Genomic DNA, 60,948 nt, shown 5'->3' on the forward strand with positions numbered 1-60,948 from the left:
CATATATATACATATATGTATATATATGCATATATATGTATATACATATATATGCATATATATGTATATGCATATATATATGTTTTTTAAAAAGAAAATTAACTTTTATCTCTTACACAATTTTAATTTTTCATTTTTATTTTAGCAAGTTTAAATTATGCATGTCTACTATAAACTGATATATTCTACTTTTTAAAAAATTATTAGGCTTCTACTGGGTGCTGAGCAAACCATAAAGAAAAGGAAAACTACTTAAGAAAACGCTTTAGCACGAAAAATGTTCAGTTATATAAATATGCATCATTTGTTAAGTATAGATATTCATAATGAATGGTAATTAATCTTATTTTTAAACCTAAAACTATCAGTACCAGAGAGTTGATGATCTGCTAAAAATTATGGCAATACAGGATTAAGAGTTACTCACAGGACTATTTGTGAATCACAGAAAATTTTGGAAAACAGTGTTCCTTTTCTGACCGTTTGCATCCCTCATTACAAAATGGCAGCTAAATCCATAGTCTCCATTCGTACACAAATTCTCGTCTGAAAGCCTCTGATTTACCAACTTCCTTCTCCCCAAGATACTTTCTTGGGAAGGGAACAATCATCTGAAGGAAGAAAAAGGCTGTCGGTGCTGACAGAGTGAAAATAATGTTGCATTAGAAATAGGCTGAGGGATTTAGGGAGAAGCAGAGGAAGTAATCCCATCTTGCACAGTAGAAATTCAAGTTACTGTGAAAGATTCAAGACTGGAGAATCCTCTTAAGAAACTGAACAGCAACAGAGAAGACACCTATAAACACTGATATTTGGGGAATCCTCTGAATTTGTCAGTGTGAATTTGCTAGTTAAGCTAAGCTGCTAAAACCAAGGCAGGAGTTTACATCTCTTTCAGGCAACAATCCAGAGGCAGAAACGTATTCAGGTTGATCAGCTGTTCTGTCCAGCAAGGGCATCTGGGGATAAGGCCCCTTCCTCTTTGTCACTTTAACATCCCTTGGGGCGTTGTCCTCAACAGCTCACCAGCACCCTGTCAGCATCTGAGAGGGAAAGAGGAAGTAGAAGACAAGCAGCTTCTTTTTTAAGAAAGTGACTAGGAAGTTGCACCCAGTAGGAAGTTGTGCCAAGGGAGCACATGTCCTGCTGATATTTAAAGGGGCGAGGGTAGTTCTATTACCCAAAGCAGGTAGGGGGAAATGGATACTGGGAAATAATCAGCAGCCTCTGCTATAGCTCCCAAAAAGAAAAGCACGGCTTACTGTCTAGTCTCTCCATTTAAGTAGAACTTAAACCAGCCTGTGTGGGTCTCATCCTTAAGAATGGGCATGTAACCTAGAATCATTATCAACAGAGGTTTGCAGACAATAGAACTTCCAAAGAACGTATTATTAATATTCTGACATATGTGAGTAGTTGTTACACCCATAAAGAACAGAACACTTTTTTAAAATAATGTGAACATTTTATAAAATTGATAAGACAATTAAAACACAAAGGCAAGGAAATATCCTCAAAGAACATGGGGGAGGGGTGAAACAGAGATGATGGTATAGGAAACAAAAAATATATATACAAGAAAATGACAGGATTGACGAAGAGGTCCAACATCTGAGCAGTAGGATATCCATAAAGAAAAAGAAAAAAATAGACAAGAGAAAATTACTGAAAAAACTCTACCAAGAAAATTTCTCAGAAAAAATGAAGGCGTTTCCTTATGGAAGAAAAGAGATAAAGAGAAAAACCCTATACAATCTGTAATAAAAATAGCTTCTGGGGGCGCCTGGGTGGCTCAGTTGGTTACGTGTCCAACTTTGGCTCAGGTCATGATCTCGCAATTCATGGGTTCGAGCCCCGGTCAGGCTGTGCGCTGACAGCTCGGAGCCTGGAGCCTGCTTCAGATTCTGTGTCTCCCTCTCTCTCTCTGCCCTCCCCCGGTCGCATTCTGTCTCTCTCTCTCTCTCTCTCAAAAATAAATAAAAATTTTAAACACATTTTTTAAATAAATAAATAAAGCTTCTGACGTTTCGATTGCAATACTGGAAACTAATGTACAAAGAAGATTCTCTTTAAAAGTTCTAAAAGAAAATTACTTTTAACCCAGTTTTCTACCTGCAATGAAATTATCAACCAAATATTCAAATAAAACAATTTCAAATATGTAGAAGTGCAATATGTATTTTACTTTCTACGTGTCATTTCCTAGGCAGCTTATTGAGGAAGTCCTCCAGTAAATAGAGGAAAGAAACCAAGAAACAGGAGAACATGAATCACAGAAGCAAACGCAGAGCAGGAAGGCGAGGCTACAGATGTGAGATCACCCATTCATATTAAGCAGGTAGCAGATGCTATCAAGTTCCCACCCATTTTACTAGGGTTCTATTGCTTTGGCACACTCTTGAAAACCTGTAAAAGGCAGTATCTGCTTTGTTTGCTCAGGTTTTTTCAAGAACTATTGAAGGTTACCCCGACAACATGCCCAGCAGGTCAAACATAGCAGGTAATTAACACCTCCCAGTAGCAGACCTTAAGATCCATAGAAGTTACTGTATCAAAACACCAGCTCCTTTGCGGTTTGAGTGGGATAACTCTCGGGTTTGTGTTTGACGCCCCTTCATAGTTTCCCGTGGGTTCAGGTCACTCACAGAGGTAGGTGGCTTGACAATGCACCTCTGATCGGCTGCTAGAAACATTTTAAGCACCTACATAACAATGCATCAAGTGTTCTGAATATATAACACACGTAAAACATCGGTTACCTAAGTATCTATCACTCAGTGAACTCAAGAATGAGTTTTTGCAAGCAGAATGCAGTGCTATGGTACAATACGAAGTACAAATTAGGTGTCCATTCTATTCTCAAAAACAAAACTCGTTTATTCTACTGTAAATGACCAGTGGAATACCTTGTTTAAGATATAAAACTAATTCAAATAGCACTTAACAAAGAAAATGAGAAGCAGCGTTTACATTTTATTTTTAAGGATTGAAGACCTGTGAGCCAGTCTTGGTGGCAACAGGGGGGACATGGGGAGGGTCTAATCACTCTGGCTAGTGGGAGAAGGTGAGTGAAAATTAGTGAGAGCAAGTGGGGAAATAGTTATCCATATCTAACCTTAGGGAACTGGTTAACATCCTCTTTTTCAGGCCATGTGGGCCTTGGAAGTACATAGAAAGCTCCACTTCAGGAAGCTAAATACATAAAATGGTCATCTGTTGATGGTGTGACCGCACTGGTGGTTCACCAGCATCCTGAGGACGGTGATGGAGGGAAAGCAGATGTTGAGAAGAGACAAGTTGCCAAGGAAGCAGAACATGAGGCTGTGGAGGTGAGGGTCCAAGGGGATGGCCAGGATGTTGAGCAGATTCCCCATGTACCCAGTCAGATACAGGCTGCAGGACAGACCAAAGAGCACCTGTTGCTACAGGGGCAGCTCAGAGAGGCAGAGGAGGAGGAATTTAAAGACTCAGGTTTGATGGTCCATGTCCGGACAGTTATTTTTTTCATGTTTATTTACTTTGAGAGAGAGCATGTGCATGCACACGCACACGAGTAGTGGGGAGGGGCAGAGAAAGAGACAGAGAGAGAATATCTCAAGCAGACTCCCTCTGTTCTCAAGGTGGAACCAGACTTGGGGCTTGATCTCAGGAACCATGAGAGCATAGCCTGAGCAGAAATCAAGAGTTGGATGCTTAACCACCTGAGCCACTCAGGCACCCCCGAGACACTTCTAACGCCAGAAACAAGGGCGTCAACAATGAGTGGACCCCCCCCCCCAGGGAAGAAATGGATCATCATCCCATTACTGTCCTTCCCACCCACCCTTCATGGTGCATCTCACTAACCTTTTCTGAGCCTCAGTTCCCCATCTGTTTCATGGGACTAATAATTCCAGCCTGTTAGGATAATTACGGATTAAGTGAGAAAAATATTAGGGCTTAATTCGATACCTGACATATAACATGAACAATTATTTTTATTACTGGGAACTCCTAGGGAGGCTATCAAAATAAAGAGTGATATGTTACATAAAATAAAATAAAGTGGGAATGTGTTAGGGTTTCCGTTGCTTACAATCACGCAGCTCCTGCTGACGTGAGACTGTTGGCCATTCAGTTTTTGTTTTTGTTTTTTATTGTGATGCGTTGGCCCACCTCCCGATAAGGCAATGGCAATTATTTTTCTGTATGTTTTAAAATTTATTCTTAATATTTGGTATAAAATTATTTAGGCTCTTTCCCTTTCTCTTCCTCCAAGATTCAATGAGATTCAGATTGAACAGGCTCCTCTCTTATAAATTCTGCTGATAAGTCTTTTTGGTGCCTCTTGGTCTCACCGGCAAACTTAACAGTCTTCTCTACTTTCATAGATCAGATTTTCAGTAAATAAAGTGGAAAATGGTATTTAAAATGCACAGGACGCGGAGACTATAGATGCTGGAGAGGATGTGGAGAAACGGGAACCCTCTTGCACTGTTGGTGGGAATGCAAACTGGTGCATCCGCTCTGGAAAGTAGTGTGGAGGTTCCTCAGAAAATTAAAAATAGACCTACCCTATGACCCAGCAATAGCACTGCTAGGAATTTATCCAAGGGATACAGGAGTACTGATGCATAGGGGCACTTGTACCCCAATGTTTATAGCAGCACTGTCAACAATAGCCAAATTATGGAAAGAGCCTAAATGTCCATCAACTGATGAATGGATAAAGAAATTGTGGTTTATATACACAATGGAATACTACGTGGCAATGAGAAAGAATGAAATATGGCCTTTTGTAGCAACATGGATGGAACTGGAGAGTGTGATGCTAAGTGAAATAAGCCATACAGAGAAAGACAGATACCATATGTTTTCACTCTTCTGTGGATCCTGAGAAACTTAACAGAAACCCATGGGGGAGGGGAAGGAAAAAAAAAAAAAAAAGAGGTTAGAGTGGAAGAGAGCCAAAGCATAAGAGACTCAAAAACTGAGAACAAACTGAGGGTTGATGGGAGTGAGAGGGAGGGGTGGGTGGGTGATGGGTATTGAGGAGGGCACCTTTTGGGATGAGCACTGGGTGTTGTATGGAAACCAATTTGACAATAAATTTCATATATTGAAAAATAAAATAAAATAAAATGCACGGGACATTAAGCAGTGAGTAGCAGATTTACTCCTCCTGTGAAAATGTCTAAGTTACGCCAGGGGCTCATGGCACATCCTCACGCCCTGAACCCAAGAGGGAAACTCAATATTGGTCATAATGGATTTTTCACTTATTTGTAAATTTTAATTAAGTTGTGTTTCAGGAAGGTTTAGTAAGAATTTGATTTGCGAGCCTGCAGATAACAAAAGATACATCGATAAGCCCAGAGTCCAATGGCAGATAGAAAAGTAAATGACTAAGAAACTGAAAAGAATTCTGGTAGACACAACTGATATAAAATAGAGCAGGGATCGGATAAAAGGAGGGTTTTGAGTAGAGACAGAGAGGTAGACCAGAACAGATGTCAGAAGAGAGCCATAGAGAAAAGGAAACTGGAAGAGGCCATATGTGCCCTGCGCACGTCCCGACCCTGGAGGCTACTGCAGGCAGGGCCAAAGAGCCATCGGCCATCAGGGTCTCTGTGCCTGATGGTGCTCCCTGGCCACAGGAGACTGCTCAGGGGGCCCACAGGGTTGGCTGTCGAAGATGTTGGAACAAGTCTCCACCAATGGGAGAGGGGAATTGGTGGACAAACGTTCCGGGTCCTCATCCCTGGACGGACTCTGCAGAATTGTGATCCACAGGCTCTCAGAGAACAGTCTCAGAACTGCACACCTGTCTGCAGCCTCAGTCGACACCCCGAGAAAGCTCCCTTCTTCGCTGTGTTCCCTTTCTCATCTTCTCATCCCGCTACCCACTCGCTCACCGTGCTTTCTGGGGCCACCTTCCGAGGAAATTAGTCACCCACAAACCTCTGTCTAAGATGCAATCGAGAATAAACATCTCCTGGGTTCCCCGAGGCTGGGGCAGACAAATGGCTTCCAGGACCGTCAGTGGAACCTTCCATGCCAAGTGGGTTTCCGTCGCAGTTCCAGCCCATCTGGGACATGTAAAGTTCAGCGAAAGCCTGTGGGACACCAGTGCCTCTGCAGAGTACATTTGGGGAAATTGAAACAAAGAGGCCAACGTTCCCCTAGAGAAGAGACTCGCTGACGGAGCGATTTCAGAGGACGCAGCCATCGGAGGAGGTGGTGAGAGAAGGAACAACAGCCTCCAGGATGCCCCAAGATATACAGGTGATTGATGGGGGTTTCTCCTCACGTATGGGATAGTCGCTCAGGCCGCGTTACATTTCCATTAAGGACAACGGGGCCAAATCAGATGGTGGACTTGGGAACACACAGGTGGCCATCATGTGGGCCTCGCATTCGGCAGCCTTTAGACTTTGTTCCCTAAAAAAAGGAATCAAGAGGTTCGGACACAAACACAAATCCCATTCGTGTCAGGTAGAAGTTGAGGGGCAGCATTAGAGAGGCAGAGGCCAGGTTCATGGGGTTTGGTAAAGGACGTGACTCCCTTCAAAGGGGGGAGAATGGACGAGGATTTGAGGGTGTATCGACATTTCATCTAGATGCCGACTGACTTGCACATGGGAAACTGTGCGGTGAGGCAAGTTGGAGAAATGCTTTTCTGTGAGCCCACATCCATGTCCAAGGCCCTTACAGTGAAGTGAAGGTACAACTTTAAGCAATGGGTTTGTTCAGGTTCCTCATTAAAGACAGAGTTGTAATGACCACACAGACAAAACTGTTTCTGATACGTAAATTTTTTACTTGAAAGAATCATGGGCACTTGGTGTCCAAGAAAGCAAAAACATGAGCCACGAGATGATCAATAATTCTAGAGTCTCAAAGCACTAAATGTGAGCAAATTGTCCTTTCTAGACACTTATTACCATGAATGATGGTGCAAAGGGGACAGGAGCATTGGTAAGCTGAAGTGATCCGCGCTGAATTGAAGGCAGCGTGTTTTTCCCTCTTTTGGGAGAAATTACAGTGGGGAGTCCGCAGTTGTTTTCCTTGCGTTGTCTCTTTGCAATTCCAGTAGTTCAATCTCTAAAGACAATTTATACATCTCCAGGGATATTTTCAGATCCTCGGGGCTGGGGAGACACTGCATGATCTTTCTGCCTGCGAGCATATGCTCACAGCCTTCAGGCACAACCTAAAAGAGACATAGGTGTTGAGTGTGGTTGACTGGTTTCTCTCCAAATCAGAAGGGGTGGGGGAGGTGGGACCTGCTGACAATGACAAGGCTACAGGCTCAGGGCCAAGGCGAAGCCCAGAACTTGTGGGTGAGCAGGAAAAACAGAAAACACCTCGGGCCCCAACTTAGTCCTCCCTAGATGAATAGGGACGGGTTCTCAGACAGCTTCACAAGGGGCCTCTGTGAAGACAGAGGCTGTTTCTGAGACCATCCAGAAATGGAACACAGAATATAAGATAGTCTAGAAAAAGTCAAATTGGGTCTCAGTGTTGCGGGCATCCGACACCCTCTTCTCCCTAAGGGGCTCAGGTTTTCCTATCTCCAGTGAGAGAGGAAAACTTGTCACTCCTAAGGGACCACAGGGCTTCAAGATAAAAGAGAGTTCCTTGGAGGGACTCAGGAGGGAATCCTGACAAGTCAGATCTCACCATTGCTGGCTGGGACAGCGCTTGTGGAGAGGCACCATTTTTAGGGTTTGATAGGACTGGAACTTTCCTTGAACTGTGCCACTTACCCACTCACACTTGGGCACCTCGGGGTCCCAGGTTGTGCTCTCTGAGCAAGTGATGCTTTGGGGACCGACCAACTTATAGCCAGAGTCACACTGGATGTTGACATTTTCAGCTTGAATGTATTCAGTCTTATCCACGGACAGCTTTCCGTGGGCTATTTCCGGTTTCAGACAGAAAGCTACAAAGAAAACATGGTTTCAAGGAATCCATGAATCTAAGAAAAAGGACACGACAACAGGCTAGGATTATAAGATTAAACTATCGTGGGTGCTGCTAATTGCTTTGTCTTTTATTCGGTAGCAATAATATTCATTAGCATTTTTGTTGCGCACTGACCACATATCAGACACGAGCTAAGCACTTTATATGATTCTCTCCGCTCTGTGAAGGGAGGACTGTTATTAGTCCCATTTTACTAGGAGAAAGGTGAGATATAGACAGGTTAAGAAACTTGTCTGAGGGGCACCTGGGTGGCTCAGTTGGTTAAATGTCCAAATTGGACTCAGGTCATGATCTCAGGGTTCAGGAGTTCAACCCCGCATAGGAATTTCTGCTGTCACTACAGAACCTGCTTCAGATCCTCTGTCTCCCTTTCTCTCTGCCTCTCCCTCTCCCGCTCTCTCTCTCAAAAATAAATAAACATGTTAAAAACAAAAAACTTGTCTGAGCTCTTCATACATGTAAACATGATAGGTCACATGATAGGCTATATAAAAGCATGTGACCCCAGGTTCTCAGGATTCAAAGCAATATCCCTCCCATCTCGATCCCAGCAAGACACTAGGTATTCTATAGTCTAGAAAAAGTCAAGTTAGGACTCAGTACTCCCGGGTATCTGACACCCTCTTCTCTTATTGCCCCCTGTGTGCAACGGAGCCCGTGGTGACAAATAATCCCCGCAGTTGCTGATGGCAAAGTGTTAGTAACCTGTTGGCATGTAAAAATCAGAGCCAATCTGGACTCGTCCTGTCCCCACTATGGATGGTCACATGCAGCCTGCATCGTGGGCAGGGGGTGCATTTGCACGGGGCTCTGATGGAAGGACTTGCCACTTTGTGATGTTTGGAATTAGCCCATGAGAGCCCACGTTCATGCCAGAGCAAGCTTCAGTGAAAATTTTGCTACAGGCCATATATCAAATGTTGCACCTGCAGAATATTTCTTGAAAGTGGGAATCGGGCTGAGATTTATGACTGGGAGAAAGCCTGGGGAGGTTGATGTTAATGTAGCCCCTTTGTAATGTTTGCATCCGGAACACAGTAATGATTTCAAGTCAACCACATCAAATGTTTCTGTGCTGCCCCTGGCAGGAAGAAGCTGTACTCTCGGTGCTTTTGTGACATTTCCACCCACCTGACTGGAAAGGGAGCAGGAGTTACCTTTACATTGAGGGGCTGCAGGAGACCAGCCTGAAGAACTGCAAGAGAGTCGAGCTTCACCAACCAGAGTGTATCCTTTGTCACATTTATATATCACCTCCGTACGAGCGAATACACTGAAAGCTTGAGTTCGCACATAATATCCATGGTCAATGGTAGGAGGAAAATCACAGCCTTGATGGTAAGAGATAAAAGTGACAGGACATGAGCTTATAAAATGTAAAATATAGCTTACCCCAGAATCTGCGTGGTTTGTAGGAGGCTTCATTCTGTCCTGTCGTCCTCTCTGCCCATAGGATCACTTAGCCAAACCCAAGACGTGGGCTGCCCTCCTATCAGCCTCAGGCTGAGGAACCACCATGGCCCCCCTCATTAGACCGCTTGATGGTCATTGTCAATATCTTCAAAAGTATAATGGGAATAAACAAAATTAATACTTGGTCCAAACCCCATATCGAGTTCCTAGTCTATGGGGTAGGACAAGTCATGTTCAAGAAATCAAATAGAAAATACTGATACTGTCCTACCACTCCCCCTGAAGCAAAGACACTATATTAAAAAAATATATCATATACCAAGGGGAAAGTGGAATGGGAAAATTGGTGCCACTCTTGAAGAACAAAAGCTACATTCCCATCGTATTGACATTTACTCCCCCAATCTGTCTACCAGGAAAATTAGGATTCTGGGAAATTACAGTAAAGTATTGAAAACTGAACATTTTAGTCTCATTTCACATGGGGCATCTTTGCTAAAGTAGATTTAGTTATCCTCAGGTAAATGGGGTCACTGGTTTAGCTAATGCCTTCTTTTCATCCTAATCGGGAAAAAAAAAAGGGTCAAAAACAGCATACACATGAAATGATCAAATCACACATTTGTAGTTTTAGACCTGGGTATGATTAGTCACTTGCCCCTGTCATAATAGAGCCTGAAGATACTATAACTATCTGGACATCCACACTGATCCAGTATATCAATGGCATCATGTTAATTCTGCTGTATGGGCAAGAAAAAGCTAATGTGTAGATAGATATGTCATCTAGATCTAATTATAGATATACATATGACATCATGGACAAGAAGAATCTAGCATGATGTCATATATATATAGATATCTAGAACTAGATGATAGATAGATCAATAGATGATAGAGAGATAGAGAGATAGATGATAGATAGATAGATAGATAGATAGATAGATATCTGTCTCAGTTTCTGATGCAGACTTCCTAAACCCTTGTAAATTGCTAAGTGCTGAGAACCCTAAGAACATCTTTTGTTCTACTGAGGCAACTTGCAGTGGCTCCTGGGTGGGAACCGGTCACCAGAAAGACCAAGCCATGAATAAAGCATGGAATTTTTCAGCCCCACTCTCCTCTCCAAAGAAGGGGGAAGCAGTGCCAATAATTGATCATGCTACAGAGGGTAAGCCTCCATAAAATCTTAGGAGGACATGGTTTGGAGAGTTGCCAGGTGGGTGACGCATCCGCATCCTGGGAAGGTGATGGATCGCAATTCACAGAGACAGAGGCTCCTGTGCTTGGGACCCTTCACCTAAGTGCTCTTGGTGATGGAGAGGTAGACATTTCACAATGAGCAGAGTCTGAAGGTGAACAAAGAGACAGCAGAAGGTAAGAGGGAAGTTTGAGGAAGAAAGGAAGCAAGTTTAGAAAGATGGTTTCAAATAGGTTTGAGTGGGTATTAAACTGCAGATTAAGGCATATGGATCAGAAAGAAGGCAAGAAAAGACAAAAATACCAAGAGAAACGAGGCAATAATTGAAAAGTCCAGCTGATCTATTACATGGGGCCGATTTCCTGATGCAGAAAAGCAAAGCGAAGCAAAGCAAAGCAAAGAAGCAAGGTCAAGAAGATGGGAATAAACAATGGGGGGTGGGGGGGAGGAAAGTTGGATAGGGGGTGGGCAGTGTTCTTTAACAAATTTATCCACTCCAAAACGTGCAGGGTATACAAAATCTTTTAGCGAATTTCAAACCTTCCCTTAATAATCTCCATCGTTTTGATACAAAGAAACATCTAAAATAACACAAATCCAAAAGCTCTTACTCTCATCACATGTTGGTGTCTTGGGATACCACTTGCCATCTGCTTGACATCTAGCTTCAAACTGGTATTTCTCATGACACGTATATAAAATTGTGTCTCCATTGAAAAAATCACAGCTACTGACAGAACTAGATCTCTGTTCATTGATTTTGCCATTCTTCAGCTCTGGTGTTGGGCAACATACCTCTAAAAAATTAAAAGTGAGACTAAAGGTTAGTAAAATCACTTCAGTGAAGTTCCTATGGATAATAAGCTCATTTCCCCCTTCCGAGGATGTCGCCACTGAAGAGAAATTGGAGAAACAGAGGAGGGTACCAGGGACACTTGGACCTGCTCTCCCTGCCCCCGATTGCTAAAGGACTCCAACCCAGTCATTTCCCTCCAACTAAAGAATTTCATCAGGAGCCTCCAAAACGAGAAGTGGGATGAAACCTCCATGAAAATGTAAATTTTCAGAAGTATTCAAAAGCAATGACAAATGACATCCATCGCTTTGTGTGTTCACTAGGGTCACAGCATTACTAACCCCGCTAATAGCTTACGCTGCCTCAGTCACAGGAGGAAAACTGTCCTTAAAAGTTTATAGCCACCTGACAACTAATGCACAGAAAGACATTTAAATTCTTGCATATGGCCAGGAGTTTTCTTTTTTGATGCCAAATTTAAGAGAAAGAGCTATTAAGGTCTTTAATTTTAATGCAATAAGAGCTGATATAAGGATATAATTTCTTATTCATTAGCAGAACTACTTTAAGGTAGAACTTGATATAGTTTGAGGTAAAGAAAATATCAGAGCAAATTAAAATGTCCTATTCTTCACATGAGGAGATTGACTAGCACTACAATCGGGATCTTTTGGGCATACTCAAATACTCTCACCACTCGTTTATTTATAAATTACAATAAAAATATCCAAAACTGATATGTTTTCTAAATTATAACATTGATATTTAGGTAATACTGTATAAAATACTTGTATTTAAGTCATGAGTGCAATTCCACACTGAATCAGATTTTCTGATTATTTCAGAAGTAATTCTATTATTTCAGTGAAATAAATTCCATTTCACTTCTGCTTTTTATTTATTTTTTTAATAATTTCTTTATTTTTATTCATTTATCTGTTTTAAAATTTTTTTTTAACGTTTATTTATTTTTGAGAGAGAGAGAGAAAGAGACAGAGCGCAAGAGAGGGAGGAGCAGAGAGAAAGGGAAACACAGAATCCAGAATCTGAAGCAAGCTTCAGGCTCCAAGCTGTCAGCACAGAGCCCGATGTGGGGCTCGAACTCACGGGCCGCGAGATCATGACCTGAACCACGCAAGTGCCCCAGTTTATTCATTTATATTAAGAAAGAAAGAGAGAGAGAGAATGAGCCAGGGAGGGGAAGAGAGGCAGGGGGAGAGAGAATCCCAAGCAGGTTCTTTGTTGCCTTATCTCACGAACCTTGAGATCATGACCTGAGCTGAATCAAGAGTCAAATGCCTAATTGATTGAGCCCCCAGGTACCCCTCACTTCTGACTTTTAAATGGTTAAAAAATATACTTTATTACAGAATTAAATCAATAAGACTCTAACAGGTAAAATAAATATGAGTTTAAAGTAGGTTTTCAAATTTCCAACAAACAAAAGCCCCAAACCTGGTAGCTTCACTATTCACAGATGAATTCTACCAAACGTTTAAAGAAGAGTTAAGAAACAAACTGAGGGTTGATGGGGGGTAGAGGAGAGGGGAAAGTGGATGATGGGCATTGAGGAGGACACTTGCTGGGATGAGCACTGGGTGTTATATGGAAGTCAATTTGACAATAAATTATTTTTAAAAAAATAAAGAGTTAATATCTATTCTCGAACTATTCTGAAAAAAGGAGAAGAAGGAAAAATTCCAAGTTCATTCTACGGGGACAGTATTACCTTGATACCAAAGCCAGAAAAAGACACCACAAAAAGAGAAAAATGTAGGCAATAATCCTAATGAACACAGATGCAAAATTCCTCAACAAAATATTAACAAACCAAATTCACCAATACATTAACAGGACCATCCAATATAATCAAGTGGGATTTATACCAGGGATGGAAGTAAGTTCAATATTTGCAAGTCAATGAATGTGATACATCAAACAAATAAGAGGAAAAATTTTAAGATAATATGATCATTTCAAAACACACAGAAAAAGCATTTGACAAAAGACAACACCCATTCGTGACCAAAAGTTTCAACAAAGTGGGTTTAGAGAAAACATACCTCAACATGATAAGGTCACATATGAAAAACCATAGTTTTTCATCATAATGATCATGGCAAAAAACTGAAATCATTTCCTCTAAGACCAAGAACAAGACAAAGATGCCCACTCTTGCCACTTTTATTCAACATAGGACTGGAAGTACTAGCTGCAGCAATCAGACAAGAAAAAAAAAAAAAAAGAGGCATCCAAATGGTAAGGAAGAAATAAAACGATCACTATTTGCATAGGACCTGATACTATATATAGAAAATCCTAAAGACTCCACCCAAAACCTATCAGAACTAATACATTCAGAACAGTCATAGGACACAACATTAATATGTAGAAATCTATGATGTTTCAGGGTGCCTGGGTGGCTCAGTCAATTAAGTGTCCACCTCTTAATTTTGGCTCAGGTCTTGACCTCACAGTCTGTGAGTTTGAGCCCTGCATCAGGCTCACTGCTGTCAGTGCTCCGCCCACTTCGGATCCTCTGTCTTCCAATCTCTCTGTACTCCTCCCTGCCCCCCACGCTCTCTCTCTGTCTCTCTCTCTTTCTCTCAAAAATAAATACATACTAAAAAAATTACTTGTCTGAGGTCCTCATACTCTTAGGATGATATAACAGCATGTGACTTACAGGGTATATAAAAGCATGTGACCCCACTTTCTCAGCTTTCAAACCTAAGGCCTGGAAAATAAGTCATAACCACATAATTAGCAAAACCACAACTTCAGTCAGTTTACAAAAATGTGTCCAAAGACAAGCAATACCAACAAGATAGGCATAAAAAAGAAAAAAGAGAGAGAGAGAGAGAGACAGAGAGAGACAGAGAGAGCCAAGGGAGAAAACATAAGGTAACACTTTCTAAGGGAGGCTGGAAGTATATCTTACGTTTTAGATAACAGTTGCTTGGATGGATGAGATACAGGCAGGAATTTTGTCTTGGAGTGAGAATGTGAGCAAAGGTTTACAGCAGCAATAAGTTGGTACTGAAAAATGAGGAAGAAGGCAAGCTCAGAGACCAAAATGAGACAGATTGCAGTGTATGTTATCCTGAACATGGACCAGAAGAAAGGTGGGGTATTGAAGGAATAGAAGAGATGCGGATAAATCCAGAAAAATCTAAAGGTATTGTGGCAGGTCTCAGTGACTTGCTGAACATAATCTACCTTCACTGTTTTGTAAAGGAAGAGGAGGCCAAGAAGACCAAGGTTATGGTGCTCATGGAAAACAATGAGAGCGTTGGGAGTGTGGCTGAGCTTTGGAAGAACAGAGGCAGCCATTTCAATTTCCAACCGAGGAGAATCACCCAGGATATATGAACTTCTCTACCTAACATTGAAATTTCTCTTAAAATACCTGCCACTATGATGAGGTAAAAAACTTCCCAACTAAAATGCTTCAGTACTCTGCTTACAAAAAAACTCTGAAGTTATTCTATACGCTTAGGAACATTCCTAAAGCCGGAACAGCACGGGATCATTCTGGGGCTCGAGAAATTAATCTTGACAAAGGATGACAAGAGGGCACTTTGGACCTCCGCATTCTTCTGCTTGGCAGGTAATCCTTGTATCATCAGAATTTGGAAAACACCCAACATCATGTAAACAGAAAACATAGTCTCCATTGAAAAAGACATAGTTCTTGGGGAAATTTCTTCTCTGTTGAGTGATTTTGTCATTCTGTGCAAAATGCTCGATGTTAAATGCTCTGACAAATGGTTTAAGGGACACGGATGTAAATATTTTTAAAATAGTCTTCTTTTAAAGAAGAGATTGTATTGGCAGATGAATAAGAAATGTTACTTTTATTGGCATATTTCCACTTACAAACTAAAAAAACGCTCATGTCTGCATTTATAATCAGCACTACCTTGGTGGGGCCTGTAGGTCCTGACAACCCTTTCGGGGCTCAGTGGTTAGGGACAATTATTCCCTGACTTGCAATACGATATCTTGCACTTATATAATGTTTTCAGTGTATACAGGGCTTTGTAATCTTACTCTGATAAATTCGCTCATTGTTTGTGATAATATAAAATTTTACTTTCTGGTTGGCAAAAGTTTTCTACTCAGTTATTAATGCCATAGAAAAATAATGAAACCTGTGAAAGACTGAAATCTTTAAGAATTGAACAGCATCCATTTAAATATAATACATTAATATAAAAATTAAGGGGCGCCTGGGTGGCTCCGTCGGTTAAGCGTCCGACTTCAGCTCAGGTCATGATCTCGCGGTTTTTTGAGTTCAAGCCCCGCGTCGGGCTCTGTGCTGACAGCTCAGAGCCTGGAGCCTGCTTCGGATTCTGTGTCTCCCTCTCTCTCTGCCCCTTCCCTGCTCACTCTCTGTCTCTCAATAATAAATAACCATTAAAAAATTTTAAAAAGAAATAGTGTCATGGTACTGTTTGTAAAAAATTAATTAATTAATTAAATTAAAATTAAAAGATTTTTGTGACTAGATGGGTTGCTCTTAGATTTGTTATATTATGTGTTCTGAGTTACCATGGCCTGTATCTGAAGGACTAAAATTATTTAAATATATTTCTCAATACATACTTCATGGTTCTTCTCCAAAATTGTACTGAATTATTGTCATACGATTATATGTAACTAATTCTTAACCAGGAATTATTTTCCATACCTTGGTTTCAACTCACCCCCTTTCCTTATCATGTGTGTACTCACCGCACAGGACAAATGGGCATTGCAGTAGAGACAAGACCCCAAGGAGACACAGCGCTGGGAAAATTCCCTGCAACCTGGGGGACATGGTGAAGAGTCTCAGAGATCGTGCGCTGCGACCCAGTGTTCTCAGATGCCCCGAATGAGGCTGAAGTGAAGCTCTAAGTCAGTAGGAAATTGATGCCCGAACCAAAAGTAAGTCTGAGTCACTAAAGGGGAGGGGCAGAATTAAGTACACTCAGTACTGGGCAGGATCTGATGGGGCTCCAATAAAGCTCCAGGTCTTGGGAGAATGATATGAGCCTGACATGAATGTTCTCTCGGATTCCATGAGGATTTACAGATGTGACCCCGAGAATTTCTCAGTGTTGTGGGGGGCACTTGGTGGCTTGTTGTCTACCTACAGACAACATTTCTCTTGGAGAATTCTAGATAAACGAGGAAAATGGTCCGGGATGCGTGGCCGTTTCTTCAGGGATGAGGGCGAGGTGCTGCTCTATGCCATCTTCCTGCTGTGTCCTGTCTTCATGCACCGGTGTGAATTCCCGGTAGAAAGGCAGGAATAAAAAAGACGTGTAGTTCAATTTTATTTCTACACCCGTCAGAGCCTAATTGGAATAGAAAAAGCTTGCAAGTCTACCTTGTGGAAAGACAAAAATATAGTCAAAACAGCAATTATTCCCTCAGTATTGAAGTTTCCTTGAGTATCTATGATGCCAAGTGTAATCAATTGTGGGGTTACGCCATTTGGAGAGTCAAGGGAAATTTCTCAGCGTGGTGTTTACAGCAAAGATAAAGCGCGCATGGAAAATTAAGTGGGAGAGGATCAAGCGTGATAAATGGACAGAAGGTCGCGACAAATTCACGACTTTCTCAATGGCACTGGATCGGAGTGAAGGAGCTTCCAGCCTAGCATTGTATTTCTAACTAAAGCACTAACTTCTATATCGTACAAGGCATATTTGTTCATTTCCAGACTTAGCTTATTTATTAATAGCTATCTGGGTGAAGACTGGTCCATTAATCACTGCCTTAGTCTTTCACTCAGCTTATTTCTTTTAGTCTCTGCCAAGGGCACAGAAGAAGTTACCAACCTGAATTTCGTGTGTTCCCTCTTGGACCAGCTGTGTATATTTGTCATTTAAAGATACACAGGTATTCATCCACAGAGGATCATAAGCACTGGGAAATGTCTGAAAATGACCTATGCCGCCCAGCTGAATTGAGGTAAGTGCAAATGAAGCATGCAACAACCAAAGTGCTTAGCTCTCAAAACTAAAGAGGAACATTCCTCAGAAATAAGTGACTCAGAAATAAGTGCATCCGTCTGTAATATTGATGACAGCACACAATTCAATTTCCTTCCCTGGAGAGAAAGGAAAGTGGATAAACACACCATACAGTTGCTTCATTTTATGAAGAGGAACTAGAATAAACCCTGAGGATGTCAGATAAAAGAGGTGATTTCAATAGTTTAACAGAAGATTATTTTTTAGAAAGCACTTCTGCTTATTAATCATATTCCAACGTCTACATAAATCCTTGCATTTAATTTCTTCAAATAAAAATATGACATAGGTGTTATAGCTCCATGTAACAGATGAGGAACCTAACTGGGAAAGACCCAGTAAATCTCCCCCAAACCTTTCTCCTCAGTGGTCGTGTCAGATTCTGAACCCAGATCGGATTCACATCCTAAGCTCCTTCCATTGTGCCTTTTGGGGAACGTCATCGGAACGATGGGACCACCAGTTTGCCTATGAGCTGGGCCTGTACCCTCGAAGGCTCCCACGCCTCCCCTGTCCTTGGAATGTGGGTTCCTCTCTCCCTTTCACACTCCTCCAGGCTGCTTGAAGGACATATCCTTGAAATAGTGATGTGGTGTTGAGAACAGCTGCATGGTATATGCGACTGAAACCAGTTTAGGCCTCTTTATAAACTAAAGATTTGGTGGGAAGGTACAGGGCTCCGTCTGTCTTCCCGCCACCCAGGACAGTACTCACATGTCAGTTCCCTTTGCTTATTAAAACCACCCATCTGGAGGGGCCTGCCTCTTCTGTCTCTCCCTGCCCTCCTCGTAGAGGGGTCAGTTTCCCATTATAGCTGGGAAGCTCCCAGGAGTGTTGCAAACCAACGGTGTCAAAGAATTTCCATCTAAAGTACGGGATCCTGAATCTATTACTTAGGGGAGTATGCCTAGGAACATTCTGCCTCTACCAGGGTGGAGAAGACCCCAGAACAACTCCTTCTTCATCACGTTGTATAAATGTCAACGCCTCCTTAACTGACCCATGGATACATTGCATCATAATCAAGATCAATAGCATTTTGATTTAAACAAATGATAAGCTGATTCTACAATTCATATGGAATGTAAGGGATCAAAAGTTGTAAGAGCAATCTCTAAGATGAGGGAGGAGAGAGATGGAGGGGGGATGAAGGGAATAAGGGAGGAGAGGAGCAAAACCAAAGAACTACATGGCCACATATCAAGACCCGTTATGAATCTTCAGTAAATAAGATAGTGTGGTATTCGTGTAGGAAACCAAATGGACTAAAGGTTAACAATTGAGAGTCAGGTAATAAGCCCCGAGCAGGCATGATCAATTGATTTATGACAAACTGACACACTACAGAGCAATGGGGGAGACGAAGGTCCTTTCAATAAAAGGCACCAGGTCAATTGGATATGTACATGGGAAAAAAAGGAATCTTGGTTCTTTACTCACACCGTGACAATTTGGGGTGGTCATGAATATAACTGTGAAAGTAAAGCCATAAATCTCCTAAAAGAAAATATGGGCAAATACAGTTGTGATCTTAGGGCAGACATAGATACCATTTCTTTATTTCCCCCCCCCCTTTATTTATATCTATTTTGGCACAAGTTTATTTTTAAAAGGCATACAGGCAATAACCAAAGAAAATATTTACTCCAACCTTAACTCCTGCCAAGTATTGTCTGTCATAAAATTGTTCCATGAAGTTCCAGTCTGCTAAAGATTTTAAATTGATTCATCGTCATCCTCATCAGAGTGTCTTTTCTTCTGTTGAATTGAACTGTTGTGTTTCAAGAGTTTCCACTAAACTTTGTCCTGATACCTGCCCACTTAGTCGTCTGTCTCTTGCCGTCTATATAAAGTCGTTCTCTATTGCTTTCATCTTGGGGGACTTTTCAGGTGCTAAGTGGTCTGGCTGGCTGACCCGCCACTCGGCTTGCTTCCAGTTCCACTACCTCACCAAGACCAAAATAATTAAAAGCTGGGCCTAGAGAAGGGAACGGCATACTTTCCACTTACTACCATGTTTTGTTAAGCTTCTAAAGCCATAATCTGACAGAACGTTTTTGAATACAAGCAGACGTTAGGGAAGAGAATCTCTGGACTATGAAACGGCATTTTACGTGGTAAGAATAATCTCTGGAAAATAAAACGTCCTTCAGTATGGGGGATGCCGATGATTCCAATGGCCCTTCCTTCCAGGCCATGCCGCTCCATCCCTGACACAGGACGCTCCCTCTCTTTACAATACAGTGGTTATTTGAACATTTTGTTGATAGGATTAATGTTTAGTAGCTGGCTCCTGCCCTGGACTATCAGCTTTTGTGGAGTGTGTGTTCGTCTATTCCCTGCTGTACCCTCAGCACCTGGCACACAGCAGACTGTCAAAGAATGTTATGATTGTTGAGGTCGAAACAACTAAATTCTAGAAAAAGATTTGGCATATGGCTGGAACACTAGTTGAAGCAGGCTAGATCAAGTAGCTAAGCATACAGAGTGACCCAGGAGCCTTGAGCATTCTGCCTTGGACGCCTACCTGAGCACAGCAGAGTGGATAAGCACACGCCTTGCCTGTGCACTTAGTGGGCTTGGCCACATGAGCCACCAGGCAGTAGAGAGAGGGGCTGAGGATGCCAGGCAAGGGATGAAGAGAGGGACTAAGGCCACTAGGATAGATTTCTTAAATAGGATACAACCCCCACCATAAAACAAAAAAATAAAACAACAAAAAAACACACAAAACATACCCCCCAAAAAACCCCAATAATCAAACTGAAAAAAAATTTTTTTAAAGAACCAAACCACTACTTAAAGTAAAAAAAAAAAAAACTTGAAAAATTATAGCCACAAAAACATAGGAAAGTATGCTTATCAAGCACCTTATGAACATTAAATAAAAGCTACCAGAGCAGGAATACAGAATTTTACAATACCTAACTCATCAGAGACTTTTTTTACAGATAATGTTAAAAACTCTTACAAATAATCAGAACTAGGTAGACCACGGAGCATGGATAAAAGACTTGCCATAGCACTTCACATTAAGATGATATCCAAATGGTCAACAAATACAGGAAAAGTAGTTCAACCTCAGTAATCAGGAGGGAAGTGCAAATGAAAAGCACAATGTGTTGGGGCGCCTGGGTGGCGCAGTCGGTTAAGCGTCTGACTTCAGCTCAGGTCACGATCTCGCGGTCCGTGAGTTCGAGCCCCACGTCAGGCTCTGGGCTGATGGCCCAGAGCCTGGAGCCTGTTTCCGATTCTGTGTCTCCCTCTCTCTCTGCCCCTCCCCCGTTCATGCTCTGTCTCTCTCTGTCCCAAAAATAAATAAACGTTGAAAAAAAAATTAAAAAAAAAAAAGAAAAGCACAATGTGATACCACTTCATACCCAGCAGAATATCGCAAATACATACATACATACATACATACATACATACATACATAAACAAACAAACAAAAAATAGCAATATTGTAAAGAAGTTGCACATTGTGCAGGGATAGGGTGGGAGGCTACCATCCGGTACAACCACTGTGGAAAACTGCTGAACAGATGCACCCATCCAGCAGCTCTATTTTTAGGTACTTGTTCATCAAAAATAGACGTGTTCAGGGGCACCTGGCTGGCTATGTTGGTAGAACATGCAACTCTTGATCTCGGGGCTGTGAGTTCAAACTTCACAGTAGGCCTAAAAAATAAAATTGTTTTTTTAAAAAAATAGATGTGTTCAGCAAAAGACATGTGCAAAAATGTTCCTGGCCACAAACAAATGGAAAATACCCCACTGTTCTTTAACCCTAGAGTAGGCAAGTGAACAGTGTTAGATTCATGCAATGGTGGAATGCTTAACAGAAATTAAAATGACTGAACCTTGACCGCACACAACGTGGACGCATCTCACAAATATAATGATTAGCAAAAAAAATTAAAAGACATGGAAGAAAGAACACATAACATATCATTCCACTTCTACGAAGTCAGATAACTTCAAACCAATCTGTGCTGTTAAAGTGAGGAGAGCAGAATTCTTTGCAGGTGACATGAAGGGGGCCATGACTTACTGAATTTTACTTTGAAGAAATATAAATGTAAACATTTATCCCATATTTCTGATATATTTTAAGAAGTAAAAAATGTAATTAGATTTGTTTGCTCGGTTAGATCACTGTGATCATTAAGGATGTGATATAGCGACCAGTTATCCATACAAATGTATATTCTTGAATATGGTCGCACTTGCTCGTAGGGAAACAAGGAAAAGGGATATATATTTGATATCCTTACCATGAGAAAAGTATCTCCGTGTGCATTCCTAACCGACTTCTTCCAAATAGCTTAGGCGATGATAATTGTGAAGACAATTTTGGTCAAAGATTGCCATTTCAGATAAAGAATTCAGTGAGTTCCTCAGAGAACATTCCCAAATAAAACAAAAGCACAGGTGAGAAAAATAAATGTTAATACTTACTGGCACAAAAGACAACAGTCCTTTGGGCCCCTAGCATGAGAAGTAATACAGAGTGAGCTGATTCTATGACAGCCAGGATGGCTGCTGTATTTCAGGGCAGTCCCAGTTTTGAAGTGTGTCTGACGCAATTTGTTCATTGGAGAAGCCAGTCAGCAAATCAGGTGGAGGACCACCATCGCCTGGACACCCAAATGACAAGGAACATCAAGTGGTAGCTTGAACACAGTTATCTCAGTGCTTCAGCAGGAAACTCTTTGGAACAGACACCATGATTTTCTTTCATCAGAATTCCTTTGTCCCACTGTTCAATGAACCCCATGAGTAATCCATAATGCATGTTTGTTGGTTGATGGCAATGACAGGAAGGAAAAAAGGCAGAAACATTTCATCTGTTCTTTCCTGTATGTGTGACAATTAGGAATCCCAGGAATCAGTGAAAGGATTATCTTAACACCCATTGTACCTGCGGGCACTAAACACAGCCGCTCAGAATGCTTCTCAGAGGGGGGGCACGTGGGAAGTTAACAATCCCCTCATGCCTGCCTTCCTCTTTCTTTGTCCTTCCCTCTGTGTCTTCAATCGCCTGTGTCACAGGACACATATAAGAAGTTGGGAAATGTTAAACTCTGACAGTAAAGCAAAATCAGAGTTAAAGGTCAACGTTTATAATCAGTCACCTTCAAACACAAGCTAGTGAATAAAGAACTCCAGCTCAAAGGGCTAAGTATTTTGCATTCTTGAGAAATCTCCATCAGTTTCTCATTCCAGTGAGTATTTTCACATTTGCACTTTGCTGCCACAAACTGAGTGTCCTTTTTTGAGTATAGATTCGTCACTTAATGATCTGCATTAGGAGACTGAGAGAAAACACTTCGTATCTTTGTAATTTTTAAAAATCCGTCCATGAAAAAAGAGCCAGCTCTTCCTGTAGGGGGAACATTCTCTGGGAGGTACTCTAAGGCCAGTGAGTCCATGTCACTTCTGGTTCTTTTAACAGATTCCATGGTGCCACCCTCGTCCTCTTCCAGATCAGGAAGCCCATTCAGCAGTATTCTTCCTACACAGCTTGTCCTCTCGCCAAGATTCGTCAATCAAATCCAAGATCCTTCCGTCTCTCTGCACCTCACTGTCCATTCTCCTGCCGCTTTGATCTTGTCAGATCCGTGTTGAGGCAGTGCTCCACCTGTTTCTGCCATTAAAGTTCTATATATATCTAAAGTTTATTTATTTTCGAGAAAGAATAAAAGTGCAAGCAGGAAAGGAGCTGGGAGAGAAAGAAGAGAGAGAGAGAGAGAAAAAATCCCAAGCAGGCTCAGTGCTGTCAGCACAGATCCCAAGGTGGAGATCGAACCCACAAACCATGAGATCATGACCTGAGCAGAAATCAAGACTTAGACACTTAACCGACTGAGCCACCGAGGCGCCCCAAAATTATGTATTTTAATAAAAGCAAATAAGGTCCTTTTTCAGAACTGTGTTTCTTTTCTCAACCAATTGCAAATATATAATCATCGTATTTTCCTTGTTTTCCTTGCCTGAAAATAAACTCAAACAAAATGACTATCCTAATCTAAATTGTAATACATCTGTTGCTACTCTTCTGGCACTTCCTCTCCCACGGTCTACCTCTGAGCAATCCTTGCGTGGTTTTGACTTTGCATGTTTACTTTAGCAACTTCCAGCTGTCGTGCTGTGCCAGTTAGTGCTATGTTGCCTTTCGGCTTTACAGTCACTGTTCATCGCAGCTCGGAGGTATGGAATCAGAACTGCTTGGAGTTTCTCAAGGTGATCGTGACGTTGAACTTTCTCAACAGAGGGTGCTAGAGGGACACTGAAGGAAGAAAGGACTCTCCCCTGTTCCCTGCTGCTTCCAGGTAGGTTAGCCCAGTGAGAAGGAGGTTCTGCAGCGGCACCCTGCCCCAGGCTTGTGCCCATCACACAGAGTCCGTCCCATGTCAACCTTGCAGCCCTTAAGTGGCCCGGCCATCACCTTCCTGTGGTTCTCCCGACAGGGGTGCTATCTCAAGCCTCTTACCATGCCAGCTTCCATCTGCAAGCCCATACACCTGACCCACCTCCCAGCTCCTCCCTGCAGGATTGCCGTGGGGCTGGGCTCCCGCTCGCCGAGCACACCCTTGTGCCTGGCCACCACGCGCCGTTCACGTCACAGTCACCCAGTGCTCTGGTGCCCCTTCAGCAGCCCAGGTCCATGTTGCAGCCATCACCTGCAGGTCACTTATGCGCTGCCTGAATTCTGGAGGGTCGGTTTCTGCAGATCAGCTCTGATGCATGCCATGCCGCCCGTGAACTTCCCTGGCATCTAGTGGGTTCCAGCTACAGCCTTGGGAGGGACCCTGTTTGAAGTTTATTCTTCTCTCGCTACCCTCTCCCAGCCCTGGGATTACCATGTAGAGTTTCTTTTATATCCTATAGTTAATCTTTTATTGAAGTTTAATAATGCTTCATTAAAAAAAATACGACATGATGTCTGCCTCGTGATTGGCCCCATTGATGCTTGCACATTTTGGCCTACAATAAAGGTAAATATAACTTAAAACTTGTAATATTCGAGCTTCCACTGGTATTGAGCCAGATACCATCTAAAGTTTCAAATAAAAAAATGGCATTTTAGAAATAAAACTTTCCAAACTGCACAAATCCATATTTAAATTTCTTAAATATTTTGAATAACAAGAATTCATACCTTTAAGTCTGCAAATGGGTTCACTATCAGGATCAGAATGTTGAGTATTTGCCTAAAGTTGACAAAAACGCAGAACTGGGAACAGTCACTCCTGGACTCACAGGAATTTTAGAAAGTAACATACCCCCCCCCCCACCCCTTATAGCTCCCATCAATGCAAAACGGCAAAACTCTTACTTGAGTTAAGATTTTTTGTAGCAGAGCCTCTAGCTTACCAATGTCTTTCTCCCTGTGGTTATTAAACCTGGAACAGAAAAAAAAATCACTTGATTTTAATTTATATTCTTCTAGTCAGAGAATAGGTGTTAGCAGGGGGTTCCTGGTTGTTTTTCTGAGGCTGAATTAAACCGTAGCGCCAAATGAACGTTTCATGTAACTTGCTACAGTGTTTACTCATGGTGTAATTGCTCAGCACCACCGTGGACAAACCTCTGCAAGAAAGGTGAGGACAAATGAGTCATAATGGAGGGTAAACACTTCACCTAAAACAAGGAAACGCGGGCAAATGTCCTACCTTCTAGGGTTGGGAACAATCAGTTCAGGAAAGAATCAAAGGCTCTCATTGTTAACGGGGCACAAGTAATGTGATCGTGGAAATGGGCGCAGGAACGGAGGGAGGAATCGGAATTCGGGGAGAGTATAGAGGCGACAGTCTCCTCACCTGGCATGGTAGAAAGTCAAGTTGTAAAGAAGCAGGCAGAAGACCAGAGCATCTTTCTCTAGAGAAACCAGACGGTGAGGGAGAAGGCACTAATATTCACTAGGATCTGGAGACTCCCACCCCATACTTGTCAGCAGACAGGACACCCCAAAACTTAGTGGTTCAAATCACGTAGAACTTGGTTTTTCTTTCATGGAAAAAAGAGGCATACGAGCATGTAGGATGGTCAGCAGCCCTGCCCAATATGGTCAACCAGGGACCACTGTCCCTTTCTGCTTATTGTCTCCACATGCCTTGGGGTGCTGTCCTCCTCAGCAAGGCGGAAGTTGGCTCCAAGCACCCTGTCAGCCCTTTGCATGAGGAAAGAGGAAGCAGAGAACAAGCAGGGGAGTGACTGGGAAGTTGCAGCCATGGGGAGGCTCTTGCTGAGGGGTCATGTGTCCTGCTGATATTTAAAATGGTGGAAGTGATTCTGTTCCTTAAAATAAAAGCGGGAGGGGTTAATTTAGGAAACCAAGGAGCAGTTTCTGCCACAACTGCAATTTAAATGCCTCACTGTACCATCAACCCTGCAAGTAAGGCTAATGCCGGCAAAAGTTGTTCATATCCATAGAACTTTAAATTAGGTGATTTGGGCTTTGCTCTTATAAAAAGAAAAACTGACCAATGATCGTTCACACACTGTAAAGAGAATGCCTCTCTATTTTAAATAGCTCCATGGAGACAAGAATGAATCTAGGTAGAAAGAACAAGATGCAATTTTTTGGAAAAAAGAGTAAAAATCTTTTGGGAGCTATAATGAAATGGTCTTAAAAGAAATTGAAATATTCAACAAAGGGCCTGGAATGTAAAGCCAAAGAAATTTCTCGAAAAATATGTGGAGTGTTGAGGGTAGGAATGAAGACAAAATGTGTAACAAAGATGCCTAATGAACAAAGGGAAACAATATTGGGTTAATTTTATGTCCGTGAAGAGAAAACAATGAAGAATCGTTATTAAAGAAGTTATATGAGAAAATTTCTCAGAACAGAAGAACATGAGTTTATAGATTGAAAGGGCTCATCAAGAACTGCATATAATACATGAAAAGATAAAATTTAGCAAAGTTCTTGGCATGATATTTTAGAACATCGTGGGTAATGAGTGTATCCTAGAAGTTTCCAGGGTAGTGGGAAACATCAGGTCAGAAGGTAAGATACCCTCTGACTTCTCAGTAGCTGTACTGGAGTTAATAGGACAATGAGGAAATTCTTTTTCTTTTTTGACAACGGAGAAATTCTTTCAAAATGAGAGGGAAAATTATTTTAACCTAGCTTTCTATACCCAGCTGAATTCTCAATCAAGCGTCAACCTAAAGACGGTTTCAAATATGTTAGGACGCCTATTTTTACTTCCTATGCATCATTTCCCAGGTAGTTCCAAAAGGATAGGCTCCAGGAAAATAAAAAAGCAACAGAGAAGAAAACACGGATCCAAGACCCAGAGCAAGTAACAAAACCGAATCTGCAGACGTGAAAGCAGTCACTGCACAATGCAGTATACAGATGTCCCGTCTATATCACTAGGACGCTGCACTTCAGCACAGTCTGGACAAATTCCAAAGGTCACTTCTGCCTCCTTTTGCTCAGACTTCTTCCGGAATCATTTAAAGGTACTCTGCCTTTTTACCTGTAAAGACAAAAGGGAGGTAATCAATCAACACCTTCCAGAAGCAGATCTCACTTAACAACTGATGGCAATTATCGGATCGATACCCCAGCTCCCTCACCTGAGAGTGGTTACCTACTTTGAGGTGTGAATTCATCATCTTTACCAGTTTCCCTGGGATTAGGCTCTGCTCATCCTAATAGACCTTGGGAGAACCATCCATGGAGACTAAAAAGGGAGTTGATAAGCATGTGTTGTCTCCAAACATTGGGACAATTTCGGTGGACTGAAAAATCTCTTGGAGCACTTAGGAGGACTTGGAAATAGAGGGATAAGGAAGCAGGCAAACAACATACCTAAAAAGAACACTATCGACCAGCGTAAAATAAAAGACCGTTGTAAGGAAAAGAAACATGCCCACAGAACACTACTTGCTCAGTGCAGTGATAATAAGTAAATGTTATACTACTGATTTAACTAAAATTGGGCAATAGCCACGTTGGAAGAAAGAGCGAGGAAAAGCAGATGATTTGATCTTTGGCTGTGAACGATAGATAAATGGATAACTCGTTTAAAAAGAAAAAATATATACTCTCTAAAAAATATGGTGATAAATACCAGGAAAAAAAATGCCCCAAGCGGTGACAGTGGATCTCTGGGACAAGGGAAAAGGAATTGTGCGGGTCTGATTGGTTCACTACTTTGCTAAATGTGCACATATTTTAAATTAATTTCAAAGATAAGTAGAGTTGCTAGGTCAGGAAACGGTTGCACTTGTAAGGTGGTTTGTAATTTATACAATTATGTACAAAAACTGAAATGTTCAACATGAAATTTCAATTAAAAATGGAAAGAGAAAAAGGAAAAAAAATGAAATGGAGTCATTTATACCCAACTTTATTATTTCAGTATTTGTTTGCATATACATGCATTCAATTTAGACAATTTTGAGATGCATATATACTATTCATCTAGGACCTGAGACATTTATCCACCAAAGAATATACTGTTAAAGAGTGAAGGAAGAATTCATATCAGTATGAAAATATGACTCTGTACTGCTCACATAGTCATAGAAAGTGTTAAGGAAGGAAGCAAGAAGGATTGGCATTTCAAGCCTCAACCAAATCTTCTGGACAGATAAAGAATGAAGCTTGAGGTAGATAATTCTTTGTATGAATATACTCGAATAATAGGAAAATATAATAGGAAATAATGGGAAAATATAAGCGTATTTTGTTATTCCATTATAATCCACCATAAAAATGGTGTGGAAGGTGACTTTTCAGATAGCAGGAACATAAGTTTTCCTTATGAAATTGGGAGAAAGTATTCATTCCAAACCCATGCCAGTATTCAAACCAACTCATTCGTATCAGCCCAACATTCTTAAACACAGCTGCAAAAATACACCAAGGATTTTTACGTAGATAATACATTTAAAACATCATCTAGTTCTCTAATATTCAGCAGTGATAATATGCAGTATCAGTCAAAATGAGGTTTTCTTGTATGCCAGAGAAAACATGTCTTACGGAAAAAAATAAAGTAAAATAATGTGATATGAATCATAATGAAATAGAAAACTAATTCAAATAGCTTATAACAAAACAAAATAAGCAAACTACTGTTTTTTAAAATTATTACTTAATTAGTGAAAACTCTTCTGAGTCGAAGTTTGGTGGCAAAGAAGAAGGATGGAGGCATATATAGTCACCCTCTCTGGTGGCGAATCAGTGAGAGCCAGTGGGTAAACCAGCAGTCGTCTGATATTCAGCCACATTTCACCCCAGAGAACTGGTCAACACCCTCTCCCCCAGTCCCTGCTGATGTTACAAGTTGATAAACAGAAACACACCAGAAAGACACAGACATGAGCTAAACGGTGATCCGTTTGAGTTTTCTCTGCTTGCAATTGCATAGCTCCTGCTAAGGTAAGATGATGCAGGCAATTCAGTTGTTTTGAAATGATACATCTGCCCCGTTCTCATAAGATGATAACATTGTTTTTCTGAATGTTCTCAATTTCATCTTAGATGTTTGGTATCAAGTGCCCAGGCTCCTTTCCTTTCTCTTACTGAAACCCTTGATGAGCAACAGACTGAACAAGTTCCTCTGCTACAAAATCTTCTGAAAAGGTCTTTTTTAAGCCTGCTCAGCTCATGCATATTACTAGCAATATTTTCCACAATTTTAGATCACATTTGAGAAGAAAAATTTGGCCATGGGGGAGGGGAAGGAAAAAAAAGGGGAAAAAAAGGTTAGAGAGGGAGGGAGGCAAAACATAAGAGACTCTTAAAAACTGAGAACAATCTGAGGGTTGATGGGGGGATGGGAGGGAGGCGAGGGTGGGTGATGGGCATTGAGGAGGGCACCTGTTGGGATGAGCGCTGGGTGTTGTATGGAAACCAATTTGACAATAAATTTCATATTTTAAAAAAAGAAGAAAAATTTGGAAAAAATAGTTATGATGCACAGCTAATTAAACAATAGCAGCAGACAATGTTGCAATTCTATTCCCAGAATGTCTGCGGGACCCCTGAGGCTCATTCCACATCCTCACTCCCCAAAACCAAAAGCGAGGATTGATGTTTGTTACAGCAGATTGTTGACTTGTTGGTGAATTTTAGTTGTTTTGTACTTAGTGTAGACAATTATTCGATTTATGAGAATTCAGATAACAAGAGAAACCTCAATGCGAGATAAGGACAAAAGCAAATGTCACAGGGGACCTGATAAAGAGAAATGAGAGTTTAGAGTGGTGAGAGAGAGGTAGACCAGAACAGATGTCAGAAGAGAGCCATAGAGAAAAGGAAACTGGAAGAGGCCATATGTGCCCTGCGCACGTCCCGACCCTGGAGGCTACTGCAGGCAGGGCCAAAGAGCCATCGGCCATCAGGGTCTCTGTGCCTGATGGTGCTCCCTGGCCACAGGAGACTGCTCAGGGGGCCCACAGGGTTGGCTGTCGAAGATGTTGGAACAAGTCTCCACCAATGGGAGAGGGGAATTGGTGGACAAACGTTCCGGGTCCTCATCCCTGGACGGACTCTGCAGAATTGTGATCCACAGGCTCTCAGAGAACAGTCTCAGAACTGCACACCTGTCTGCAGCCTCAGTCGACACCCCGAGAAAGCTCCCTTCTTCGCTGTGTTCCCTTTCTCATCTTCTCATCCCGCTACCCACTCGCTCACCGTGCTTTCTGGGGCCACCTTCCGAGGAAATTAGTCACCCACAAACCTCTGTCTAAGATGCAATCGAGAATAAACATCTCCTGGGTTCCCCGAGGCTGGGGCAGACAAATGGCTTCCAGGACCGTCAGTGGAACCTTCCATGCCAAGTGGGTTTCCGTCGCAGTTCCAGCCCATCTGGGACATGTAAAGTTCAGCGAAAGCCTGTGGGACACCAGTGCCTCTGCAGAGTACATTTGGGGAAATTGAAACAAAGAGGCCAACGTTCCCCTAGAGAAGAGACTCGCTGACGGAGCGATTTCAGAGGACGCAGCCATCGGAGGAGGTGGTGAGAGAAGGAACAACAGCCTCCAGGATGCCCCAAGATATACAGGTGATTGATGGGGGTTTCTCCTCACGTATGGGATAGTCGCTCAGGCCGCGTTACATTTCCATTAAGGACAACGGGGCCAAATCAGATGGTGGACTTGGGAACACACAGGTGGCCATCATGTGGGCCTCACATTCGGCAGCCTTTAGACTTTGTTCCCTAAAAAAAGGAATCAAGAGGTTCGGACACAAACACAAATCCCATTCGTGTCAGGTAGAAGTTGAGGGGCAGGGGCGCCTGGGTGGCGCAGTCGGTTAAGCGTCCGACTTCAGCCAGGTCACGATCTCGCGGTCCGTGAGTTCGAGCCCCGCGTCAGGCTCTGGGCTGACAGCTCGGAGCCTGGAGCCTCTTTCCGATTCTGTGTCTCCTTCTCTCTCTGCCCCTCCCCCGTTCATGCTCTGTCTCTCTCTGTCCCAAAAATAAATAAAAAAACGTTGAAAAAAAAAATTTTTAAAAAAAGAAGTTGAGGGGCAGCATTAGAGAGGCAGAGGCCAGGTTCATGGGGTTTGGTAAAGGACGTGACTCCCTTCAAAGGGGGGAGAATGGACCAGGACTTCGGGGTGTGTCTACATTTACTCTAAATACTGAAGAGAGGGAAACAAACCACGAGAGAGTCTTAACGATACAGAAGTAACATAGAGTTTGTGGAAGGAAGTGGGGGGGAGGATGGGCTACATGGGTGATGGAGGGCACCCCAACTATATTTAACTAAGGAGGGCACTTGTCGGGAGGAGCACGAGTGTTGTACGTGAGTGATGAATCACTGAATTCTACTCCCTAAACGAACATCGCACTGAATGTTAACTGACTGAAATTTAATTAAATAAATAAAAATAATAATAATAAAAAAAACTACTAGAGCCCTGGGTGATGTGTACACATGAACCTGTGTAGCGAGCGATCCCGGGAAACGCTTTGCTGCGAGCCCACATCCGTGTCCAAGGCCCTTACAGGGAAGTAATGAATTAGTTTAAGCAATGGATTACTTCAGAGACCTCATTAAGAACTGAGTCCCGGTGACCACAAATAACGAAACTAAATTTGATGTGTAATTTTTTTTACTTGAAAACAAAAATGGGCACTTTGTGTCCAGAAAAGCAAAAAACATGAGCTATGAGGTGATCGATAATTGTACAGTCTCAAAGACTAAACGTGAACAAATTGTCCTTTCTAGACATTTATTACCATGAGTGATGGGACAAAGGGGGCAGGAGAGTGGGTAAGCTGAAGCGACCAGTGTTGTATTGAAGGCAGCACGTGTTTCTCCCTCTCTTGGGAGAAATTACGGTGGTGAGTCCATAGCAGGAATCCTTGCCTTGTCTCTCTGTATTTCCAGCAGTTCAATTTCCAAAGACAATTTATACACCTCCAGGGCCATTTTCACATCTTCTGGGTTGGGGAGACACCGCATGACCCTCCTTCCTGCGAGCACGTGTCCACAGCCTTCAGGAATCACCTAAAAGAGATGTAGGTATGGAGTGGGGTTGTCAGTGTCCTCCTGACAAGGACAAGACTAAGGGCTCAGGGCCAAGGCGAAGCCCAGAACTTGCGGGTGAGCAGGAAAAACAGAAAACACCTCGGGCCCCAACTTAGTCCTCCCTAGATGAATAGGGATGGGTTCTCAGACAGCTTCACAAGGGGCCTCTGTGAAGACAGAGGCTGTTTCTGAAACCATCCAGAAATAGAACACAGGATATAAGATAGTCTAGAAAAAGTCAAATTGGGTCTCAGTGTTGCAGGCATCCGACACCCTCTTCTCCCTAAGGGGCTCAGGTTTTCCTATCTCCAGTGAGAGAGGAAAACTTGTCACTCCTAAGGGACCACAGTGCTTCAAGATAAAAGAGAGTTCCTTGGAGGGACTCAGGAGGGAATCCTGACAAGTCAGATCTCACCATTGCTGGCTGGGACAGCACTTGTGGAGAGGCACCATTTTTAGGGTTTGATAGGACTGGAACTTTCCTTGAACTGTGCCACTTACCCACTCACACTTGGGCACCTCGAGGTCCCAGGTTCTGCTCTCTGAGCAAGTGATGCTTTGGGGACCGACCAACTCATAGCCAGAGTCACACTGGATGCTGATATTTTCAGCTTGAATGTATTCAGTCTTATCCACGGACAGCTTTCCGTGGGCTATTTCTGGTTTCATACAGACAGCTACAAAGGAAACATGGTTTCAAGGAATCCATAAGTATAAGAAAAAGGGCACGACAACAAGCTAGGATTATAAGATTAAACTATCGTGGGTGCTGCTAATTGCTTTATCTTTTATTCGGTAGCAATAATATTCGTTAGCATTTTTGTTGCGCACTGACCACATATCAGACTCGAGCTAAGCACTTTATGTGATTCTCTCAGCTCTGTGAAGGGAGGACTGTTATTAGTCCCATTTTACTAGGAAAAATTTCAGAATATTTCTTGAAAGTGGGAATCGGGCTGAGATTTATGACTGGGAGAAAGCCTGGGGAGGTTGATGTTAATGTAGCCCCTTTGTAATGTTTGCATCCGGAACACAGTAATGATTTCAAGTCAACCACATCAAATGTTTCTGTGCTGCCCCTGGCAGGAAGAAGCTGTACTCTCGGTGCTTTTGTGACATTTCCACCCACCTGACTGGAAAGGGAGCAGGAGTTACCTTTACATTGAGGGGCTGCAGGAGACCAGCCTGAAGAACTGCAAGAGAGTCGAGCTTCACCAACTAGAGTGTATCCTTTGTCACATTTATATATCGCCTCAGTACGACTGAATATACCAAATGCTTGATTTCGTTCAAACTGTCCATGGTCAATGGTAGGAGGGAAATCACAGCCTTGATGGTGAGAGACAAAAGTGACAGAGTGTGAGCTTGTAGAATGTAAAATATAGCTCACCCCAGAATCTGCGTGGTTTGTAGGAGGCTTCCTTCTGTCCTGTGATCTTCTCTGCCCATGGGATCAAGTGTCAAACCCAAGACCTGGGCTGCCCCCTTGTAAGTCTCAGGGTGAGGAACCACCATGGCCCCCTCATTAGACCATTTGACAGTCATATCCAATATCTTCAAAAGTATAATGGGAATAAACAAAACCAATGCTAGGTCCAAACTCCATATTGAGTTCTTGGTCTATGGGGTAAGACTAGTCATATCCAAGAAGTCAAATAGAAGCCATTGATTCTCCCCATCATCTTCCCCAGGAAGGTGAGATACTATATTAAAAAATACATCATATGCCAAGGGGAAAGTGGAATGGGAAAATTGGTGCCACTCTTGAAGAACAAAAGCTACATTCCCATCATATCGCCATTTATTTCCCCAATCTGTCTACCAGGAAAATTAGGATTCTGGGAAATTACAGTAAAGTATTGAAAACTGAGCATTTTAGTCTCATTTCACATGGGGTATCTTTGCTAAAGTAGATTTAGTTATCCTCAGGTAAATGGGGTCACTGGTTTAGCTAATGCCTTCTTTTCATGCTAATCGGAAAAAAAGGGGTCAGAAACAGTTTGCATACACATGGAAGGATCAAATCACACATTTTTAGTTTTAGACCTGGGGTATGATTAGTCACTTGCCCCTGTCATAATAGCATCTGAAGATACTACAACTATCTGGACATCCACATTGATCCAGTATATCAATGGCATCATGTTAATTCTACTGTATGGGCAAGAAGAAGCTAATGTGTAGATAGATAAATAGATAGATAGATAGATAGATAGATAGATAAATAGATAATAGAGAGAGAGAGACAGATAGATACCTGTCCCAGTTCCTGGTGCAGACCCCTAAACCCTTGTAAATTGCTAAGTGCTGAGAACCCTAAGAACATCTTTTGTTCTACTGAGGCAACTTGCAGTGGCTCCTGGGTGGGAACCGGTCACCAGAAAGACCAAGCCATGAATAAAGCATGGAATTTTTCAGCCCCACTCTCCTCTCCAAAGAAGGGGGAAGCAGTGCCAATAATTGATCATGCTACAGAGGGTAAGCCTCCATAAAATCTTAGGAGGACATGGTTTGGAGAGCTGCCAGGTGGGTGAACGCATCCACGTCCTGGGAAAGTGATGGATTGCAATTCACAGGGACAGAGGCTCCTGTGCTTGGGATCCTTCCGGACTTCACCCTATATATCCCTTAATTTGGCTGTTCATTGTATCCTTCGTCAGATCCTTTAATAAGCTGGTTAATACAAAAGTGTTTCCCTGAGTTCTGTGAGCCACTCTGGCAAATGAATGGAACTCAGGAAGGAGGTCATGGGAACCTCCAGTTTGTAGCCAAGTTGGGCAGATTTTGGTGGTAACCTGGGGACCCACTACCCACATTTGAGATCTGAAGTCAGGAGGGGCGGGGAAGCTTTGTGAGACTGAGTCTTTAAGGTGTAGCATGTGATACAATCTCCAGGTCCATACTGTTGGAACTGAGTAAATTACAGGGCATCCAGATAGTGTTGTGGAGAATTCCTTGTGTCAGAAAAAAAACCACACGTTTGGTCACCAGAAATGCTGTGAGTGTGCTGCGTGAGGAGTAAAAGGGACACACAAGGGAGACAGGAGGTGAAGGGAAAGACTGGGCTTTTCCATCCTTCGTAATGATGCTCCAGCATATAGATGGTAAAGATTCAAGGGTTTGCCAGATCAGTGCAATATTTAGAGGTCCAGGGTACATGGCTTGTTAGGCTATCCCTCCAAACTAAAGTCGAACTATTATAAATGGCACACCACACTAAGGAAAAAAAGATGCACAACATATAATAGAACTTTCCCGTTTCCAGAGGCAGGATCTTCCATACGTGGGAATACGATTCCAGCCCATGAGCTAGATGACATAAAACATAACTGGGTTTGTGTGCAGCCCATGTTGGGATACGGCTCGGCAGCTAGTTCACCGTCAGTGAAATCGTCCTGTTGCTTGGACCTTAGGACCCTGCAGAGCCTCGTATATTGAAGGTGGCTCTAGTTGGAAAACATACAAATGTCAATGGCACGATCACAGCATAGACCCTTGAGATCCTGAAGCAAGGCCATGCACTGCTGCAGAGAATTATGTGCTGTTGGAGACACAACTCTTGGCATGTTGTTTGGTCCTGATAGGAACCGTGCCTGACATTGGGTCATGAAGTGAGCATGTGCCAACATCACTCTTCATGAGCTTGGTCTCTCAGAACCAACAAGTTAGAAGGCCAGGCAGGGAGCAAACCGTTCGTTTATAAAGTGGAAGTCGTCATCTGGGATTGAGCATGAGCAGGACCCGATGGCACAACATCTGGCACAAAGAGGCTGCCCGGATCCTACCTGTGCCCATCCACCACTGCCCAAGTGCCTCTTTAGCTCCCGCTTATGGCTATGTGGGAGGTACCCATGATAACCAATTGACAGAACAGAGGAAACCCGAGCCTGGTTCATAGGTGTATATTTGGGGTATGTGTGTGCAAGCTAAATGGATGAACACAAAAGGAAAGGAGGAAGTTTGAGGAAGAAAGGAAGCAAGTTTAGACGGATGGTTTCAAATAGGTTTGAGTGGGTATTGAACTGCAGATTAAGGCATATGGATCAGAAAGAAGGCAAGAAAAGACAAAAATACCAAGAGAAACGAGGCAATAATTGAAAAGTCCAGCTGATCTATTACATGGGGCCGATTTCCTGATGCAGAAAAGCAAAGCGAAGCAAAGCAAAGCAAAGAAGCAAGGTCAAGAGGATGGGAATAAACAATGGGGGGTGGGGGGGAGGAAAGTTGGATAGGGGGTGGGCAGTGTTCTTTAACAAATTTATCCACTCCAAAAACCGTGCAGGGTATACAAAATCTTTTAGCGAATTTCAAACCTTCCCTTAATAATCTCCATCGCTTTGATACAAAGAAACATCTAAAATAACACAAATCCAAAAGCTCTTACTCTCATCACATGTTGGTGTCTTGGGATACCAGGTGCCATCTCCTTGACATCTGGCTTCAAACTTGTATTTCTGGTAACACGTATATAAAACTGCGTCTCCATTGAAAAAATCACAGCTATTGACAGAACTAGATCTCTGTTCATTGATTTTGCCATTCTTCAGCTCTGGTGTTGGGCAACATACCTCTAAAAAATTAAAAGTGAGACTAAAGGTTAGTAAAATCACTTCAGTGAAGTTCCTATGGATAATAAGCTCATTTCCCCCTTCCGAGGATGTCGCCACTGAAGAGAAATTGGAGAAACAGAGGAGGGTACCAGGGACACTTGGACCTGCTCTCCCTGCCCCCGATTGCTAAAGGACTCCAACCCAGTCATTTCCCTCCAACTAAAGAATTTCATCAGGAGCCTCCAAAACGAGAAGTGGGATGAAACCTCCATGAAAATGTAAATTTTCAGAAGTATTCAAAAGCAATGACAAATGACATCCATCGCTTTGTGTGTTCACTAGGGTCACAGCATTACTAACCCCGCTAATAGCTTACGCTGCCTCAGTCACAGGAGGAAAACTGTCCTTAAAAGTTTATAGCCACCTGACAACTAATGCACAGAAAGACATTTAAATTCTTGCATGTGGCCAGGAGTTTTCTTTTTTGATGCCAAATTTAAGAGAAAGAGCTATTAAGGTCTTTAATTTTAATGCAATAAGAGCTGATATAAGGATATAATTTCTTATTCATTAGTAGAACTACTTTAAGGTAGAACTGGATATAGTTTGAGGTAAAGAAAATATCAGAGCAAATTAAAATGTCCTATTCTTCACATGAGGAGATTGACTAGCATTACAATGGGGATACTTTGGGGCATACTCAAATACTCTCACCACTCATTTATTTATGAATTACAATAAAAATGTCCAAGACTGATATGTTTTCTAAATTATAATATTCATATTTAGGTAATACTGTAAAAAATACTTTTAAGTATTTAAGTCATGAGTGCAATTCCACACTGAATCAGATTGTCTGATAATTGGAGTAAATACCATTTCACGTCTGCTTTTTATTATTTTTAATAGTTTCTTCTTTTAAGTTTACTTATTTATCTTGAGAGACAGAGAAAATGAGTGAGGGAGCGGCAGAGCGAGAGACAGGGAGAGAGAACCCCAAGCAGGCTCCATGCTGACCGTGGGGCTGGATCTCACAAACCATGAGATCATGACCCGAGCTGAAATCAAGAGCCGGATGCTTAACTGGCTGAGCCATCCAGGTGTCCCTCACTTCTGCTTTTTAAATGGTTAAAAAATATCCTTTATTAAAGAAGTAAATCAAAATGACTCTAGTGAGTAAAATAAATATGATTTTAAAGTAGGTTTTAAACTTCCAACAAAAAAAGTCCAGGGCCAGATGGCCTCACTATTCCCAGGTGAATTCTACCAAATATTTAAAGAAGAGTTACCGTCCATTCTTCTCAAACTATTCCAGAAATAGCAGAAGGAAAACTTCCAAATTTATTCTATGGTGACAGCATTACCTTGATACCAAAATCAGAAACAAACACCACTAAAAAAGAAGACTGCAGGCCATAATCTTAATGAACACAGATGCAAAAATCCTCAACAAAATATTAACAAACCAAATTCACCAATACAGTAACAGGACCGTTCAATATAAACCAGTGAGATTGATACCAGGGATGGGAGTGTGGTTCAATATTTGCAAGTCAATGAATGTGATACATCAAATTAACAAGAGGTAAAACATGTTTAAAAACATACAATCATTTCAAAAGATGTAGAAAAAGCATTTGACAAAATACAACATCCATTCGTGACAAAAAAAGTGTCCACAAAGTGGGTTTAAAGGAAACATCTCAAAATAAGGTCACATGAAAAACCCATGGTTTTTCATCACAATGATCATGGCGAAAAACTGAAATCTTTTCCTGTAAGACCAAGAACAAGACAAAGATGCCCACTCTTGCCACTTTTATTCAACATAGCACTGGAAGTCCTAGCTGTAGCAATCAGACAAGAAGAAATAAGAAGCATCCAGATTGATAAGGAAGAAGTAAATAAGATTGATAAGGAAGAAGTAAATTTGTTAAAGAGCACTGCCCACCCCCTAGTCCAACTTTCCTTCCCCCCCCCCCATTGTTTATTCCCATCCTCTTGACCTTGCTTCTTTGCTTTGCTTTGCATGTCACTATTTGCATATGACATGATACTATATATAGAAAATCCTAAAGGCTCCTCCAAAAAACTATTAGCACTAATAAATTCAGAACAACTGCGGGACGCAAAATCAATACATAGAAATCTATTGTGTCTCAGGGCCCTGGGCGGCTCAGTCGGTTAAGTGTCCAACTCTTCATTTCATCTCAGGTCACGATCTCACAGTTGTGAGCGCAAGCCCTGCATTGGGCTCTGCGCTTTCAACGTGCAGCCTGCTTGGGATTCTTTCTCTCTTTCCCTCTCTCTCTGTCCCCCTCTGCTCTCAGTCTCTCTCTCTCTCTTTCTCTTTCAAAATAAACAAATAAAAGCTTAAAAAAAAGAAATCTATTCAGTTTCCATATACTAACAACCAAGTAGCAGAAAGAGAAATTAAGAAATTAGTCCCATTTACAATTGTACTAAAAAGAATAAGATGCCTAGGAATAAATTTAACCAAGGAAGTGGAAGACCTATACTCTGAAAACGATACAGCATTGTTGAAAGAAATTGAAGATGACACAAACAAAAGGAGAGATATGCCATGCTTGCGGATTGGCAGAATTAATATTCTTCAAACGTTCATACCACCCAAAACAATCTATGGGTTTAATGCAGTGTCTATCAAAATACCAACAGTGTTTTTCACAGGACTAGAACCAATAATCCTAAAATCTATATGGAACCATAAAGACCTCTAATAGCTAAAATAATCCTTAGGAAGAACAAAGTTGGAAGTAACACGACCCCAGCTCTTAAGACATACTACAAAGCTGTAGTAATTAAAAATGTCTGGTACTAGGACAAAAATAGACACATAGATCACTAGAATAGAATAGAGGGCGCCAAAGTAAACCCATGCTTATATAAACAACTAATCTGTGACAAAGGAGGCAAGACTATACAATGGGGAAAGCACAGTATTTCCAATAAATGAGTATTGAGAAGACTAGACAGCTACATGCGAAAGGATGAAGCTGGATCGCTGTCTTACACCATATACAAAAATAAACTCAAAATGGACTAACGACCTGAATGTGAGACCCAAAACCATAAAACTCCTAAAAGAAAGCATGGGCATTAATCTCTTGGACATTAGCATCGGCAACATTTTTATGGATCTATCGCTTCCAAGCAAGGGAAGCAAAAGCAAAAATAAATTGTTGGTGCTATGCCAAAATAAAAGGCTTTTGCACAGTGAAGGAATCCCTCGACACAGCAAAAAGGCAACCTACTGAATGGAAGAAGATATTTGTAAACGGTACATTCAGTAAGGGGTTAATATCCCAAATATATAAAGAACTTCTCAAACTCAACACTGAAAAATCAAATAATCTGATTAAAAATGCCTGAATAGACATTTTCCTAAAGAAAATATACAGATGGCCAACAGACACATGAAAAGTTGTTGTTCAACATCACTAATCGTCAGGGAAATGAAATTAACCACAGTGCGATATCACCTCAACCCTGTCAGATCGATTGGTAGCAAAAGAACAAGAAATAGCAGGTGTTGGCTAGGATGTGAAGCGGGCTCCAGGCTCCGAGCCGTCAGCCCAGAGCCCGACGTGAGATCATGACCTGGGCCGAAGTCAGACGCTTAACCCACTGAGCCACCCAGGCGCCCCCCCCCCATTTGATTTTAAACGAGGATAAGGAAAGGTTATCATTCTCAGCTCCTCCAAGACTTGCATGATCCCTCCTGACAATAATATTGCACTATTCTGTTGAATTATTATAATTCTCAATTTCTCTTGAAAGATAAAATTGCCTCCATTTAAGGTAAAAAAAAAAAAAAAAAAGAAAAGAAAAAAAGAAATACTAGCCCAGGTTGGGCATTTAATATACAAAAAGATTTAAAAAGCAGAAACTCACCCTTACACTCTATGTGCGGGGTCCAAGTCAAATTTTCCTGACATATCACATTCGTAGGCTCAGCTGAAGTAGGTTTATAGCCATCACGGCACCTGTATTTCAGCATAGCTCCAATAGGATAAACTCCCTGTTTTGTTGGCATCTGGTAGTTATACATCTCCCAGGAGGCATGTGGGATGTCTGGTAAGCCAAGACAACTATCTGCTCGTCAAAGAAGAACAAGGGGGAAGCGATGCCGTTACTCGGGATGCAACCGTGATCATCGACTAGCCTGTCCTACCAAGGGATGCCATGTGTTCATTCAGTCAGGAACCATCTTGCCCTGGCTGATGGATCAGCCACACCAGAAAACGGACTAGCACCAAGTTATCGTTATTAGTATTAACGTAATTCTCAGTGACTCACATAAGTTTATAATTGCAGAGTGTCAGAATCATAGTTAGGCCATATAATCCTTTGGTGGAAGTCAGGAAAAGGCATTCCCCCCCTCCACACGGGACACTTTATTATCTTTCAAATCAGTTATCATAATGTAATGATTTTTTTTTTTTTTGGAACAAAACAATTTTCTACTAACTGCAAGAGAATTGTTGAACGAAATATACTAATCTACAATGTTAATGTCTCCCTTTAGGGTTGGAGAGTCCACAACCTGCACAAGTGGACTCTAATCATTTTTTTCCCAATAACTACAAGACAAAGACAGTCATTGATCTAAATTTAAATGTTCACGGTGGGGCAAGTGGGTCTAGGCATACAAGTATGCCCTCACCAGCATTTCTGGGTAATTTAGATGGAAACATTGAAATCCTTTCATGGCCCGTACTTACTGAGCTCACAAGTGGGAGGAGGAGGGTCCCAGTTGTTATCTTCTTCACAGTGGATTAAACTGCTTCCTTTGAGAATAAAACCTCTATTGCAGTCAAACACCATGGAGTCTCTATAAGTATAGTGGGGTCCAAATCCCAAGATGATTTTTCCATTTTGAATCTCTGGCTTAGGACAAGTGACTTCTAAAGAATCACAAGAAGAGACAAGTGGGTCTTAAGAGAGAAATGGCAATGAAGATATTACTGTTGTTGTTAATCCTGTGTCAACTATAACACAAAAGCCTGATACGCTATATGTCAAGTGGACCCATAGGGAACATTTTTTAAACGTTTATTTATTATTTTGGGGAGAGAGAGACAGCGAGCAAGCAGGAGAGGGGCAGAGAGAGAGGGAGACACAGAATCTGAAGCAGGCTGCAGGCTCCGAGCTGTCAGCACAGAGCCCGACGCGGGGCTCGAACTCTCGGACCGTGAGATCATGACCTGAGCCGAAATCAAGACTCAGACACTTAACAGACTGAGCCACCCAGGCGCCCCCAAGGCTCTTTTTAAAAGCCAGGGCATGATTTACTTTTCTCTCTTCACCCACTGAACAGATTTTGAAAGCACATGTTGATGTGGAAATACCACAAGATCAAAGCTGCTAAGTTTGTTGCTAAATTTCCACCTAGACTACAGCTGCCCTGGAGTCTCCTGGACACTCAGCAGACTGAGTGTGAATGAAAACCAACCTTTACTTTGCAAAGCCAATGAGATATTGGTGCTGTTTGTCACTGCACAGCGGTACATCATGCATAAGTACCAGTTGAGAGAATACATGCATACATCATGGCAATAATTAGTCTTGTCATCATCCCATTTCCCCCAACAAATTCACCTTCCAAGCCAAATTCACCTTCCAAGTCAAAATGCATCATTGTGACTTAGCTTTTTTTTTTTTTTTTAAGTTTTTTAATTATTTTGAGAGAGAGAGAGAGTACGCATGAGTTCGAATGGGGCAGAGAGAGAGGGAGAGAGAGAACCCCAAGCAGGCTCCATGCTCAGGGCAGAGGCTGATGAGAGGCTCCATGTGGGATTCGATGTGGAGGAGAGGGGCTCGATCTCATGACCCCGAGATCACAACCTGAGCCACTGTCAAGGGTCAGATGCTTACCCAACTGAGCCCCTACAGGCACCGTGACTTACTTTTACAAGTAGGAGGACTTGGGCTCCAGACGCCTGTTTTTTTATTTTTCACTGTGCAAGAAATGGAGGCTTTGCCTAAGAGCGAGAAGTTGGGGTCACAGCTGTAGGTGACAGAGGAGCCATATGTATAGAAATCTTCATCTCCACCGTTGTGCTTCCCATTACTGATGGCTGGAGGAGGATCGCACTTGGCGACTGGGATGAGTGAGTGAAGAGAAAGAAATCATCAGGGAAGGTATCCTTGCAAATCTAAACTTCATGATGCAGATTTTAATGGCGGGTAGAAGACGCAGCAAAGATACACGGGAGTTTTAGTACCGAACATGGTTGATGTAGGTTTGTGGTCAAGTCAGAAAAAGTCTTTACTTACTTATACATTGTGGGAGAGGATCACTCCAATCAACTCCTCTATCTTGGATCTCACAATGACTAGTGGCTGAACCAACTAAAACGTATCTGAATAAGAGAGGGCCAAAGATTGTAATGAAATTCCTCTGACTCTAAATGAAGCTGGACAAAGGGGTCTAAATACATTAACTGCTTACGCAATATTAAACAGTGAAGAAACGATATTTTCTAAACAGCACTTCCCACCGAGCTCTCCGTTCAGTAAAACTTATCACCGCAGTGAGATGTGTGTGTTCGTTCATTCATTCTTTTATTCTGGAATCTGTTGGCGGGCAGCGACTGTCAGGCATGGGGTTTATCCCGAGCTCAAACGGGACAATGTAGGGTAAAAGGCTCATTCGAGTGTCTTCCGAAGTGTTTTGTAGATGTCGGTACCAGCCAGGTTACTGGCCCCAAACTTTCCTGTTCTCGGACAGGCAGCCTCCCTCTGACTTATAGGTGCTTACCCTCTCCAATACACCATTAGCTCTCTGTTCACGATCCCCATTTTTATAGCTCTTGACAAGTTCTAAGCTTTCTTCGGTTTGTCTTACTGCCCTCTGTATATTATGGTAACAGAAAGAAAAAGCACTGTTAGTATGTCTTAAAATTGTGCTATCATCAAGGAATAAATGTACACTCCGATTGAAGATTAATGCAAATGGGACCTCCAGTTGGCTTTATTTAATAATAAATAATAATACGTAATAATCCTAGTTGGATTTATTTAATAATGACTTAAAGAAAAACTAATCTTTTAATAAGACAAGAGACACTGAGATGTAAGCATTTCGTCATTTTGAAACTTCTTAAAAAGGTACATTTTCCAAACTACTCAGGAAACCAAGTGAAAAGTGTGGTTTCCAGCTATTCCGATAGGAACACTTTAGTGTTCCGACAGCACTTGCGTTGTGAATCTTCTCGCTTTCTGTCTTGGGAGCCATAAGGGATAAATAAGGATAAATGTGAGAAAACCAAACTAAAGGGAGCAACAACATTAGAGGAAAATGTTAAGCACGGATAGCAAGCAAAGGAGAATCGACACATACTCAGTCGGAGAACCTGAAGAAGGAACACAACACAAAGCAAAATAGCTATTTTGAAATGCATATCAAGCAAGTATTACAGAAGTAAAATAATAATCTACATTTTAAAATAGCAGCTCGCGGCACAAAATGTTGCACTAAGTGACCTGTTCCAAGACAACAAAGAGTAAAATTACTAAAGATTATTTTGAGCTAAAAGCACTTGAAATGGCAGACATAGGAAGGGCACTTGGACTTCTTTTCTTTCTGAAAGCAGGAGATAAAACTCTTCATGTAGAAGATGCTCTCCCTATACCGCGACCGCGAGGAAAAAAACAATCTTTTCACCAGAGATGAGGAGTTGAAGCCAAGAGAAATCTATACAGACAGACCTTGCGGAAATAACCCTTAATCTTCCTGCAGCCTCCCCATGTATTTTGTTACTTTTCTACAATTGTTACTTTTTATTCAACCTAGCATATAAACACTTAGGCCTAATCACTTCTTGGGTCTTCAGTTTTCCTGTGTAGGCTCCCATGTATGTCTAAAAATAAAATGTGTATGCTTTTCTCCTGTTAATCTGTTTTATATCAGCCTAATTCAGGCCCATTCAGAGAATCTGAGAGGGGAGAGGAGAAGTTTTGCATCCCCTGTAAGAACCTGTTCTTGTCCAGGGAGACTCAACATTAAAAAAAGGAAAAAAAAAAAAAAAAGCCTATTCTTCAAAAATGAAGTTAAACACTAATCCAGCACTGATTTTTTTTATTTTTATTTTTTGCATTTTAATATAATTTATTGTCAAATTGGCTTCCATACAACACCTGGTACTCATCCCAACAAGTGCCCTCCTCAATGCCCATCACCGACTTTCCCCTCTCCCCCAACCCCCCAGCACTGAATCTAAAATATGCCTAAATTTAGGGATGCCTGGGTGGCTTAGTCAGTTAAGCATCCAACTTTGGCTCAGGTCATGATCTCACAGTTCCTGAGTTTGAGCCACGTGTAGGGCTCTGTGCTCTTCGCACAGAGCTTGCTTTGGGCCCTCTGCCCCCTCTGTCTCTGCCCCTCCCCCTCTCATTCTCTCTCTCTCTCTCTCTCTCTCTCTCTCTCTCCCCCTCCCTGTCTTTCAAAATAAGTATACTTTTTAAAAATAAAATAAAAGATGCTTAACTTAAAACTTTATGTAGAGAACAAGTATTGTCAGGAAAAATTTTTTTAAAGGCAAGGAGCCAGGACTACCCATATTGGCTATTAAAACACATTATAAAGTCTTGATAAGTAGGTCACTGTGAAATATGTATATTAATATACAGGCAAAACAATGGCTTTGAGTAGAAACATATATAGATACATACACGATATATACAAGACACATATGAGAATTTATTACAGTACCGAAAAGCACTCTCAAATTTGTAAACTGAAGATGGACTTTTGGGGTAACAGGTTCCAGTCATATGGAAAAGCATTGCCTAAAATAGGCACCTCGTGCTGTATATTGTATATTGGCTCCAAATGGATCAAAGCTTTAAACATCAAAAAATATGAAAACGTACAAGCAGTAGAAGAAATCTAGGCAAATCGTTTAAAATCTTGTATTGGAGAAGGGCTTTTAAATGAAGACCTAAAATCTAGAAGTTATTTTATTTTATTTTATTTTATTTTATTTTATTTTATTTTTTCACTTATTCATTTGAAATGAAAAGAGAGAGAGTGCGCATGCAGGGGAGGGGCAGAGGGAGAGACAGAATCCTAAGCAGACTCCAAACCCGGCATAGAACACACTCATGAGAATGAGATAATGACTTGAGCCAAAATTAAGAACCCAACACTTAGGGGCGCCTGGGTGGCTCAGTCGCTTAAGCGTCCGACTTCGCCTCAGGTCACGATCTCGCGGTCCGAGAGTTCGAGCCCCGCGTCAGGCTCTGTGCTGACAGCTCGGAGCCTGGAGCCTGTTTCCGATTCTGTGTCTCCCTCCCTCTCTGCCCCTCCCCTGTTCATGCTCTGTCTCTCTCTGTCTCAAAAATAAATAAACGTTAAAAAAAAAAAATTAAAAAAAAAAAAAAGAATCCAACACTTAACTGACTGAGCCGCTTAGGCACCCCCAGAAGCCATTTTGAAAAGAGAAATCGATAAACTTGAAACCAAAGTACAGCATTTCCTTGAGAAGAAAAAAAAATGTATCAATACCAAGTCAAAATAAAAATTATATACTTGGGGGGAAAGTCTGCAGTTCATATCAGAAAAAAAGGTCTAAACCCTAATATGCATAGGTTCATGTGTATATATCTTGTGTGTGTGTGTGTGTGTGTGTGTGTGTGTGTGTGTATAGGTTTATGTATGTACATATCTACCCTAGAAATTAAGAATAAAAATTTCAACAAATTAATTGAAAAACTAAGCAAAGGAATATGGCAAATAGTCCACAAATAAATACAAATGTCTCTTGAACACATAAAAATATGCTCAACCTCACTCATAATAAGAGAAATATATGTTGAAACTATGGTGAGCTTCCAGTTTTACGTCTTAAATTGCAAAATTTTCAAAAAGTTTACAAGGTTTCTAAAGATTGACAATACAGAAAGTTTTTGAAGAGAAAGGCATTTACATACCCTGCAAAACACTGGAACCGCTAAGGAGAGCAATTTTGCAATATCTTTAAAATTTTCAAAGACATGTCCTTTTTGACCCAGAAATCCCACTCTGGAAATTGACCCTATAGATATAACTACATCTGTAAAAATTTATATATGTGCCAAGTAATGCATCAGAACACTGTTCGGAATAGCAAAAATTAGAAATATCTATGGATCCATCAAAGAGATTGCTAATCCGTGAAGCATCATACGATAACATTCTTTGATGTTGTAAAGGCAAATCAATAAGAAACTTCTAGGCACAAACATGAAACTATGTCCTGTATACACTGATGAGTAGAAAACAAGGCAAGACTCAGGGGTGCCTGGATAGCTCAGTCAGTTGAACACCCAACCCTTGATTTCAGCTGAGGTCATGATCCCAGGGTTGTGGGATCAAGCCTGGCGTTGGACTCCATGCTGAACGTGGAGCCCGCTTGGGATTCTCTCTCTCTCCCTCTGCCCCTCTCCCCCACCTGCACTCTCTCTCAGAGAAAGAAAGAAAGAAAGAAAGAAAGAAAGAAAGAAAGGAAGGAAGAAAGAAAGAAAGAAAAAGAGAGATAGAAAGAAAGAAAGATTCAAAGTTATGTTCGTTATTGGAAAGGTGCAATAAAAACGTATACTAATTTCTTAACTTGTATTTTTAAAGATAAACACCAGAAAGATACAGAAGAAAGCAAAAAAGTGGATCCCTGTTTAAGGACACAAAGGAATGGGTGGAGGGTGAGAGAGTAGAAGTGACAATCCTCAGCGTATACGGTCTTATATCACTTTTACTTTTGAACTATATGAACACATTCGCTACTTTTTAAAAAATTAATTGAAAAGAATTGTTTCTAGATTGCTTCGCACTCACCCTGTCGAGCAGACGAATTCTATGCGTGATCCAAACAAGATATCTGTCTTAACTATCACTTGCCCGTTTTGTAATTCTCCAGGATGTTTGCATCTTTTCTCTGACAAAAAAAAAAAAAAAAAAAATTAAAATGATAATTAGTGATTCCAAGTATTCACAGATAAGGCATTAGACAAGAAGATTGATTGATTAGCTCTGGCCTATGCTTCCGGAAAGACCCAGAAGCTGAAATTCAAACTTATTTCTGATCCTGAATCACTAAATGTTATTTGGGGGATAAATGAATACAAAACGTGATCCCATATTTTTCTGGTACATTTCACCACTAGAGAAAAGGACTCTGCTAAATCACTGTGGTAATGGAGTCTACGACCCAGGATAGACACTGATTAGGGAGCTATGGTCCATTCTATATTTGTGGCATATACTTTGTATTGAGGCCAGTCGAAAATGCATGTCATGAGTTACAAAAGGTACAATAAAAAGCGTAGACTGTATACCCTTTCTATTGGAAAAACGTTACAGAATATATTCTCAACCACAAGTGAATCACAGAACCTTCTTCCAAACACAGCAAATATTTTGGGTGAAGTTTCTTTGGAAACTACATTACCACTCTCTAGCCACATAACTTTTTGTTTTAAGTTTACGTGTTTATTTTGAGATGACAGAGTGCATGCAAGCAGCGGAGGGGCAGAAAGAAAGGGAGAGAGACAGAATCCCAAACAGGTTCCGTGCTGTCAGCGCAGAGCCCAATTTGGGGCTCAATTCCATAAACCGTGAGATTATAGCCTGAGCCGAAATCGAGTCGGAAGCTTAACCCACTGAGCCGCCCAGGCATCTTTGTAAAGAATGAATATGGTTTTCAAAATAGTAAAATTGAATTTGCAGTTCACTTTGGAAAGAAGTGTTTACTGAACTGCGTTGTAAAGGATAAACTTATTTTTCACTGCAACTAGGTACTTTGTAATTTTTGTTTTCTTTGTTTTTTTTATGTATGTTTTTCAAAAGGTAGCACGCGTGCGTACATTGGAATCAGTAACTGACAACTGGGTGGTTTCTCAGTAACCAAATACCATCACTTGCAGTCAGAAAGCTTAATTCCTGAGACAATTTTGCAAAGAGGGGAAAAGCGCAAATAAGAAAAATAAATGTTCATACTTACTGACACAGAACTCATCGTAGTTCCATGACTTGTATCGGCAGGTAACATCCTGACTTTTGTAAGGATCCCTAGTGTAGCCAGGACGGCAGGTGTATTTCAGGATAGTCCCAGAGTTGAAGGAAGTCTGGTTCAACACATTTATTGGGGAAGCAAAGAATAAATTCGGTGGAGGACCACAACCACCTGAAAATGACGAAGAATGGCGGAAGTTAATGCCTTGAAACACAGCATCTTAGTATTTCAGTAGTATGATTTTTAAGGGAAGAACCATTCGTTTCCCCTCTAATCAAGAAAAATTACAACTCCTATTATCCTCATTGTTCAAGGAATCCAGTGAGTGATGAGTAACACGCATTTGCTGGTAAAGGATAATGATGATGGTAATGATAAAAACGTCGTGTCAGATTGGTTGCCTCAGGAAAGGGAAACCCCGGGGGCTGGGAGATGGATAAGAACAACATTTTTAATTGGCATTTTTTTGTACATGCTGGATTTTGAATGATATGAAGGAAAAAGCATGGAGCCCTTGAAACATAAAAGCCTTAATCCTGCTGACCTTGCAAGAATTAAACTAAGAGGATTCATTTACATTTGCAGAGCCCTAGTAGAAGTCTATACTTAGTTCCCCTCTCTATTCTAGATAGACCCAGAAGCAGTGAAAATTGCTCAGCCAGGCTGATAGGTCGTATAGATTTGTTTCAAGTCATGCTTGGGAAACAGATTGTTTTGGAAATCCCTGGAGGAGAAATGGTAGGAGGAAGTGTCTAGAAAACTGCTTCCTTTGTGGATAAAACAAAGTACCCTTAAATCCCAAATAACTCCAAATCCTCTTAACCTTCAAATTCTAAGTTTCTGATCAAATAAATCCCTTGTTGCTGAATGTGGCTTTCTGCTCAAAGTTGAATCATCTGTGAGTCTTAAGAGTGAATGAGTGGATGATCTTGAATATTTGTTGCCAATCTGAACATACCTTTCTATTACTCACCAAGAACAGTAGCAAATAGAGCAGCGACCAAGGTCATTTGGAACAGAGTTGGATCAGAGACTTTCCACAGCCTAGGTAAGGGCCAGGCTGCCATTTTCTTTTTTCTATCATGCATCCCATTTAGAGGAGCACTGGGGTGCATGACCTGATGCTTCTCCCACAGTTTTCTGCCAAAAGAACTCAATTTGATAAACAGTCATTGAGGGACACTTGGGTGGTTCAATCTGTTGAGCAGCAAACTCCTGATTTCAGCTCAGATCATGATTCCAGCGTTATGGGATGGGGCCCTGAGTTGGGCTCCATGCTGAGTGTGGAGTCTGCTTGGAATTCTCTCTCTTTCTCTCTCTCTCTCTCTCTCACTCTCTCTCTCTTTCTCTCTCTCTGCCCCTCTCCCCTGGTCACTCTCTCTCTCTCTCTCTCTTTCAAAAAACAAATAAACAAAAATAAATAGTCATTGAATTCCTACTTGTCATAATGCACCAGGATAAATGCTGTGGGGTCCACATCTTCAAGAAAATTAAGGCCTAGAGTGGAAGAGAGGACATGAATACAGTGTCACAGCACAAGACAGTGAGTGTTAGTCTCTGTGGAAGTACTTTGCTCAGAGGAGAGGAGAGGGGGTTGCTAAGAAGGGGCAGCTTATACATGTGTCTGAATAGGATGTAAGGGTCAGGTTTAGGAATTTATAGATGCTACTCTTTAGGGAATAAAGAATCGTTGTTTTTTGTTTTGGGTTTTGTTTACCCTTTGTTTACTTTGAAGCTAAGGAGTGACTCATTACCATGGTCTGAAAAGAGCAGTATGGCAGATGTGTACATGACAGACTGAAGTAAACAGAGAGAGGAAACAGGGTAGTTAAGGAAGACTATTGCAATTGACCACGTGAGCCACAAGATGGTCTGACCAAGGAAATGGCAGAGGAGTTGGAGAAGAGGGAACAAATGTAAAACAAAATAAAACCAAAAAGCAAGCAAATGATGAGACAGAGAAAAGGAGCCAGATCTGTGTAGTATTGAGAGTTACTCATGACAACTGTCAACAAAGACAATAAACCATCAAGCAATTTGCAGTTTTGAAAGAATGGTTTATGGAGAGATACATATAACTATAGATTTACAAAGAAAAGTAAAAATTTGTGTGACAAATGTACTTTCATTATTTAATCAGACTATTTAAAGACATGATTTTAAGCAAAATCATGAGGGACACTTTTCTCTCCACCACTCCTGTTCTCTTTGGGAAAAACAATGTATCTTAAATTTACATTAAAAATAGTCCTCGTTCTCTGGGACGCCTGGGTGGCTCAGTGGGTTAAGTGTCCGACTTCAGCTCAGGTTATGATCTCGCGGGTCATGAGTTCAAGCCCTGCATCAGGCTCTGTGCTGATGGCTCAGAGCCTGGAGCCTGCTTCGGATTCTGTGTCTCCCTCTCTTTCTGCCCCTCTCCTGCTCACACTTTCTCTCCCAAAAATGAACAAACATCAAAAAAAAAAAAATAGTCCTTGTTCTCAAAGGACTGTATGAAGTTAACTCCTAAGGAAATACTGAATTTCATCTTTTATTCTGACACATATTAGATCCAGATAATTCTACACTCCCCATGTGTCCATAATTCATAATATGAATTATGTAAATAAAAGGAGTAAATAAAGGGAGTGCCCTCAAAATTTCACTCAGAGATATTTCTGTCCCACGTTGTAGAAGAAAAAAAAACAATTTATGATGACCTATATTTCTGTTCCACATTACCGGGGGGAAAAGGCTTATAATGACCCTTCACACTATGTGGAGGGCCTAACGTCCTCATTGAGTAATGGCTCATTTAACCTCATCTTTCCAAAATTCATTTCTGATGAAGCCATGCCTTCAGCTGCTGTCGGCTGTGGGCAATTCCGTCTGATGCTCAGCCTAGTCCCTGAGCTCCAAACATAGCTGCTAAGACAGTTCTGCTGAAAAAATAAATTCAATCTGATGACCAACTTATCAAATGCATTCTCTTACTAAAATATGTTTACAAAATTTGTACCGAATACATGCAAGCTGTCTAAAGAGGTAGAAAGGAGCCAGGACCAGATTTTGGGCCCTTACACACCACCTTTCTTTTTTGTTTGCACCTCTCCTTTCTCCTTCCTGATCTCTAGTCTCTCTCTTCCTCTTGGCTAACCATCTGGATGAGACAGGAGACAGACGAGGGTAAGGCTGGTTCCACATAGTGAAAAACAATCCACCAAATCATCTGTGAAATTTGCAAGCATGATAAATTTCTCCCATCCAATAAAAATTGTTACGAACTGTAAAAACGATAGAAATGAGTTTCTTCAATTTTTGGTAAGTTCATGTTTGTTGAATTTCAGTGAAGTTGAAGAAAGAGATATAAGAATACCCATACGTATTTTTAAAAAATTAAATGGAAGCTTTTTAATTAAAATAAAATAAAATAAAATAAAAATACCAATGCATTGGCAAAATAAAATTCGGCTATAAAAACTCAAGAGGCTAGTAGTATAAAGTGAAAATTACTCATATGAATTGTTGCAGTTGTTATGTTCACAATAAAAATATACACATTGGATATACCAGGGGAAAATATTCATAAGAATATTTATAAAAACACAGCCATAAGATTAAATCCCTACCTTTAAGAATTTGAATAGAAATACCTAAGATACTGCTACAAAGAACATATTGGTTAGTCATGTTCAAAATTCATATATTTGTAATCATTGAGTATATTCAAAATGCATATTTAAAACAATGTTCAGAACTGATGAATGGATAAAGAAGATGTGGTTTATATATATAATGGAATACTACCTGGCAATGAGAAAGAATGAAATCCTGCCATCTGTAGCAACGTGGATGTAACTGGAAGGTATTATGCTGGGTGAAATAAGTCAGTCAGAGAAAGACAGATACCATATGTTTTCACTCATATGTGGAACTTGAGAAACTGAACAGAAGACCGTGGGGGAGGGGAAAAATAGTTACAAACAGAGAGGGAGGGAGGCAAACCATAAGAGACTCTTAAATACAGAGAACAAATTGAGGGTGGATAGGGGACGGGGGAGAGGGGAAAACGGGTGATGGGCACTGAGGAGGGCACTTGTTGGGATGAGCACTGGGTGTTGTAGGTAAGCGACGAACCATGGGAATCTACCCCCACAACCAAGAGTACATCTTACACACGATACGTGAGCCAATTTGACAACAAATTATATTAAAAAAATAAAACAATGTTCAGTAAATTGATAATCCGATAAATTCAGCAAATTTGGTCAGGAATTGGCACTCACTCAACTGGCTTCTGGCAAAGACCTTTTCGGGGGTTTGGTCTGAGCCCCCATGCTTTGGCTGGCCTGAACAACCTGGATCTCTGACAGTCCCAAATACTTTCCTAGGACACTCCTGCCCATATCACCTGCTGGTCCTTCTTCCCTCTTTAATTCCTACTCATTCTGCCAGCCCCTTATCCAATGGCCCCTTCTTTCCTCCAAGCCAGTCTCCATATTCTAATTACAACTCAGTGTTTATCATTTTGATTCTGACTTGGCTTATAAGTAACATCCGAAGTCTGTCCGCAACACTAGACCTCAAGGTCCTTGAAGTCAGAGGTGGGTGTTTACTCGTCTCTGCCTCACCTAGTACCTAGCACTGTGCCTCACACAGTTAAAGTACTCAATAAATGTTTGTTGAATTCACATGCAGAAGCATTTCGTGACAGGGGCACCTGGGTGGCTCAATTGGTTAAGTGTTCAACTTAGGCTCAGGTCATGATCTTGTGGTTCATGGGTTCAAGCCCCAAGCAGGGCTCTCTGATGTCAGGGTAGAGCCCACCTCGGATTCTCTGTCCCTCCCTCTCTCTCTGCCCCTCACCTGCTCACACTCTCTCTCTCTCTCAAAAATGAATAAACATTAAAAAAAAAAGCACCTAATGATAAAATGTTTTAAAGAAAGGTAATACTGCCCCACATCCATATCTACTCTTACAGTGTTTATTTTGTCAAGGCTAGAGCTTAACTGATTTATTTTAAATTTTTTTAAAGCTTATTTATTTTGAGAGAGAACGACTGGGAGGGGCAGAGAGAGGGAGAAAGATTACGAATCCCAAGCAGGCTCTGTGCTGTCAGCACAGAGCTCGACATGGGGCTTGAACTCCCGAACCACGAGATCATGACCTGAGCTGAAACCAAGAGTCGGATGCTTAACCGACTGAGCCACCCAGGCGACCCTGAGCTCCTACTGATTTTAAGGTAAGACACACCTGTCCCTTAATGAGAACAGACCACAACGATTTTACCCCAGGCTCTTCCCCCTCCTTAACCTGAAGTCCTCATATCCTCAACCATTCAACAGAGGACCGTGAGGAGGGAAAGAATGAACAAAAACTAGTTCCCCTCCCTCCACAGGCTATGACAGGAGATAAAAGGCAGCCACACACACAGACCCTACACTAGAGTGAGGAATTCATGTCTCAGCCTCACGCCGAGGCCACAGGCACAGTGCTGGGGACACAAGAGGCCAGTATGTGGCCAGGCCCTGGGGCATGGGCTCTGGAGTCAGATCCAGGCTATGTGGATTGAATCTTGGTTCCACCAGATGGGAACTGTGTGGCCCTGGGCCAGATACGCAGCTCCTCTAAGCTTCAATTTCCTCTTTTATAAAATAGGAATGAAAACTATACACGCCCCTCGGAATTGCTGCGAGGTAGCTTGGCGTGGTGCACAGCTGGAACTCAGAAAACACTGAGAAGAAATGTTAGAGAAGGAAGTGAGGGGATCGGGGTTGGCATGTGACCCTAACGGGACCAGAATTCCTGGAGTCAAAGCATCATCAGAATAATGATATACAATTGCAATGACGTCTGCCTGCATCACAAGGGAACTTCAATTAAACCCCAGCACAGAGGAAAGCCCACTTGGACTTGACCCAGAAGTCATTGGTTGGGTCTTCACTGTGGCCTTTGGTGATCGTGAGACCCAACACTACACCCAGAGCAGAGACTCTGGCACCCCTGGGGGCCTGTTCTGGGGGGTTCTTTTTCCCCCAGTCTTCATCATCTTCCGGAGAGGAACTCACCTACTCCCGTGACGATGACCATCACCCAGGAATCACTCACAGACCTCTGAGCCCAACTGTCTTCTGTAGGTGCAAAAACTTACACGCTTCATAAACTCTGTCGGTAACAAAACTCTTATTTTGCCCTATTCAGTCCCATATGTAAATTTTGAGTCTCCAAACTGTCAAAGTTTCTACAAGTTAGTCAAAGAAATCTCGGCAAAATAAGGAGGAAATATTTTGTCTTCCCCTATAGCCTCACAAAAGCAGGTACCTGCATCATAAAACTGACCTTGCAGAGGTTATTTCTAAGACTTTAGAGATCATTACTCTGCCGCTTGACTGTAACTTTTAACTCTGGAAAAGTCTACGATTCCAACTGGTTACCTTCACAAATTATTTTTTGTCTGGGATCATATTTAAATTACATTGCTGCTTTTGACTGTGACAAACACCTGTGAGTTTTCTTTGCAAATCCAGAAATAAAATCAGCGCACTTGTCACATGTAATCCTGAAAGTAAACTCAAACTTTTCACTCTGTTGGGTTTCTTTTTTTAAATATCAGCTTTATTGAAGTGTAAGTGACTAAATTTTAAGATTTTTAAAGAACGTATCACTCTGATTTCATATTTGTGCACCTTGAGAAAAGACGCCCCCCCCCCCCCGCCCTGGCCACCCATCTTTTTATTTTTTTAATTTTTCAGTGTTTATGTCTGAGAGAGAGAGACAGCGTGAGCAGGGGAGGGGCAGAGAGAGAGGAAGACACAGAATCCAAAGCAGGGTCCAGGCTCTGCGCTATTAACGCAGAGCCTAAAGCGGCGCTCGAACCCACGGACCATGAGATCATGACCTGAGCCGAAGTCGGATGCTTAACCGACTGAGCCATCCAGGTGCCCCACCACCCATCTTGTTGATGAACACATCCACCATCTCACACACTTATCCTTTTATTGTGTGTGAGAACATTTAAGGTTTACTTTCTTGGCAAATTTCAATTATATTTGTATTTGTATAATTGTATACAATTATAATTGTATTTGATAATACAGTGTTATCAAATATAGTCCATGTGTTTTATTTTAGATCCTCGGAACTTCTTCATCTTATATACGAAAACTTATAACCCTTTACCAAGCTCTCCCTATTTCCTCAACCCTCCAGCTCCTGATAACTGATTGTTAGATTTCTTATTGAAGCAAAAATCTTTTCTCTTCTCTTTGTTTTTTTTTTTTTTCTTTTAAGCTTAAGGTCTAATTCCCAAAGTCCTAACTGCTTCCTTTGTATCTCCCAGGCACCTCGAATCCATCATATCCCAAATGAAACCCACTGTCTTGTCTCCAACACACTTGACCCCCGTGTCAGAGATCTCAGCTAAAGTAATCATCTCCACGCAGCCGCCCAGACTAGAAACCTAAGTCATCCCAGCCTCCTCTCTCTTGTCCCTTCCCATATTCAGAGTCTCCAAGTCCTATCACGTTGGCCATAGCAGCACTAGAATCTGCCACTCTCTCCTACAACCCTTGTCCATAGTCTGGGTTTAGGTTGCCATAATTCCCTTCACCCACTCTCGGCCACTGCAGAAACCTCCAAACAGGTCTAAGCCAGCTTCCAGGCTGATGCTGTTATACTCCTAAAAAGCAGTTTGCTTGAAACTCCTGTGGTCCACGGTTTACAAGGTTTCCATACCTCTCCCAAACATCCCTCTGTTTCTGCTCACTTGAAACACTGCACTTCAACTTCATGCAGGTGCTTACCTTTCCCAAAACACATCCTGGATTTATTGAAACACCTGCAAGCATTTGCATATAATATCTCATGTGCATGGATGCGCTTAACCTCCAAACTCCTCTTAAGTCACTGTCCAGGTCAAATGTCACCTCCTTAATGACGAATTGTCCAACCCCACCGAGAAATATCAGCCTCCTCCAGGCTCCCCTAGTATTTTGCTGATGCCTCAGTTGTAATACCACATTGTATCGTATCTTTCACTATCTATTCACTTTTGCCTCCTAAAATAGATTGTGGGTCCCTTGGAGACAAGGATGCTTGTTCAACTTCCTGGTGCTGATCTGATATTGGACCCGACACATAATAGTTATCCAATAAATGTGACATAAATAAATCAATATAGTTTTCCCTTCCGAGTGAGAAGGATTAACTGCCTTCCTGAGGACCAAATGGAATAATATCTGTGAAGTGCTTTGCAAGTTGTGAAGACATAAATGATACAGTGAGCCCACTTTCCTCACTGGTTCTTAGTGAACTAAAGAGTATGGTGACTCGGTGGGCCAGGGGTGGTATCCACCGTTTGCCATCACTACTCCCTGTGGTTCCTCAGCAGAACCCGCACAGGATTCAGCAGACCATAGAGGATGGGGTTGGAGGCTAGGACTTGTGAGCCAAGGACCTGAATTTGAGCCTCAGTCAATACCACAGTCTAATTCTGTGATCTTGAAGAAGCCATGTCAGCTCCTTGGGTCAGTTTCTCATCTCACAAATGATGACAGGAAACTTAGATCATCTTTCCATTCTGTACAAAGTCTAGAATTCTATTAGCTGCCCACTGAAAAGCTAAGACTTCCCTAGTAAATATCCTCGCATTTCAATGACATCATCACCTTTTGAATTCCAATAAAAGTGAAACCAACTCAAGAGCTACAGTCAACGTGACAGGTGTGTGGTGGAAAATATCATTGGTGGGGTGCCTGGGTGGCTCAGTCGGTTAAGCATCTGACTTTTTTTTTTTTTTTTTACTTTTTTTTCATGTTTACTTTTGACAGAGAGAGACAGAGCACAAGCAGGAGAGGGGCAGAGAGATAGGGAGACACAGAATCTGAAGCAGGCTCCAGGCTCTGAACTGTCAGCATGAGCCATCAGCACAGAGCCCGGTGCAGGGCTCAAACTCATAGACTGTGAGATCATGACCTGAGCCGAAGTCAGACGTTTAACCAACTAAGCCACCAAGGTGTCCCTGAGTGACTGACTTTTTATTTCAGCTCAGGTTGTGATCTCATGTTTTGTGAGATTGAGCCCTGCGAAAAGTCAGTCACTCAGGGACACCTCGGTGGCTTAGTCGGTTAAACGTCTGACTTCGGCTCAGGTCATGATCTCACAGTCTATGAGTTTGAGCCCTGCACCGGGCTCTGTGCTGATGGCTCATGCTGACAGCTCAGCATTCTCTCTCTCTCTCTCTTTCTCTCTCTCCTTGTCTCTCTCTGCCCCTGCCCTTCTCTCTCTCTCTCTCTCTCTCAAAATAAATAAATAAACATTTTTTTAAAAAATGTTATTGTTAGGCGTACTGCAGTACAATTTGAGAGGTGCTAGGAAAATTCTCAGCCCCCAAATTTCTCCTTCCATTAGAGATTATTTTTTTCATTTTTTAGAGGGAGAGTCGGGGAGAGTGGCAGAGAAAGAGAGGGAGAGAAAGAGAGAGAGGGAATCTTAAGCAGGCTCCACACTCAGTACAGAGCCCCATACAGGGCTGGATTCCATGACCCTGGGATCATGACCTGAACCAAACTCAAGAGTCAGACACTCAATCAACTGAGCCACCCAGGTGCCTCAGTTAGAGATTACTTTTTAAGTATGTGTATTTATTTTGTCTACGCTTCCTCTTTTAAAACTCGGATGCCTCTGGAAAGGGTAATATTTTTCTTCAGTCTCAGCTGATATCTCCTTGTTTATACCTGCACACTCAATCACATCACTTTAAGATTCCAGAACTAGCTTCCACACTTTCACCTCTTTCCTAGAATCTCTTTATCTACATCAGCTCCTTGCTTGTGTGCTCATATTATATTCAAGTGTATCAAACCTTCTCTGATACTTCTGCCCACTCTGGATACTTGAATTGTCATTCTCTTTGTACTACCATATTTAGCGAAAGAACGGGAGTCAGCTAAGAGTGGTCAAGGAGTTGGAATGAGGACAAGAATAGTACTGTGTCTTGCCCAACCAAGAGAGAAGGAAATTTGAAGAAGGAAGGGTAATCAACATTGCCAGGTTCAGAAAGTGAGGAAGAGAAAGGAGGTGAGAACAGTTAAGGTGTCTAGCTTCAGAAACTAACTGGAGGCTGACTGACGTCTTCTCATCATCAAATCAAAAGATCTTTCTTTGCTGGTGGTGGTGGAGGAGACGTGGAATGGTTCATAAAATCTCCGAGGGACACTGCACCAATTTTTAGAAGGTAGACTATAAAAACCAGGTCTTCTATGGACCCCTCTGGGTAGTCTGGTCTACCTGTCAGAGGTATCCTAGTCTTAAACTCCCCTATGTGGAGAGATAGTAAAGAATCAATGAACCAACACGCTCGACCTTTAGATACAATAACAAGAGTGACATCTTACTTCCTTTCTGCTTTAGTTTATTAATATGCATTATTATTCCCCCATTTCTAGTAAAAAAAAACAAAAAAAAAAAAACAAAACATTGAGGCTCAGAGGGATTAAAAGTACTTGTGAAATCACATAACCTCCTAAAAACTTCTGGAAAGATTTCTGCTGCAAATACCCCCAAGTGTTTGTTTGTCTTATCTTTCTAATCTTGTCCTCTTTAAAGGGCCGAACCACCAGCCTTTTCCCCAAGGTACCCCAAATAATCCACTGACCTGGGGGTAGCTGAGGAAGAAGCAGAAGACTCTGTCGTGGTGTCTCAGGTTGTTTCTCAAGGGAGAAAAGCGTCTGGATCTCTAATAGCTTTACTTCCTCCCCAGATCAGAGTTTACCAGACTACCCTGAAGCCAGCTGGTAATTGCACCACCAAAAAGTCCCTGAATTCAGCCCTGTAGCTGACTGGTCAGGGATGGCTGAATTGTAGTGGATGGGGAGAGACTTTCTACCAGCCTCGTGAATGATTAACGGAAATAAAACACGGGTGTTTACCTAACCCTCTTCCTCTGCACAAACCCTCATCCTTGATAACATGTTGCAATCACTTATTTGCTCCTCCGCCAACCATTTCCCCTAAGTGGAAAGATAATATGAACTTGATGCCAGAATTCTTTTTTTTATTTTCATAATCACAAGACAGACATCCACAGTGCACTCCAGCTAGCCTAGAAAACTCAGATACTGTAGGGTTGAGACTAGGTCCACGAAAATGATCCACTTCCCATGATGGTAGGTCCAGCAGGCCCTCCTGGGGCTCAGGGACTGGTGACTTTACCCTCTGCAGGTGTTCATTCCACCCCAAGATGGTAAAATGGCGGTGGGGGGGGCGGTTAACAAATTCACTGAATCCCTGCCATATGCCGAGTTGCCTGGAACAAATCAGCACTCAATACGTGTTAATTAACGACTACCCCCACAGCTACTACTGCGCGCTGGTCACCAGATGACTTCCAGAAGTTGGTCAATTATTGAGCGCTGCTCAGAGAAATGCAATGAAGGGCCAGCATGCTGGTGATCATACAGATCTAGGAAGAACCCCAAACTCTGACATTATCTAATTAACGTTTTAATCCTCAGGATTAAGATTTGTGTGCTCAGGAGATTGCTATTAAAGAGCAATTTTTCCCGATAATTTCCCTTTTTCTGTCATAAACACCAAGAGTCTCATGAAGGTCTCAGAAAAGATGGAGTCGAACCACCACAGAAGCTTTGACAGAGGTAGGAGATTTGAGCTGGGCTTTGAATGAAAAGTGGAAATATTAGATGAAACTGAGAACGCTATTAGAGGTTAAGAGAACATAACCAGGTCACAGGGTGAGACAGATTTGTTGACTGACCAAAATGAGAGTAGAGGAGGATTCCAGATTGTGCCAGGTCTTGAGAGCTAAGTCGAAGGAAATACCACCTTTCAAGGGGATTCTTCAAAATACCATTTCCCAATCTCTTGGAGTGCTTTTCCTTACTTTCCACAGTGACTGCTCCAAATTTTTCTCTTCAAGTCACCAAATGGTCTTCCTCTCAGCAGGCGATATTGCCTCCTACTCTACCAAACAATCGTTCCTCGGCTTCTTCCCACCTGAGATTTTCTCTCCTATTCACTCTTGTTTCAGAAGAGATCTCTTTTGCTCTTTTTCTCATTTTCGAGGTGACTTTCATCCTGAAATATTCCCCAAATCTTGCAAAAACCTCAAATTCCATTGATCTTCTGTCATGAGATACTTAACTCCCCAGGTCTCCTGTGTTTCCTGCCTACTCTTTCTTGTTAGTCCCTCCCTGGCCCTCCCGTTGTGGCCTTCCAACCTGACTTCTTCCCACACTTGTGGACACAGCTCTTTCAGGAATGTCCTTATCTCCAAATTCAAATTTTTTTTAACTCATGTCACGATTTCTTGGCAGCCCCTAATCCTGCTGCTAACCTCCTTTCTGAAACACTTCTCCTTTGGCTTCCATCGCCCTAAACTTTCTTGATTCCTCTCTTACTAAATGCTTCATTCTTCTTACCTCCTTTTCTCTTTCTCATCCCCAAATATAGATATGTCCCAGGTTCTCCTTTTCAAAAATT

At 41.8% G+C, this 60,948-nt stretch overlaps 1 protein-coding gene, 3 long non-coding RNA genes and 1 pseudogene across 5 annotated transcripts; 2 read left to right on the forward strand and 3 right to left on the reverse strand.

Annotated features, from left to right (window-relative positions):
- Window positions 1-5,132: 5,132 nt before the first annotated feature.
- LOC144614848 (uncharacterized) lies at window positions 5,133-9,231 on the forward strand. Its single transcript, XR_013553078.2, has 2 exons — window positions 5,133-6,264; window positions 9,057-9,231. It is a non-coding gene; the product is annotated as an uncharacterized LOC144614848 (long non-coding RNA).
- On the reverse strand, window positions 6,779-59,350 carry LOC132685808 (C4b-binding protein alpha chain). Of its 2 annotated transcripts, none has more exons than XM_078440675.2 (12): window positions 59,105-59,341; window positions 49,444-49,610; window positions 48,459-48,641; window positions 47,294-47,393; window positions 42,757-42,842; window positions 42,387-42,581; window positions 41,202-41,384; window positions 40,372-40,572; window positions 36,291-36,476; window positions 9,126-9,299; window positions 7,749-7,924; window positions 6,779-7,192 (listed from the first exon to the last, which is right to left on the reverse strand). In XM_078440675.2, exons 2-12 carry the CDS (start codon window positions 49,583-49,585, stop codon window positions 7,019-7,021), a joined length of 1,800 nt encoding a protein of 599 aa, XP_078296801.2. In that variant the 5' UTR covers window positions 49,586-49,610; window positions 59,105-59,341; the 3' UTR covers window positions 6,779-7,018. The 2 variants fall into 2 exon arrangements, with proteins under 2 accessions (XP_078296801.2, XP_078296800.1); XM_078440674.2 differs by lacking the exons at window positions 6,779-7,192; window positions 7,749-7,924; window positions 9,126-9,299 and adding exons at window positions 31,591-31,885; window positions 32,408-32,583; window positions 33,062-33,235 and having other exon boundaries at window positions 59,105-59,350.
- LOC132686287 (anaphase-promoting complex subunit 13 pseudogene) lies at window positions 20,760-23,928 on the reverse strand (annotated as a pseudogene).
- Window positions 24,024-24,803, reverse strand: LOC132686288 (uncharacterized). Its single transcript, XR_013553079.2, has 2 exons — window positions 24,741-24,803; window positions 24,024-24,615 (listed from the first exon to the last, which is right to left on the reverse strand). It is a non-coding gene; the product is annotated as an uncharacterized LOC132686288 (long non-coding RNA).
- LOC145713350 (uncharacterized) lies at window positions 26,886-33,079 on the forward strand. The gene is made up of 3 exons (XR_014136437.1): window positions 26,886-28,805; window positions 28,908-30,432; window positions 32,993-33,079. It is a non-coding gene; the product is annotated as an uncharacterized LOC145713350 (long non-coding RNA).
- Window positions 59,351-60,948: the final 1,598 nt, after the last annotated feature.

This window comes from Panthera onca, chromosome F1, assembly GCF_046562875.1.
Source record: "Panthera onca isolate mPanOnc1 chromosome F1, mPanOnc1 haplotype 2, whole genome shotgun sequence".
Lineage (NCBI taxonomy): Eukaryota > Metazoa > Chordata > Mammalia > Carnivora > Felidae > Panthera > Panthera onca.

Coding starts and splice junctions, on each gene's coding strand:
- LOC132685808 (XM_078440675.2), bottom strand. CDS start 49,585: ATGCACCCCAGTGCTCCTCTAAATGGGATGCATGATAGAAAAAAGAAA. Junction 48,642..49,443: donor TCTATTTGCTACTGTTCTTG/GTGAGTAATAGA, acceptor CGTCATTTTCAG/GTGGTTGTGGTCCTCCACCG. Junction 36,477..40,371: donor CCCGCACATAGAGTGTAAGG/GTGAGTTTCTGC, acceptor TTAATTTTTTAG/AGGTATGTTGCCCAACACCA.